Source organism: Diadema setosum, chromosome 5 (assembly GCF_964275005.1).
Source record: "Diadema setosum chromosome 5, eeDiaSeto1, whole genome shotgun sequence".
NCBI lineage: Eukaryota > Metazoa > Echinodermata > Echinoidea > Diadematoida > Diadematidae > Diadema > Diadema setosum.
Genome location: NC_092689.1, coordinates 39487767 through 39549583, shown reverse-complemented (window position 1 = coordinate 39549583; position 61817 = coordinate 39487767). Strand labels below are relative to the sequence as shown.

At 38.4% G+C, this 61817-nt stretch overlaps 2 protein-coding genes across 3 annotated transcripts; both read right to left on the bottom strand.

Annotated features, from left to right (window-relative positions):
* Positions 1 to 1856: 1856 nt before the first annotated feature.
* On the bottom strand, positions 1857 to 28807 carry LOC140228272 (uncharacterized). Of its 2 annotated transcripts, XM_072308497.1 has the most exons (12): positions 28447 to 28807; positions 27078 to 27328; positions 14760 to 14925; positions 13775 to 13972; positions 12950 to 13356; positions 11157 to 11524; positions 8670 to 8790; positions 7273 to 7299; positions 6324 to 6476; positions 5345 to 5461; positions 3094 to 3317; positions 1857 to 2168 (listed from the first exon to the last, which is right to left on the bottom strand). In XM_072308497.1, exons 2-11 carry the CDS (start codon positions 27175 to 27177, stop codon positions 3145 to 3147), a joined length of 1830 nt encoding a protein of 609 aa, XP_072164598.1. In that variant the 5' UTR covers positions 27178 to 27328; positions 28447 to 28807; the 3' UTR covers positions 1857 to 2168; positions 3094 to 3144. The 2 variants fall into 2 exon arrangements, with proteins under 2 accessions (XP_072164598.1, XP_072164599.1); XM_072308498.1 differs by lacking the exon at positions 3094 to 3317.
* Positions 28808 to 50876: 22069 nt separating this feature from the next.
* LOC140228909 (uncharacterized) lies at positions 50877 to 58290 on the bottom strand. Its single transcript, XM_072309178.1, has 9 exons — positions 58273 to 58290; positions 57519 to 57633; positions 56927 to 57094; positions 56183 to 56281; positions 55141 to 55339; positions 54297 to 54508; positions 52853 to 53019; positions 52309 to 52398; positions 50877 to 51047 (listed from the first exon to the last, which is right to left on the bottom strand). The coding sequence occupies exons 1-9, from the start codon at positions 58288 to 58290 to the stop codon at positions 50877 to 50879; spliced, it is 1239 nt and encodes a 412-aa protein (XP_072165279.1).
* Between the last annotated feature and the right edge of the window lie 3527 nt (positions 58291 to 61817).

Genomic DNA, 61817 nt, shown 5'->3' with positions numbered 1-61817 from the left:
TGTTTAGAATAATTTTAGGCTTATCAGCAAATTCAATAAATAACGGAAAAATAGCAAGGCAAGGACAAATATTTACTAAACGCGAGAAATAACACGTAATATCTGCTCAAACATTACTAAAACATCTGTGTACAAGAGTTTTGCTGTAACCAATACAATGTGTAATAGATATCATTATCCCCGACCATCATGAGCAAATACCCAAAATATAAACATTGAATCAATCTCAATTATATACAAGCAGATCTGTCTAGCAGCAAATAACAGATATCTATGTATTCTACAGTACATCTCAGCCGAAGGGAAAACCCCCACGGAATGTGCATATACTCTGAAAGAAACCAGTACTGGAATGTGGATATAAAGGGATGGGGAAGGAAAAAAGCCATATAGAATGTTCCAGAAGGCACCATAGAGTTCAACCACTCAGCGCTGCACGACATATGCATGCTACCGACTCCCAGAAGTACACCACGTATAAAAGAAAGCAATAACGACATTCAATAATTATTTACAGTACAATGCAAAACATACGTTTTTATACTCTTTGTTTTCCATACCGGCGAGCCAGCATGCCTTGTTACAGTTGTGAAAGACAAGCTGTCATAGAAAAGCACCGTAATTCTTTACATATTACACCCAATATCATAAACGTGCTGCTATATGACAGCAATAGAAATATAAACACAAAACAAGCACAACAGGAACGGGCACTTGCCTTTAAGCCTCTCTGTATTCTATCATTTTAAACTTATGAATCAAACTTCCCCAATTAGAGCACAGCCTTCAACAGGAAATAATCGATCCCATACATGCTGTACATCCTATACTTCTAACTACATATCTATACCATAAAAACATGCTCTGGAAGAAAACTCTAATCAAATATCTCAGTTTCGGGGTATAAGCTGCGGAAGAACTGTTGAGATTTACGTTCCCCTATCATAAACGGCGTGACTTTGATAGCTTGAAAGACAAGGACGTTTACCTTTCGGCGATTGCTTCAGATCTCCCTCACAACACGAAAGTGGCTGAAAGCGCGGGTAGTTTCCTGGAGTTTGTTGGCAATTTTACCAATTAATTTCACCAATCATGCCAAAGAAGTATACTCTCCCTGATTATAAGTACCATAGAGAGTCATGAAGCATGTGACAGTGGTCTCGTTTGCAATTATTATTTAGTACTTAGAGAGTCCCCATAGCATGGATGAGATATCCATTGGTCAAACAAAAACAAAAACGTCGAGGATAAAAAAAAGATAGAAACAAACCCACAAATCCCGTCTGTGGTTTAAATAATCTTTCTGTACTTTGTGCGTTGGAGAATGACAACAAATAAGGAGCATATATAACTATTGATAACAGAGGTACATGTATAAGTAAAACGGGTATCCAGTCTCTAATAAAGACCCTGAGATTCTTGATGAAAATTGTTTTGTGTCATGCAGAGACCACCACACGTTTAATTCTAGCTCATCGAAACAAACAAGAAAAGAAGAAAAAAGAAGCAGGCAAAAAGAATCCCTCATTCGAACCGTAGGAGACAAAAGCACATACGCTATGCACTTTTCTCACCTAAAATTTAAAAGACAACTATTGACGAATACCTGCATGCGCTATGATGGCAAATACAAATACCATAAGAAACACAACTTTTGAAGGAAAAATCCATAAAAATACACGAAGAATTAACTGAGAAAATCATATCAGCATTTCATACTGAAAATCATACTTTAATCAGACAAAGAAAGCCTACACTGTAATACAAACTTAAAAGCGTAATTAATTACTACTGAATCAAACCAATAATCATTTCTCTTTCATTTCCTAAATAATTTGAATCAATGAGGTACAATAGCTGGCGTGACGTGTTCTTTGACAAACGCCCACCTTGCCAACAGCGATCATAAATACAAATATATTGAAGTAGATATGACTTATATCATATTGGATGAACAACACAAGGCCATCAGCGTTTACGTTATGTATCTGTAGAACTGCATAACATGCGGCGATTTCCATTTCTTGAAAATGACGGGTTTTATTCCTCTTTAGTAGTTTTCAGCGCACGTCCACTCCCCATCTGCGGCGTAGGGATGACCGCGTCGACTCCAGCAAAAGAAGAAATTTCTTGGTCACTTGGATGCAGCTGTTGGCATCATGTCGGCACTGCGGGTGCGTGGAGGAAATAGCGAGGAAAGAGATAAATATACATATCTATGAATGATTTACTGTTCTGCTTTTCATGCTCTTTCAGATAATGAGTCGCATGGAATTGTACGTTCATAAAGACAAACACATAAACCCCTCAAAACAAAAACAAAAACAAAAACAACTAAACGACTCAAGCTTACTTAACCAGAATACATTTGAATGTATATCAGCATTAAAATCAAAACAACTTTTATAAATTTAAACAAAGCACTACGTCTACCATTTCATGGTGATTGAAATGTAGAGGAAATAATTTAAGGCATTCACTTTCACTAAAGAAGAGAAAAGGGGCACATGCTTTCTTGTTAATATGCTTGGGTTTTTTCTCTCTCTTTGAGGAAGTGAGATGCTGTTATGGGAAGGGAATCAGAAGGAAGACAGACTGAGTTAGCGTTTACATTAATATACAGAGCACACAAACAGAAGAAGGGGTACTTTAGTTTATGTTTTACTTTACTATAGATGTCGAAATAATGTTCAGACGTTTTAGAAGACATAAGCTTTGTGAGAACACGAACCACACGTCAAGCAGAACAGCAAAGACAGAAAACAGTGAACATGCAGGAATGCAAACCTTAAAGAAATTACTAAAAAGAAAAAAAAAATGATGTCCCAGTATATTCCTGTACACAATCTCTTGGAATAAACTTGCTCCAAAACATCAGTAACGAATTCAAGGCGTTTTAAAAGAAGCCATTCTTATCAGCGCGACATGAAAACTAAATCAACATGTGGAAGATTAATCGATCATACAGCTATAAAGTTTGATGTTAATTCTCGTTAATTATATCATATCAGAAACATGCCTGATAAACTCAAAGCTTGTTAAGACAAACGTTCTTAGAAATAAACATGGGAAAGTATAATGCGAGAAATTCACCTCAACTCAAAGTAAGTAAGACAGAACATGGAAAACATGCAGGGGTGCATCCTAACTCCCTACAACATTGGAACGTGGCCAGTGGTTAATTTGGGCCCCTTGCTGTTGCAGTTGTTGTTGCTCTAGGAGTTGTTGTTGTTGTTGTTGCAGTTGTTGTTGTTGTTGTTGTTGAATCAGAACTAGGTTAGCTTGCTGGAGTTGGTGGATTTGGGTCGCGTGGTCTACTGCGGGGAAGAGAGAGTAAGAATTCAGGGGGAAAACACGACGTTGCAGGAGAAGTTAAGAAGCACGGCAAAGGAGGAGAGCATGCACTTCACGAAGTGAACGTGTTATCGTGATAACACAACCGAAGCAGATGTGAAGCGGGCACTACACAGAAATTCACACAGATTATCATCGTGACAATGAAAGACAAAAAAAAAATAAGAACAGAGAGAAAATCTCCAAAGAAACTAGGAATTCATATCTAAAGCAACATCAACATAAGAAATCAGACAGTCTTTCTACAGTAGGTATCCAGAAAACAATAAGGATATTAAAAACATGGTAAGATACAGGAGACATAAGAAGAAACAAAAAAAAAAAAATATGTTAAAACAGGAGGTGAGTGCGTGGGTCTAGAAGTTTGAGAACTACGAAAAAAAAGCAAGATTTCGAATAAACAATCTATTTGTGACGATTAAAATAGCTTGTGAAAGCGAGGGTTACTGGAAAGGCTGATTAAAGCGATTGCTCTAAAGAGGCACTATAACCATATACAGTGCACTCTCGTTATAACGTACTCGGTATAACGAAATTATCGTTGGAACAAAGTGAAAATTAATGTCCCAAAATTACCATCTATCTTTATATAGGCCTATCCGTACTGCTCGGCTATGACGAAATCTCGATAAAATGAAAGAAAACCGCCGATCCCGAGGACTTGGTTATAACGGGGATGCACTGTACATGTATCGACGGCTTCTATATACCCTCTCCTCCTCGACCTGATTGTTGACTTCAACCAATTCAAATCAAATTTGTAAGAGCTACAACATCTTGCTCAATCTATACAAAGAATTCATTTGTGGTTAGAACATTTCCCCATCAATTGCAGGAGGGATAAACTGATCCTTTCGAACACTAATAAACGTTCATAGATCATTATCAGAAGCGCACTCTTATTGATATTTTTTTTTTTCTTTGCTCATATTTGGCAAAGGCCTTCAGGGCAGTAGATGTTGAAATGATGGCACAGACGGATTCTGATGTCATTTTAAAGGGATACAACAGGACAGAGGCTTCACGATTATGAAAGAGAAAGAGAGGGAAAAATGTAGGGAGCAAAATAAAACAGCGTAAAACATGCTAAGACATGCAAAACAGGATGATGAAATGCATCAACTCACAGCAAACACATGCAGCGTTATCATCGTCATACCAGACATCAAGAGAAAGGTAATGGGGACTTTTAAGCACTTCGTTTGAAAACCACGCTGAACATGTCCAGATTTCCACCCCCTCCCTCCCCCCCCCCCCAACACACACACACACAACTACTGCTGAAATCGTAGACGTGGTCATGATGGTTGAACAAATGAATTGATAAAATAGCATAGGTGTTTAGAAACTTACCAGTTTACTATTTTAAAAATAGACTCCTTTATAGATATCCGATTAATCTGAGTAATCACGAGGATTTTTATCATTATAATCATTATCATTATTAGAGGAATCACCATGCCAAATCTGATTTTTGTCAGTTTAATTTGATCACTGGTGGAAGAGGTAGAAGGAGTAGTTAGTAATAATAGTAGAGTCATTATAATCATAATCATCATCGTCATTTCTGTATCATGTGTTACTATTTACTATTATTACATTTACTACATTTACTCCCCCCCCCCCCTTGTATAACTAATCTTATGATCATTATCAATCATCATCAGCACTATTTCTGTGTACAGAAATTCATGAAAACCAAATATTAATCTACATCTTTTCCTCCTTCGACTCGTTACCCGGTGCTTCCTTCAGAAACTATATTTCAAGTCAAGTTTTGATTTATTTGATTTATGTACTTATCGTTCAATCTCGTTCAATCTATATCAAACAAAGGTAAGCATTTCAAATACAGTGTACTAGTAGTCTAGTTGTTGTTTACATTGCTAGGGAGGTTTTGGTGGTGGCGGTTTTTTTTTTTTTTTTTTTTTTTTTTTTTTTTTGGGGGGGGGGGGCGTGGTTGGGTGGCGTTTTTAGCTGGTTGTGATACCTGGTCTGGAGGAAGCGGCGGTAGTGTTGGGCAAGAGGGACGGTAGGGTCGCGGTGTTGATCGCTGTCGAATAGGCCGTCTGGGGACCTGCAGCTGTGAAGGAAGAGTTCGTCACGTCTGGTGGTTACACGACGAATTTGAGAAATAAAAAGAAGATTCAGCATCAAATCAATCAGTTGGATCAAGTCATGAAAAGGAAAGAGAAGAAACGCGATGTAGAACATAATGATGGTAGCAAGTTAAAAATCCGGCTGAAATGCCGACGATGCATTTTGTTATTATTATCATCATTATAATTATTATCATTATTATAATTATTATTATTATTATTATCATTATTATTATCATTATTATTATCATCATCATCATCATCATTAATATCATTACTTCTATCATCATCATCATCATCAGTGATACGATACAGCACACATGACGCCTTTACTGGAAGAGATTCAGCTTCAGCAACAAACATTTTTATTCTAGAATTTGTGTCTTTTTTGCGGCGATATTTTTCATGAGTTTCACATTTGCATGTATTGGACTAGAGGTGGCGTTAGGCAACTCGCAACGCGGAAAATGGCACAGAAACACAAGGCGGACAGCCGAATTTTGTAGGCAGCGTCGGCAAACAGACAGCAACAGCTAGTCCTGCGTTCCCCATTAGCACTTAGCATCTTTCTCACATAATAGTATACGTGTAGAAGTGACAACTGCTCTCTGTAATGATTAATAATTTCACTATATCGGTGAGTAAACTGAATTATCATATCATAGATTTGAAATGATTTTGTTTAGGTGCTTGATTCCGTTTTTAAACTGTCACTGGTCGGGTAACGACTGTCATTTGAGTGGGTCTACTCTGTTTTCTTTCATGGCCAATTCACTATCATGTATCATGTTTGTTTCAACGTTGGTACGTAAATACCCCTTGGGTAAGGCTAAATCCTCTTTTGTATATTTTTCCCCCTCTGACACTTACTTTGTTGGACGGGCGCTGCCGACACAAGTTGCTGCTGGGTGTCGATGGGTTGCGGGTAGCCTAAAACAGTGGCTGGCTTCAGCTCGGTGAACGTGGCGTTGTCCACTCCCGGACTTCCCGTGGCTGGGGCGGCGGCCGCTGCGGTTCGCCGCACTGTGGGGCGGGCGAAAAGGAACACAAAGTCGTGCCAATTTACAACTCTTGCTTCACAGTCGCTGAATGATCATATAGAGCAAGTGGGCGAAAAGCTAGGTTGGTGTATATGCTGAAATATCGGGGGGGGGGGGGGGGGCTCCTGTAGAAGTCTTGTAGTAGGCCTGGGCCCTGTTTTATGAAGAGTTAAAATTAATTATAAAGTTGATTTCAACTGTAAGTCTATGGCAGACTGTCCAGTAAGGAAATTTAAAATCGATTTTATCTTTTGATAAAACGGGGCCCAGGGACCTGTTTTATGGAGAGTTAAAATTGATTATATAGTTGACTTCAACTGTAAGTCTATGGCAGTCTGTGTGATAAGGAAATTTAAAATCGATTTTATCTTTTGATAAAACGGGGCCCAGGTGTTATTACGTGTTGCCAGTCTTTGTCGTCCTCCCGAGGGTGTGGAATTGAAAATCAACTGGGGGGGGGGGGGGGGGGTAGGCCTACATACCTGACATTTTATGATACCATATTATTTGATATTGTTATGGTTTAAGTCTTTTTTTATATACCTTTGATAGGTTCTATTATTCTGCGCATCTTTCTTTGTGCATTCATGTAATTACACTTGGTTGAAGTTCAAATATGGGAGAAGTATAGCATCGGTCTACGACAACTAACCTGACTGCAGCAAACCCCAAAACAATAACCGCAAACCGATACGTCTATCATAAATTGTGGTTCGTTTCAATTTCTTTCTTGTTACCTCTGCTTTCTTTCCTCATTATTAGCAAGTATGAATTCTTACCTTGTATCATGACTGTCTGTTCTTGTTCTGTGTGAAAGGGACACGATATCATAATTATGAATAATAAGTATCTTCAAACAGTAGAACAAAGAACAGATACTAGTCAACCTCGCCTAAGTCGACCTCCCATGAGTTGAATTTAACTATGTCGAGAAAAATTTCGACTCTGGATGGACACAAGTACGTGCGATGTTTGTGTAAGTCGAAATTCACGTTCGTCGAATTCGGTCCCCTTAGATTCGGTACTAAACTATCGCACGCTGAGAAACAGAAGTACACACTTACACACTCGTCTTTTGTACGTGCATTTAAGCGCTTTGCTTAATATGAATGAACAAACGCACACACCAAAACGCACAACACTTCACTGATATACATATTTTTTTTTAATTAAAAACAAAGAGCTGACATAGCAAGACAGACCACACGAACACGCATGAATTGTCTCAACCTCAAAAATCTCCAGGTGATAGCAAAAAAAAAAAATGAATAATTTGTAATTCTCTCTCTTCTTCCATACACAAATGAACACGCTTATCACATTTCTTAAAGCTTGGACAAAAATGAGGAAATATGGAGCTATCCCACCCCGCCCTACATACAGTTCTCCGATACTTTATCATCAGCCACTTTTTATCACTCCATGCTCTACATCATTCTGTGATTCTTTCTCGCCAGCAACTTTCTTGGAGCACATCGCAAATCCATATTTTCCCCCATCTGGTTTGGCGCTCAGTGTACGTGAGAAATGCAGCGTGTTTTGTGAAATCAATCATGTTTCAAGGGTTTCGCACATAGATCAGTGACATTGTGTCTATCTTTATTCAGTTATTTTACACACAGAGAAAAATATAAATAGTGCAAAACATTACAATGTGCCATCTGTGATGAGAAAAATAGCTCGTAAAATCAATCATGTACAATTATGAACAGAGTGAGGATTTAATTCGTCACTCTGACAGAGCAAGAAGAGAATATCAAATGTGAGTTATAGTCGCAAGTTTCTCTATTGATAATTTGACAATTGTTATTACAAGAAATTTAATTTGGACATTACGTACGACGGCAATTGTCATACAAACATTTTGACAAGACTATGTCACAAATATTTTTCTCTAATTCGGCTTAACTGTGTTTTACACTCACAAGCAATGCTCCAAAACGTGAGCGACAGAGAGAAAAAAAAAATACTCGTTGAAGATGAGAGTGACAAGGTTTCATAGAGAGTACGCTCGAAATTGAATATACATAAGTCAATACTCTTAAATATCCGTCAATGCTGACGAATACACAAGATATGTATGAGTATATCGACAAACTTAAATCCCATTCTGAGCTTTCGTACAATCCGACATACTGGTAAAGCAATATCGATGAAAATAATATGCGATAGTCACCTTTTGCCATTCTCATTTCTTCGGGTTTTTGGCTTTCAAGCCGGGTATAACCGCCCCCTACGTTTGCGTCACTGGAAGCGGGTGCCAATGGTTGTAACCCCGCCGACTCGGAAATCGGGATCTGAGATCATGATAAAATGGAAGCACAAATTTGGACAGTTGGGTAAGCACCGCAGTCTTGATAATATTATATACGGCATGGACAGGCAGCCTTTGAATTTTCGTTAGGATTTGAGTAAAAGTAGGAAAACGTGAAGAAAATGAATGTGTGCCCGAAGAGGGAGTTAATTTCCACAGATTTAGTCGCACTTTTTCACAAGCCCGACTCTGAAATGTGCGTAGTAGAACGAAACTTTCTACCAATATAGGAAGAGTGGTGAGACTAATGTGGTACTACCACTTTGTACCCATTACCCAAATGTTACAGAAAATAAATGTTATGGGATTGAGATATGTGTGACGTGAGGTAGAGAATCAGAAGTGCGTCTGGCTATTTGGGGTTAGGACATCCGAGAAAGAGAGAGAGACAACCATTGACAACCAATGACTCTGACCTACATTAGTAGACACTACAATGAACCATACGAGACAGCTAGATATTCAGAGGTGGTGTTAGTAAAACCATACTACCGGAGAAAAATAATATATTTGTGCTTTGAAAAGAGAACACGTAACACAGCCGGTGAGAAAATCAGCACCCCGCTGATATCACACGAGAAAACACATGAGAGTCACCAAAATAGACTAATTTCATGTAAAAACGAACGCGATGATGATGATTGAGTCGCATTTTTGTAACTACTTCAAACGTTGAAACATCACACACAGAGACACGACCAAAGTATGGTGGATGTAGAAATTTCGGCACATTCGCAGTCTTACTCCACAGCAACAACAATAATTTTGAAATTACGTCAAACGCGATTTCTACTAGTACAAAACAAAGATTCTCGAGGATCTCTTATCTCGGAGTTGATGACAAATTTAAACAATGAAAGCGTGCCACTTCAGGCATTATACTTGAATATCAAGCTCATCGGTATGTCACTGTACTTTTGAGACACAAGTATGTTATTTTATTTTACTCTTTAAAAAAAGAAGAAAAAACCTACCAGACCAATTGAAGAAAAGTTATATTTATCATCGACGTGTAGAACAGAGAATTAAGAACTGCCGAGTAAATTATCAATGATACTGCTTTCCCTGAATTGAATTAAAAGAAAAAAATCGCAATGGACACACGCGAATATCCACTCTAGAACTTTTCAGAAAAGGAATGTTAATGACGTAAGAACACAGTTACACATGACGGAGAAGATAGCATGTAAGTAAAACCCACCAAGGGATGTGTTAGGAGAAAATAACCCTCACGGTGACTGAGGAACAGTCTGAAACAGTTCAGGCAAAACTGCCTAGATTACAGACTGGTCCCGAATTACAAAATATGGACAACGCCTATACTATGCACTGCTCATTTCATTAAAAAATATTACTTATAATAACTGGACCCATAGAATTTCTGAAAAACAGTTGGGACATTTTGCCTAGTATCACGTGGAACTGCTGTCGCACGTTTCTTTTTCTATTGGGTTCGTTTGCAGTCAACATTTTTAAGAAGTTACCGAATGACCGGTCATCAGTTTAACAATCCCGAAAAAAAAAATACTGACTCAGTGACTGATTGGCAACTTACTTTGTTGAATCAAAATCAAATTCTGGTCCGTGCTGATTATAAGGCAATCATTAGAAAGGATCCACTTTACCGCTTAGTAAGAAATGATGACACTGGAGTGTTAGTTACCACAACCAAATTAAAGCGAGAATATATCATACATAAGTGCAATGCAGTAGGTTCTGCCACAAGTGTATTCAAAGAAGCTTTAAGCTCGTCGTAAACATTTAACTGGTTAAGCATTCAGAACAAATTCATAATTCTATTGCACAGGCTCCTCGGGATGAATTTCAATTTGCTTGATATTGGAAATAGAACTCGACAGAGTGCGGACATCTCATTTAGTCGCTGGAAATTGCGATGATCATATCAAAGTAATAAATCAAATGGCAAGACTACTATAATTCATAAGCAAAGATGCATAACAGCACATTCTAATGAACTGAGGTTACAGAATTCTCTTTCTTGATTTCAGAAATTGCGTTGGTTTGAGAATTTTTATCTTTTGATTTCATGGAATAATCTCTTGGTTTCTCGTAATCGTCTATCTCCTCTGGAGAAACTGCTTTCGTTTTCGCAGTAGCTTGGCTTGCTCTGACTTTGTGCTTCATTTTGGGTGGATTTGTTTTGGCTTCAGCCGCGTTCCTCGCTACAGTTCTAACAGCGTTTGCTACGGTTGAGAGGTCAATGACCTGCGAGGAGCTTTCTTGCGTAGTGCGAAGGCTCAAGTCTGTAGGTTTAGGAGCACAGTCTATCGTTTTGGGTTTCAGGACCCGTTTCGGTTTCAAAGGCAAATTTGAGGTTATCTTTAGTACCACAAGTCGCTGCTGTGGCGGGATGGCGCCGGCGCTCATGGCAAGCTCTCTCGCGAAGCTCTCGTAGTAGCCCTTGAGGCTGGTGGCTTTCTCTGGCGGTGTGTCTTCTTGCTCCGTCTTGATGGCCACGCCAGTAAAGGCGGCCATCTGGGCGGGTGTGATGGTGGTGGGCGAGGCCTGTGTGGTCAGCAGCGTCGGCATCCCCGGAGAGGCTTTGGACGGCACGGCTAAGTGCACGGTCCGCACCTCGGTCACCGCCTCCGCCATGTTGGCCGCTTCCACGCCTTTCGCCGGTGATAGCTGGGGCACGGCAGGTTTGGTGTGAGGACTAATACCATTCTGGGCTATGACTTGCCCGCCGTTGATATCTAAGGAAATCACAGAAGGGATGGAAAAATAGTCTCAGTTCCACTGTTAACAGGAAAGCCCATAACATTTTTCATTTTTACTTCCCGAAACGAACAAGTCAAAGGAGCTGGGTTTTGTTTTGTTTCGTTTTTTCTACTCCAACAAATGAACACGTCAATGGAGATGTTTAGTGTCTGGTTTTGTAAATTACAGAAACACAATACATTTACTATTACCTGGTAAATAAGCTAACCATCGTATCAACTTCAATGCAAACATGAGCACATACCTGTTTTTGTTCACATTTTGAGACAAAGAAAAAACAAACAATCAAACAAATCGACTCCTTAATCAGATGAACATTTAAAGAAGACATGGACAGCAAACGTAACTCTGAAATATACAGGAAAAAAAAAAACTTTGGAATGAAGTTTTTCATTCGTAAATCGTAAATGTTAAACACAACTGCAAAACACACTTCAGTATGTCACACAACTACACTGCATTACATTACACCACACAGTGAAACAAAGAGATCATGCAAACGACTGATACAACTACAAATCAGCAAAGTGAAAATATGTCAAACGAAGAAGGAATAAATCAAACTCAGAGTACCCAAGAAAGAATGTGTCTTAGTCATTATTGAGTACCTAACATTTGTGTGTTCGGAGTTAGAAAGTTAAAAAGAAAAGCCCAACGAAATGTGTTCACAGATGAACAGTGCAAATACATTTCAAACTGAAATAATATTATGTCATTTTAAATGACACTACTAGCTAATACATGTATTGACAACAAAACATGCTGAAACAAAATGAAAAGTCACATGCGTTCGTATACACCTGTGATGCATAAAACTAGCTAAGACTTGAAAGACAATCAAATGTTGAAACAAAAACTACACAAGAACACTACCTACATGCATTTCACTACAGCTCAATCAGGTGGCGAGAAAAGCGAACTGCTGATAACGATGTCAGATTATTTCAGTAAAGAATGGAAGTTTTAGAGGGCGCATGCAATATTAAACCTGCAAAAACTAATGACACTTTGAAGCCAGTAACTAGGATGTGATTTGATGTCACAGAATTTGATGGAATGATCTTCACACGGTCAATGCTTCTGAGTTAAGTGTTCACTGCTTTATTTCATTGCTTGTATTCAAGGCAGCTACATCTTTCAGGACGAACTCCAATCTACAGAACTCAAAAATATCCTGGTTAGAACTTCGGCAGCATGCAGTAAAGGTTACCGAGGGTGTTAGTGACAGCGAAACAGGCCGATAGGTTCTCATGCTTTTGAGCCTCAATTGGCTGACTATTGATCACACTTTGGAGTGAAGAGTAAAAGAAAGCACACAAGTCCACAGCAGACATATTTTGGGTGCAGTTTATTGAAAGTGTTTGCATGCTTTTGAGATTGCTGTTCGGAAGTCTAGATACCTTCTTTTTCTACCATCTCCTCCTTAATGCGAAGAGGTTCCGCGTGAGCTTGTACCACCACCACCTGCTTACCCAACAGCTCCTTGATGGAGTAGGTCGGCGGCAGGCGCACCGTTGCCCCACCTGGAGCGGCGGCTATCTGCGGACTCGACGCAGGCACATGAATGGAGTACCCGGCGGCGGAGGCGTTTTGCTGGTGAATTCCGTAGTACTGTGCGAACTGGGCCGGCGTGAGAGCGGCCTGGTTGTTCGTCACCAACTGCTGCGGCGTGGGTCTCTGGATGGACACCTGAACTTGCATGGCCTCATCGCTCATGTCAATATCTGCGTGCTGGACTGGTTTCTTTTTGTTCGTCAAGGAAGCATCTTCCCGCACGTAGCCGTTGACAATCTTATTCCTTAATATCCTGCAGGACGCAATTCATGCACATGGTTCTCATGAGCACACCTAAAAATCACTTAAATATAAACATACAACTTTTAAACTGTTCATCATTAAGTCCAGAATCATAACCACCTCCTGGGATAATATTTTAGTCTGCTCTTTGCACGGATTTAAATTGAGTATCCTTGGAATTTCTATTGGCTATTACTATCAATCGCTAGTATCATCAGGTTGAACTCTTGGTCCAATACAGGTTTTCGAATAAAACTGATACATCACTTCAAACCAAAATACTTGCCTTACGTAATATATTTCCAGCACACTCCAAGTACTTTACTATATTGGGGTGCTTGTTCCCGTTTTGCTTTTCCTATTGCCATACTCAATGTTTTAATTCAGAGCTAATTTCATACACGTAATTCCAGCTACTCGGGACTCACCTGTTTATGGAACTGACGCTGGGGGCGGTCTCCTTTACACAGATGCTTTCTGACAGTAACCTATCCCGTATCTCCCAGGCGAAAATTGTAGGATTTTCCCGCTTGTACTCGGCGATCTTGTCCACCACTTTGGAGGTGGCCACTTTCGGTTTGCTACCACCAATGACGCCTGGTTTGATTGAACCCGTCTCGTAAAACCTTCAATCAGAAGGAAAGGATAGAAGAGGGGTCAATTTCTTGTGCACAACGTGAAAGCAGTATAATTGGTATTATGCGGAGGTACATTCGCTATGTTAGCTCCTTGACTAAAGCACATTGGAGTGACGAAAGTAGAAGTGACACAGCATGATGGAGATCATACAATCATATTTCAATCAAAGCTGGATATACATAAGCAGACGTGTATACTGGTAGCTTTCATGATCGACATCCGAGGCATACGTCGACAATGTATGATATTAACAATCCATTAAGCATTTGTCTCTAATGCTCTTGAACAGTTATGAGAGTGTTCAGTGGTACACGTTATTTGTTTTATTCACATTTCCACAGGCTTTTGATATCAAAAGAGACAAAATCTCTCATCAATTGCATAATATGTCAACTTTTGCATACTACATTCCTGAGGGAACTCTATCAAAGAGGAGAAGAAACAAGAAAAAATGTCTTTGAAATGTTCATTTTTCCAACTATAAACCCTCTGTCTTCTTGTGGTCCCTACATATCAAAACGCTGTTATAATCTCCTAATCACTGAGTGAATTTGCTTACATTTTTCTGGAATCATTAAGTAGAATGAAGGAAAAAAATCAAGTGTATGTGAACCTTGATGGTTTTATGAGGGTTTGATTTGCTTCACACATGTTAACTATAAGTGTGCTGTTCGATATTATAAGACTGTTTGACACAATGCCATGTCCTCTTTCTTTGTAAAGAACTGTCGAGGGTTAGGCGTGATCTTCGTCGAGTGAGTGGACTATCATTACCTGACAAGAATCTTGCTGACACATCCGTGCGAGACTTTGAGCTGGCGAGAGATGTCGCAGGGACGAACTCCTTCCCGCGCTAGCTCCACAATCTGCTGGCGTATGTGGACGGGCAGGGGTCGACCGTTGGCAAAGGAACCTCCGAGTTGGTTCACCCCTTCGGCGTCTGAGCAAAAGTAAGATGACACATTCATGATTGTTTGTGAGGGTTTCTTTCACGCGACTGAAGGGGATGCACTTCGAATATCCCTGCACATTATCGTATGTATGCTCGCTGGCTGAGATACAAGTTTGTAAAATGTGATTGTTTTTCCGTTTTGTTGTTGTTGTTGTTTGTTTGTTGTTTTTTTTTTTACAATGAGCAATCCATTTGATACGTCAGAAATTGAAAATACCCCGTCACTGCCACATCAGTTCTGTGAAACCGGTCTAATCTCCCTTATGCACAATGAGCTAAGCCCCTCTTATATAGAACGCGGGCTTTAAATCACTGTTGAACCACGATCAAAGGAAAGTTTTCGAGAGATAAACAAGAGAACGAGGGAATACTGGCCGCTATAATATGATACCGAACGGCGCATCAACAAAATAATAGCCATTGAATGCTTTATATCTTTTTATCGGAGAGCTAAAATCCATGGCCAGTATATTAGTGAGGAGATTGTAAAAGGGGGTGAACGAGGAGCCCTTTAATGACTCCATCAGAGAAGAGCGTCAGAGGGCAAGCAAAGGAACGTAGAGTAAGGGAGAAGAAAACAACAACAGAAAAACCCTGGACATTATGAAGGAGGCTTTCTTTATTAAGTGTAGGCTTCGTGGGCAATCTGCTTCAAGGTGGCGCCGTGCCGTGCGAGCATTAGGAGCAGTTCAAAGAAAAGCCTGCATTGAATTAGGCTCCGCTCTCGCAGCCACCAGCCAGTGGCTACTCCGAGCTGATACACTTGATATGCCTTATGGGCGGCACTAGCATCGCACAATCGAAACGCTTTGGTCTGGTAGATTCACGTGGACTTTCAAGTCGGTATGAGTTGTGCGTATTATACCCAGTCTCAATTTCAATCTATACTTCAGTCACGCATAGCATGTTTAATTTACGTCGGGTCAGGGCCACGAAATGCTGTAACGTAACAACGGTTCACCAGAAATTGTTTTTTTTTTTTTGTCTTATTGATTAAAAAAAGAAGAAAATTGTGCAAAGATGCGCCGAAACAATGTTGCTTTCCATGACAATAAGCACCTCAGTGAAGGGGGGGGGGGCAATGTAATCCAAGCCATGCGTGACATCTGGTTAAAGGTGGTATAGCACGATCTGCTTGTAAGAATGTTTAAAACAAACAGAAAGAATGAAATCAAAATGTGGACCCTCCTTTTTGAAATATGGCAGAAGTCCTAATTCAAGATCTGAACACCTTTGCACTAATTCTTCGTACGAAGAATTTCCTCTTGCTGTCCGATGACAGTCCTATACACTGTTATATCCGTCATACTGTTCAACCAGGGAGGCGATACTTTTCATTACCCCTTGCTCAATGAGACAGCAGTCCATGTTCTGGTTATATGGGCGACAAAATGACGGCTGAATTTTTCCTGAACAAATCAAAGAATGGAACACAAGTCTTGCAGCACAGAATGACGAATAATGGAATATGATATGTTTTTGAGGTAATGACATTCGCTAAAGCAAGATTGTGGGTATAGACAGAGATACAAACATCCTATTCGTGACCCCGTATTATCATGTACCATCATACAAATTTTCCCCTCTTTCCCTCTCTCCTCGTAGGCTGGTCGCTAGCAAAAATCCACGGATCGCTTCACTTACTAAAAGGCTTCCACAACACCACACAAATTTTAAAAAACACTTTTGTTCTCGACCTATAGCTTACGCGGATTTCATCATTGTGTGCTTTATAGCGGTGACAACGCGATATGAATCAACATCTTTGCGGCCCCTATTGACCGTGCGAATTATCTATGCTATAAAAACGCAAGCCAGCATCTTATAGAAAAGTACATGACTTTAATTTTCCGATGAATTGGAGTGCAGTATGGTTGAATTATTCTTACGTGAATGGAGCGTTCTATCAAATATCGACTATTATTCACGGTTCCATGACATTTGCTCCCGCGACAATTGCTTCCATGAAATATCTGCACGCTATAAACCAAACATAAATATTCTACCCACAAACATAACCCTAACCCTAATCCAAATCCTCGCATCAAACTAAACCTAAAACCCTGTATTATCACAAACCTAACCCTAACCATAATATAAGTCCTTGGAGAAAATAAGTCTGACGCAATTGTCGCTGGTGCAGTGTGTCACCATGATATACTGACCCTTGCAGCATACACATTAAATTAAGGTAGGATATTTTGTGGGATTACATTTGAAATTATAACATCATGTAATAAAGACAACCGCTCTTCATGACCATCTAACTCTTGTGCGGTGACAGTTCACGTTCTTGGATGCAAGGCTGCTACAATGGTCAGCACGGCTGTGATAGAAATTCTGATATTATTTTCTTTCTTTTTCTCGGGATATCACTACCAATCAAAGAAATGAAGAAAAAAAAAAGCTGTAAAATAATCAAAATATTCAACAACAAAAAAACATTTCCATTGACACGCACACTGCAATGATTTTCACGGAAATATATATTTCTATTCTCCCCTTTTATCAACTAGCTTTGGCATACAACTTTGGGATAGGTCCTAAACAGTATTCACTCGCCTATCTTGGTTTCACTTTATACTTTGGATATAATGAATATATGACACCTTGAGTGATAGTTTATTAAAATACATATTATGCACTATGGTGTATATAGGATAAGCCTGGTATAAACTACGTTATTACAATAAATTAAAGTTTCCTCGCAATGTAGATTAATCATCTTCACAACTCCCGCTTAAAATAGTATAGCCGAAAAAATGCATTGACCTTGATCTGATTTTATATTAAACAAAAACTGGATCAATTCGACTGCTGCGCTCAGTAGTTGACTGGGAAGCCTTTGCTTCTCACGCAACCCCTTATAAGTACACGATCCCTCACTTACATTTTTACACACCAACGTATTGATTTTGACCGAAAAAGGATTAACCCCTGTATAGTCCTATCTACACAAAGGCAATATTCTTCAATTTACTTCTATTCATCTCACAGCATAACATCATTACTGGATTAACATAAACTTTATCCCGACTATGAACATTCACCCATGCCATTTTAAGAAAGTGTTGTTCATTAATCATATCTTTCTAGCCAGATAGCACTATAGCAATGAATATTCATTCTCCAGTTACGGCTGAAATAATGATATGAAATTCTTATATCTGAATTCAATGACCTTTTTACATTTCACATGAACTATATTCATGTTCATGCAAAATGAATCATTGCTAAACATTACGAGCAACAATAATGACTGCCATGGGAGTGGCATCTTTGTATATAATAGACGGTAATTGTATCGGTTTTTGCAAAAGTACAGTGACCTTTGTCCGAGATTATCTACCATTATCATTTTAGTTCCTAAATGTTTCCATCATTACATTAGATTGTAATGCCACAATAAAGACGAAGTTACGTCGGGGGATGGGGTGTAAATTATAGCGGAAAAACTCCAACTGACCTAAGCAGATTTTGGCCAAAATCTATTCAGCACAGCCATGAACGAATCATGTAGCACAATATACCTGTGGCACAAATGATGTATACCACGAAAAATCCATGGCCTAGTTCATACCAAGAAATGTCTATTTTGCGGATTGCTTACATAGTGATATCGAGGTGGGGAACGTATTGACAGACGGACGGACATCCCGAAAGAAAATGCCTCCGACACCCTTCATACAGGGCGGAGGCATACGAAAAATAAATAAATAAATAAATAAATAAATAAATAAAATAAGGAAGCACTCTTCGACATTAAAAAACAAACAAACAAGGAACAAAGATAACTAGGAAAAAGAGAGAAAATAACATCGAAACTTCGTTATTTACGTACGAATCAGGTTTTTAAGTATATATTGAAAAATTTTCTATTTTCTATTTCTTCATTGTTACTCATTTTCACATTTATTTTGTCAATTTACGTTTTTGCAATTATTACAAATATGTTCTTCTTATACGTTGTATATGATTTCCCTGTTTACTTTATGAAAATGAAAATGCATTTGAATCTTGAATCTTGAAATCAGTACGGAAATAGACGATCTGAATGATCTTTGAAGATGAATGCACAGGCACAATACGCAATACCTTTCATCATATCGGAGTCTCGTGTCTCGAACTGAATACTAGTATTGATGATTGAGACAAGGGAAATTGATTTAGTGTGTACAATAGGGAAGCTTGAAGCTCACTTCCAACTTATATATATATATATATATATATATATATAAATCGGCAGTATTGTGAGCGTCGCGTTCTATGCTTTTTTGTATCTGAACAGCTTATCAATAATAAACTCGACTTCTCGAGCCAAAAGGAGAAATACAGTGAGAGCAATATTGAAGGCAGCATCATAATACTCAGTATTTTCTATAAATGGACGTGCTCACTCTCCCTATCTAAAGTACTTTATAAACGCCTATAAACTGACAACATAACGCACGTGTGATGACACGCTTTGAAGTTTAGTGGCAGGCCTGGATACGCATAACGATATGTAGGACCCTACATGTAATGCAGACTTAAACTAGAAATGTCGCTATGGCGACTGATGCCTCCGCCATAATGCATGATTCTCCCAAAAGGCGTATAGTACAATGTCTTCACAATGTGTGATCCATGACAGTTTCACATAACTGGCAAAATATTGAAATGACAGGTTTGTCAGAAATGTCTTGAACTGGGTTTGCTTTAATTTTTTAAGAGTGCAGGTACACATATACGGGGAATTGAGAATTTGTACTTGAATTCTGACAGACCTTTTTATAAGTTTATGCAAGGAGTTATTTCCAAGGTATGAAAAAAGAGTGTAATGACGGTACAAAATGGATCTTTTTTTTTTTTTTTGGGGGGGGGGGCATTGAAACCTGGCCTTTGACCCTTAACCTTTGACCTTTGACCTTCTGGCTGGAAATTTCCCGGAGAATCTCCATTAGGTAATGCATGTATTAAGTTTTGAAACTAATAATGCAAGCATTGCATATACTAGTATATGAGGGAAATAGTAAAATTTTGCGGAGATGACCTTGACCTTTGACCCCCTGACTATTGACCCATGACCCCTAAATTCCCTAGATAATCCCTGCCAGTCAGTACATGCGTATGTACCAAGTTCCACGAAGATACATTGAACCATTTGCGAGAAAAGTGATATTGCAACATTTTCACCTAACCTTTATCCTTTTGACCTTTGACCTTATGACATGAAACTCTCTCTGGAGAATCTCTACGCAGTAGTACATGTCCACACCAAGTTTCAAGAAAATACCTTTGGGCATTGCATAGATATGGGGGAAATTGCAACATTTGTAGCATTTGACCTTGACCGTTTGACCTTTGACCTCTTGCCAATGTCACTAAAATCTACTCAACTAATTGTCCTATCATACATCATCCTTGGACCAAGTTTGGTGTAAGCTGCTTCATCCAGTTTTGAGTTATCACGTAAAAAGATAAATTGTAGGATTTGACCTTGATCTTTGACCTTTGACCTCTGTCTGATTTCACTGAAAAACTAATCAAGTAATTGTCCCATTATACATCATCCTCCAACAAAGTTTGGTGAAATTTGCTCTATCCAGTCTTGAGTTATCGCGTAAACGGATATAATTTCATGATTTGACCTTGACCTTTGACCTTTGACCTTTAGCCGATTTTACCCAAAATCTAATGAAATAATTGCCCCATCATACTTCATACTTGGACCAAGTTTGGTAAAATTCCAGTAAATATTACTCAAGTTATCGCGTAAACGAAAGCGGACGGACGGACGGACGTACGGACGTACATACGGACGTACAGACGGACGGACGTACGGACGTACATACGGACGTACAGACGGACGGACAACCCGAAAACATAATGCCTCCGGCACCACTTCGTGGCGGAGGCATAAAAAAAAAAGACCGATAAAAGCATCTTAATTCCTCATACGTGTTGTTCCAATTATCTATTATTATCATTTGCTTGAAGCTGCGCATACAGAGGTTAAGTCGAGGGCAAATTGTTGCGATTTCACATCATTTTACAGGATAGGGTTGCTAATTTTTGTGAGGGCTTGTTTATTCAAAATAGTTTACCTGACCTTCCACAAATTCAAGAATTACAAAGATTGTACAACATTCCAGGTTACAAAATACTATTGGCCAATCTGCGCAATCCTGTCACTGCAATCCTGCCCCATAACAATTATTAAAGTGGACTTTGAATAAATAACATCAAATAGGACAAGCAGCATAAATTTCATTACGGACATTAAATATGAAAGCTATTGAATGCTCGAGACTATTGTAACGTGTTGACTGAAAAGATATATAGTGTATATTTTTCGCAGACATGGAAGCAAAGTTCCTCAGTATAAGCTGCTACTTTCACGTAAACAGATATTTTTGCGAATGAGGTCACTCAGACATTTTCGCGAGATGTTATTTTCGCGAATAGACGCCAACGCTAATGTAAATGTGGTACATGTATTACCCTATCGCATGGATACATTTTCGTGCGTTGCTAAATTCGCGATCCAACTGTGATTCGCGAAATTCGCGAAAATTAAACCCTCGCGAAAATAATATAAGTAGGGCCTACAGATGTCGTGATGTCATTTCACAAGTCTCCCCCGGGGTCGAACACAGGTACATGTACCATACAATAATTGTGTATGTGTGTATGTGTGTGTGTGTGTACCTTTTTTACTGTAGGTTGCTGCAACATTGCACAAATTCGATGCGAATGCGTCAGTTTCTTTGCTTTCATGGTATTCCACCAAAATAAAACAAACTTGAACCTGATGTGGATTTGCACTTACAAAGGGTTTGCTTGCACAGCGATATGGGGGAACCGTTTTATGGAATAAACAATAACGGGATTAATGGATTGCACAGTGTTCTTCATTCAGGATTTACCTCGCCAGCTTATTACAAGGGATGGTTGCGGGTATATGAGCACATTTTTTTTTTTTTTTATAACAACTTAAGCATTATCACAGGTTTATCTCATCTAACTGGTACGAAAAAAAAAATGTAACGTTATGAGCAGAGAAGATCATCGTGTTGGCCGGTTAGGCGGGTATAGGACCCACTCATTTTGGCTCCAAACAACAACATTTAAAAATAAACATCTCACTTCACGGCACTTCTGTTTGAATTGTGGATTTCTCCACATGTGGAGGGAATAGAAGGAAGAGAATAGAAAACAGGCGATACGGTCTAGCGGATGATAAATCATGTGTCTCGCTGTGATCTAGCTGCCTGAAAAGCGGAGTGAAACGGATTGAAAGGAATGAAAGCAAAGGTTGTTGATGTGAAATACCTTGGTGGCAGCTCAGGGATACATAGTCTCACTATGCCAGCCGCTTCCATCGAAATATTGACTGGTCTCTTCGGAAATCCCCAAATTTAACACCTTATACATCCACGACATATTGAATGTGGTAAGGAGTTTCGGCCTTCTTCATAGCCCATCTTCTCCTCAGAACACTGCACACAATCCTTGGTTTTTTAATGCAAAATGTTTACTAACCAGTACTGAGATCTCCTCGGTTCAGAAGGACCAAGTAAAAAATATAATTATGTATAATATACACATTTCCTTTATTTCTGCACGAAGACTGCACACATTGCAATTTACCGTGTTGCTCTTTAGACCTGCAATAGAGTAGAACCCCCGACAAGGTTTGACGTCGGATGAATAAACTCGGTAGAGTTGTATATGAAATAATCATTATAAATGCATTTGCAAATATTCTGCTGAAGTACCTGTTCGCGAGCACATTGTCATTATCACTGCCTTGTCTTACAAATCCTATATACAGACATGTCGTGCCGTGACAATTAACACGAGTCTACTGAAATACAACACATATAAATCTCCTGTGATTAGATGCTGGAATATCACGGAGATACAGAAATAAACATAAAACCTGATGAATTTTAATACAACACCCTATTATGAATGTATGCCTACATCTTATAACACAGGAGATTGCAAAATTGAATGATATTGTATACTGATTGCCATGATTACACATCACTCGTGTTGCACAAGGTTTGAAATTAAAGTTTAGCATTTATAGCTAACAAATTCTACAACAGAACAATTTGATAATTTAGTCACGTTTTAAATTGCTCCCCTATTCCTAACTACCACCCTCCCCCTCAAAGAGAGAGAGAGATAGAGAGAAAACAAAACAATATGCATTGTGTTTCAAACGCCAAAATCCTATACTTATAATATAATATACTCATGGTATTATTGTTTGGGAATTAGTGGTATATTTCCTTATCTCTCTCTCTCTCTCTCTCTCCGAGCTCCACGCTGGCAAAGTTGAGAAAATTGTTCCGAGAGGCTGAAGGCAAGGTTACATGCCGCAAAAGACGAAGAATAGAGGACGGGTGATTATCACGGTTTACTAGCTTCCAGCCAAGCAATGAAATGGATTTTGGGTTGTTAAAAGAGGGCCGCTGAGGTTCAATATCTACAAATTCACTACGCCCGTCCATGAATGGATTTGTTTGCTCAGTTCCAATGGCCTTTTTCTCCTCCTCTTCTTTAACAGTCCGTCTCTTCCATTCCAGCCTAACCTGTACATCGAAGTGATGGGTAATCATGGAAAACGGGGGTTTCTGCATATTCTTTTATACGAACAGCTTCTGCAGGAATTACTGATATACACAGGCACACCATTTTGCTATTCCCGCAAACAATAATCGGTACTAGTAACTCAGTCCTGACGCCACCATGGAGAACCCGTGCCCTCGTCACTGCCGCTGATGGAGAGTGGCCAAGTTTGTGGCCCACCAAACCAACCCCACATCTGCATAAAGCGTCTAAAAGAAAAGTGCAGTCTAGTGAATTACTGACATCATACAACATCCCATTTTATCACTGCCATGTCCTGTCCTCAAAAAAAAAAAAAAAAAAAGCATTGAAAACGAAAATAGCAAAATTCCCAACACGAACACATTAATAGTCCTCATTCTTTCACATTGTATGGCAGAGAAATGTGACACTCTTTTTAGTCTCATCGGAGTCGTTTCTCGCTTTATGTTTCCCTCCACTCATTGATACAGGAGTTGCGTGATGATGTGATGATTCGACTCATACCATTCATCGAGAACAAAAATCTTTGCTTTGCGTCCATGTTAGCAGTCACGTATGACTAGGCATCCTTTGTTGTAATAGTATTCGTCGCACAAGGTAAAATACCTATCAGTTTTGCCAAATTGGGTTTATGCCAAGATACCAAATTCAAAGAAAACCAAGTCCGAATCCCCAAATCATCCTGTTATGTGTTCAAGCAATCTAATACTTGAAGGAATGGACTCACAAAAACATTTACCCTCCACTGCGAAGCGGTATGACAGTGTTAAACTGAATATGACACATGTCCACAAAAAAAGCCTCAAACTATCATTATTTGCAACGCTTTACTGTGACAAAGAATATTAAGACTTGCACAGTTTATTTCAGTGACACGATAGGGAGATAAACGTAATACTTTTACATGTATAAAAGATGGTACAACAGTTACTGGAATACTTGTGTCTGCTGTTCATTAATATTATTGGGTTTCCATGTGACGAAAGTATATTGGCATGCATTGCCCGATTTCGAGCTTGTTATACTCCATTCGCACCCTTCTTCCGATTCGGCTTTCTTCACTACTAATACTATGAAGTTCCAGCTTTCTGTGTCAGGATCTGTCAATATTTTGTACGTGTAATAAATAACCTTCAAAGCACACAAAACTATACACGTAAATAATTTTGATATAATAGCATAGTTACGTAAATACATGTATCCAAGTACCTCAGCATTTTTTTTTTTTTCATTGAGGTCTTGTTACTTTTGGAAACAGGGTCATGGGTTTGTGACAAAATTTCCAACTCGCAGACCGTGTGTGCATCGGACGATTACCCGTGTGGGTTCTGTGGAACAATCAATACATCGAGTAGCACGCTATATCATCGTCGTGACAGCTTCTTGCTTCATTTCAGCCATCTGCAACGATGAAATCAGGTCACCTAAATCCTACCTGTTATACAGACTTCTCTTTCCATTGCTCATGCAGCCACAATGTGAACGGAAGGTCATAATCGTTGCGTGTATAGTGTGCGTGTTTGAGTGTGACGAAAGTAGGCTTGCTCTCTAACATTATAGTGCAACAAGACTGAAGTTATAAAGAAATGTGCCATTTACAAATATATTAAATAAAATTGATAAAGTGTTTTTATTCGTGGTCACAGAACAAAGATCACGGGGTAATTGTATCTCAAGTTAATAGCTGTCATGTAATGGGGAGGGGCACTTGTTCCCATGACTACGAGCTTCGCGTCTGAAAGAAGAACTCTCGGTGGCCTTAATCTGTCGTAAGCTCCTGAAATGTGAAGTTGGCGAGGCTCACGAGTACGCCATCATCGAAACGGCATCGTATCTCCTGGTCTTTCCGGTGCATAACATAGTGAGGTATACATGCACACGTTCCTTCGACCTTGAAATCTGCCATCAAATAGGCTTTACTATTCGTGTCATTGCACTCCCGATTTCAATACTGTGGGATTGGTCAAGTCCGGAAAATACACACATACTCGGCGGGAAATAGGAGCAGATGGCAAAAGGGACCACATGGTCATGACATAGTCAATAAAAATATTCCTCGACATCAACACTGAAAAAAGTATCGCTATAACAAGCGGGATAATGTCGTGTCTGCATCTTTGCGTTTATAGATTCTCTTTTTTTTTTTTTTTGGTAGAAACTCAGCAATTCTTCACTTCCTTTTGTACCTGACATTACGGAGGACAGCCCCCCCCCCCCCCATTTGCAAAACTGACTTTCTACTCAGCTCAATTGACTAGGATTAAACCGTTGAAACTTTTACGAGCGTTGGGTTTGTTTTTTCTATCGCATTATAAGTTGCTATCAATCCTAGTCCAAACTGTACTCTGTAGTCTGTGGACGTGCACGGACTCCTCAGTTAGGGGTTCCTTTGTTTCTTTAATCCGCAAAAGTGTTAAAGGGATTAGGCAGAACTCCAGGTATCCTGGACCCAACGAGCAAAGAACATCCTTGATAGACAAAGGAAACGCTAATTGGGAAGCCCAGTATCGACGCAACGACCAACCCCTATACACTGTACCCAGGACGTCTATGGAAGTAACAGCTGGTTTGAAAGGAAAATGAATCTAAACTCACTTCCTATACGAGAACTTGAACTGGATCTTAAGTTCTGTGGAAAAGTTTGTTGAATGAAGACTTTTTGTGACGATCACAAGCATCCATCGCACCGTGTCTTCATAGTTTGTACACATGATCTTCTAGAGAAATGAATAGGCCTACATTGTCCAAAGTCAGTGATGCCTATATACTTTATATGTGAGTGTCACAATATTATGAAGAGACCTGACAATATCCTTAATTTCTTCCTTCATTATGTTTTAAAAGGAAATATATTTGTATACAAAGGGGAATCAATTCTCGTTGAATTCTTGAGATCTACAAATTAGATAATTGATTTATTAAGCAATAAACTATCTAAACAAAGGTGTAATGTAAAAAATGTACATTTTGGTGTGGATTTCTGATACCCTTTAGCATTGGATGAGGCAAAAAGAAACCAAGTTTGACTTGAAAAGCAAACACAACAAATAATCAACAATTTCAGGAACAGATATTGACCAAATCAAATGAATTGCTTATAATGACATGTCAGAGTATTCAGCATAGAGTCTGCAATAATAAAGAGCTGCTCTCGGTGTTTTGTTTTGTTTTGTTTTTCTTGCAGGTTTTTGATATTCTATCAGAACACTGTAGTGGCAACACTTTGACACACTTTCTGAAGCCAAGTGACTAGGATCTGGCAGCTACATACGAGCAAGTCTTGTTCAGAGCTTATACGAACATACAAACAGCACAGTCACACTGCTATCAAAACAAGACACGGGACATGTCCTACATCAGCACCTATTTTCTCTAGAGCACATGTTTCACATACGGCAGTGCTCTGTGGCATCATGAATATGAATAATAGCCAGACATATTAAAAGAGTAAGACATGCAAGACATTAAGAACATGATGATCTATGCTGAAAATTACAACAAAACACATACATGTACCCAAGCAAGATTAAACTTACCTGACGATCTTCTCCTTTTCGCCTTTGGCATGTCATCACTGTCTCCTGGTGATACATGTAACGTTGTGTCTTGGTGTACTATTTGTGCCTCTTCAATCATGGTTGTTTCTCACACTGCCCTGCCAGTTTTGACTCACAAAAAAGGCGTAGATTCTTGAGTGTCTGTTATGTCTTCTGGCTGTTTTGACAATGACCCAGTGAATTCACGGTATTTTTCAGCTCTCTTGCTCGGACTTGATCTTTACAATAACCTGGAATCAATTCAGAGAATATTTGGGGGGAAAGTGGCATACAGCGGTTATACCGGTACTCTCACGCTGGTAAAACACCCGAGGTTTTTAAGAGGATCTACTTTACATAATTAAATAAACCATGTTGCAAAACATATTGCAAAACATGTGGCACTTATTTGTATAGAAATGGATTTTGGCTTATTAGAAATGCATGCTCTCATTCTGTGTCAAATATTAATGCGTTCACCTGAAGTAACGGGTTAACAGACACAGTAAGTTTTGCCTACATGCAAAGGGCAAAATCTATCTTCATACATCGGTATCACGCAATCTTGCCATATAACGCGCCTATTCCTGAAGACGCGTTCTTCTTCCCTTGCATCAATTGTGACGTGTGTAAGGGGAAGCACCCCTGCCCTTTGCCATAGCCAATGTACATTTTATCGGGTTCAGAAATTACATAGGCTTCATCCTGCCACCCAAAAATTCCTTGAAGTTACTCATCTCCGTAAGAGGCCGCCGGTTCAAGTTTATAGAAGCCACACTGCCTTCACTTACAACGTACACATGTTGCCACAGGTGAACGATTTACGTGCGAGTCTACGGCTATGTTGACGACGAATTTACTGAGGCGTAGATTAGCGGGCAAAGTTCTTGTGTAGCAAGCTTGAACCAGCGCTTTACTCTAGCCTGCTCGTTGGAGACATTCGCACAGCCATACTGACTGCTCAGTTTTCACCCAATTGTGATCGCGGAAGGAACAAACTGCAAAGGGGGCAACACCTAGCATCAACGGAACACGGATTCATTTATGGAACTGATTACGTTGGCTTCAATTTCTCATAATAAAGGAACGTAGAGGTGTTACAGAAGATTACCAAGCGATAATTTTTGACACATGTGAATGTGAGTGTTCGTCATCACAAGCGTCGAAGAGTTAAAGCAGCACACACCCTTCAATCACATCGTCATGTTTCACAATTACACGGAAGTTAAAAAATCGGGTTATAGCAGCATTGAAATGACACAGATATGTCTTATCAGGTCTAAGATCTGCTATGATCTGGACAGACGTAGATAAAAACCGAAATTACATCGAAGGTCATATGCCACACTCACACATACTCGAGGCTTACCATTAGTATGGCGGCCGCAGAGCCGAACCTTCCTGCGAAACACGTCGTTCAGCTTCAGTGCAACTGCTGCAATATCAATACAGAGCAAGCGCCGGAGTCCACTCGCGTAGTTCACTTGTACAGTACAGCTCCCACGAAGCCAACAGCTACTCCGATTTAGCTTTTTCATACGCTCTTGCTCTGCGGGAGAGACAATCCCTACCCCCGAATTGTCACTAAAAAGCTAGGGTGTGCTTGCGTGGTTATGGTGTTCGCTTGTGACAATAGGTGCTCACGCATGCTTTCACACAGGACCCTGTTGAATATTCAGACATTCTATTGGTGGTCGCCACACAATAGACGCTCGTTTAGCTGGCCTCCCTCGGCCTCCAATGGACATGTAATTATGCGGGCGGCGAGATAGCGAGAGAGTCACGAATTCGCTTCGCGACAATGCTATGTACGGTACAATATTGCGCATTCACAATAGGTCGTATAATAGCGTCGCCCGCAAGTCGACTACGGAGTCCAGTGTACAGTACGTATACTACGCAGCACCCTTAGCTGGAGTGTGTTTATGATTCTACAGTCGCCTCTTTCCAAAGTCACTGTTCCCTTCTTAATCGTTTACATGTTCATTTATGTTCATGTTCAGTCATAATATGTCAAATCAAAACAGATACTAGTAGCCCTGACATCCCTTCTAATGATATCGATCAAATCACTCACACAAAAGTTGCCAAGTCACATTATGCACGTCGAAGAATATTGTTTTTCACATCTTCTGCTTTAGGCCCTAGTAGTGTTTTTTTTTTTCTTCTTCTTCTTCTTCTTTTTTTAACATTTTTCTTTTTCGGCAGCGACGTTGCCATTAATGTATCAAGATTTTAAGTATGTTTTTCCAAGTCCAGTTAAGGCCAACGATTTTTCATTCTCTCGTCAAGTCTCAAGCCACCGCGAGCTAATTTATTTAGACAGAAAGGGATGTTGACGCAATGTAACAGGTAAATCAGGGGAAATGCAATGGACAAGATAACATTTCAATCTCTCCACAAAACACTGACAAATAGGGGCCTAACCTTACGTCGGGGAGACGGAAAAATTGGCGGGAAAATGCATGGAATCCTGATTGGAATTCCTTCATACATACAAAATGTAGTTCATGAAGTGTTTGTAAGTCCACCATTTAGGCACCCCCCCCCCCCACACACACACGTACACTTTTTCATTAAAATTGTTTTATTTTGATTTCATTCGTTGGCATACATTCTACTTGACTGTTTAAATTTACGAAATGACGAAACATAGCATCTCCGAATGTCAAGGATTATACTTGAAAAGTTTACTTGAATGTTCACGTAAACAAAATAATGCAGAAATGTAAAAATACACACACACACACACATATAAATATGAAATAGACATAGGTCCTACCAAGCATAGATATCTCCTATCAATAAGTACACTAAAAAAAAAAATGTGATTGAAATCTTTCATGTAAAATCATATCCTCCATGACAAAAACAAATGTTTCAACTATAATGAAAGTCAAATTATACTCTTAATTATAGGCCTTTAAAGTGCACATTGAGAATTGTGGCATTATGATTGGAATCCTCTAAATCCACTATACAAAGCTTATGATCTATATAAAACTGAGAAATAGTACATTAATTCTGCCTAGGAGGTTATGGCTATCTACACTATGGCGTTATGTGATCTCATGTTAACATTTCTGTGATGTTGAAAACAATATGGCGTTTTATCGATCTATATTTTTTAATTGATAGCGTGTGACAGGGTGCTATCGGTATATTGACCTTATAGACCACTGTGGAAGTCGCCTCCAAAGCGGCATACCCTGAATATGATTATGATATATGATAAGACTTTTTTTCGGTAAGCGCATGAGAACAATTAATTTCGTTGGCAAAATATAAATTTCGAGATATATGCCAGTGAATTTAAAGATTCATCGGTAACCGAAATACCTCCAATTCCTGCAAGAAATCCACTAATGTTCAACTATTTATACAAGAGTCTAGTTCAGTGCGTGGTATTATGGTTGTTTCACATTACTTTGACGAACTTGTAAAGAAAAGAATACAATAACAATGATTCCCTTGCCATAAAAAAAAAAAAAAATGTCCTTTTAAGCACAATCCTGCGATGGTCATATGAAATAGTGGAAGGCGTTGGACACGATTTACATACTCAGTGGCATATCATTTTGTTACCTCATTTGGATGTTCTGTTTTCGGTTCCGTATGTTTGTCGGTCTGCTTGTTTGTCTGTTTAATGTACAAGATAACCGTGAGAACAGGGAAACGAATTTTCACAAAATTTGCAGGGTGTCTGTTAAAAGGAGGTAAGAAAGAAACCATTTAATTCCGAGGACATGAAGTCACAGGTCATAGGGGTTATTAAAATAAGTTTGATATCCCATTAACTCAAGAACGGATGGTCAGATTTTCACCAAACTTGTAGGCTGCATTTATAATAACATAAGAAAGTAACAAGTGAATTTGGGGTCATGAAGTCAAAGGTCAAGGGTAAAAGGGGTCATCATAGAAAAATGACATAAGTAGAGCTGCACCTGAACTCAAGAACGGATGATCGGATTTTCACCAAACATGCAAGGTGTGTTCATAATGAAGTCAGAAGGAAACAATTTACTCTATATAGAGGTCATGATGTGCAAGCTCAAAAGTCATGGTGGTCATAAAGAACATGAAATAAGCTTTATCGCCCAGTTAAACTCAACAATGGATTAGGAGATTTTCACCAATATAATATATTATTGTGTAGATGTCCATGTAGGCCTACTATATTTGTGCTGACGGTAATATACCTTAAAAGAACGGCGATTCTTTAATCAGATGGCTGCTTGGTAAAGGTCTGCTCTCTCGGATTCATGCTCCTTTAATAGTTCAGAATATGGACTACAGTCTAACCTCTCCTTCCGACTGAAAATTGTGGGGTTTTTTTCAATTTCTGACTTTAAACTAGACATAAAGTGAAATGAAATGTTCTACACTATATACACAGAATGTTTCACAGTGCAGCACTTGCACTCTGAGATGTGTACACTCTGATGAAGCTCGTAATAACGATTAATAACTTCATCGAACATATGAAATAATCGCGCGCATATACAAGATAACGGACTACAACGGTGAAATCCTGTAAATAGCGTACCTATATGTGCAGAGAGTTTTCTTTTCTGACTTCGTAGTGCTTAAATCATCCTAAATATACAATGATGTATGTTCATTCTTTCATATATTTTGCTTCACCTCCCTTTCCATAAAAGATATGTTTTAGAGTCTATTACTTAGGCCAAAAAAAAAAAATGGTTTGTTTGCCCTTCGCGACCGACCGAAAATCACGGAAATTTCGGGTCGCGTTTTTTTTTTTTTTTTTTTTTTTTTGCTCTTTCAAGTTTATTTTTTTCCACAAATTTCATCTTCTACAAATTTGTGAATGGTTTTAAACCCAAAATTATCAATTTTAAGCTAGAGAAAGAATAAAAAATAGTCTAAAAATGTTTGTTTTCTTTTCATCTCATCGACCCGTCGTAATTGTGTTCGGGCCGCGCACGAAATCCAATCAATGCATGTATAATGCACTTAGTACGGGGCTGCACACTGGCGACCAGTTATTCGCGCAAGCTTGCGCATTGGCGCTGCTCACGCACTGCCATGCCATGCAATACATGCAAAGCATGTACAGTGTAACTGCTTTTCGTTTGCTTGCGATCGGCGGTCATGCCAGACAAGAAGCATTGATAGAATTAGAAGCGCACGCATTTCTGGGTCATTTTACTCACGATCCGATCCCGGCTTCGCAGCAGCGTGGCAGTTGACATGTTAGAACTAATTTACTTGTGTCGATTTTTAGAAAAGTAAAAACATATTCGATATTCAGCGATACAGTAAATGAATCTGATTGCGTTCAGTTTCATTTTACACAGTCATTTCACAAATGAATATTTTCATTCGTTCAGAATGATCTCACAATGAAGAAAGGATCACGAAATCGGCCCTTCCGTGTACTTTTTAAGAACGCATGCACAAAATGTGAAGATATAATACTATGGAGAAAAATAAATCATGAAATCATCGCAGTCCCGCTTACATATTTGAGGTAGAAATCGTCCCAAAAAGGATCATGAATTCGGCCGGCCGCGTCGTACACCTTTCAAAAGCTCATGTACGAAATGCGAAGAGATTATAGAGGAGAAAAAAAATAATAAAGGACACATTAATTTTGGTACGTGCATCATAAAAGATTACAGCCGAATAAAAATTCATGAAATCAACGCAATCCCGTTGAAATTTGACGAAATAATAGGCGCAAAAAGGATCTTGAATTCAGTCCTGCATGCCGTGTTGGTTATCAAAAACGCATGCACAAATGCGACGAGATTATGGGGAGAAAAATACAAAACACATTTTTACCCTTCTGGTGCGTGCATTACAAAAGATTACATCCGAAGTAATTAATGAAATCGCCACAAACCCGCTGATATTTGAGGTAGAAATAGGCGCAAAAAGGAACGTGAATTCGGCCGTGTCTATACCTTTTAAGGACGCATGTACGAAATGGGAAGAGATTAGCGGGAGAAAAATAAAGGACACATTTTCATCCCCTTTTGGCGCTTGCGTGATATAGATTACAGCCGAGTAGTAATTCATGAAAATTTCGCAATCCCGTTGAAATTTGAGTAAACAATAATAGGCGCAAAAAGAATCTCGAATTCGGCCCTGCATGCAGTGTATATAGTTTTGAAAACGCATGCATGAATGCGAAGAGATTATCGGGAGAAAAATAAAGAACGCATTTTCAACCCTTCTGGTGCATGTATCACAATAGATTACAGCCGAAATAATTAACGAAATATCGCAATCCCGCTGATATTTGATGTAGAAATAGGCACTAAAAGGATCGCAAATTCGGCCGTGTCGTACAAGTATACGCATGTACGAAATGCGAAGAGATTATAGGGAGAAAAATACAGGACACATTTTCCACCCCTTTTGGCCCGTGCATCATAAAGATTACAGCCGAATAATAATTCATAAAATCATCGCAATCCCGTTGAAGTTTGAGGAAACAATAGGCGCAAAAAGAATCATGATTTTTGGCCGTGTCGTATATCTTTTAAGAACGCATTTTGTTTATACGGAATGCGAAGAGATTATGGGGAGAAAAATAAAGAACGCATTTTCAACCATTCTAGCTGGTGCGTGCATCACAAAAGATTACATCCGAAGTAATTTATGAAATCGTCACAATCCCGCTGACATTTGAAGTAGAAATAGGCGCAAAAAAGTATCATGAATTCGGCCGTGTGGTACATCTTTTAAGAACGAACTTACGAAATTCGAAGAGTTTATCGGGAAAAAATAAAGGACGCTTTTTCAACCCCTTTTGGCGTGTGCATCGTAAAATATTACAGCCGAAGTAATTTATGAAATCGTCACAATCCCGCTAATATTTGAGGTGGAAATGGGCGCAAAAAGGATTGCGAATTCGGCCCTGCATGTCGTGTACTTTCAAGAACGCATGCACAAATGCGAAGAGATTATCGGGAGAAAAATAAAGAACCCCTTGTATCGCGTGCATCAGAAAATGTCACAGCTAAAATAATTCATTAAATCATCGCAATCCAACTGACCACCAAGAGCAGGTTACGCAGCAAGTTCGTGCGCTGATGTTTAGAAAAAGTCACAAACGCATTTGATACAATCTGATTTTGTTCATTATCATTTTACACTAATTTACATCCAAACAAACATTCTAATTTTTTCCTGTCTTTATTTCTAAATTTCTTGTGCAATAGATAATGCAAATTTTAAATAAATATTAATCTGTAAAATGTACATGGGGGGGGGGGTACATCCATAAAAAACAAGAAAATAAGTTTGCAAGTCATTTAATGTTTTTTATGTTGTCGTTGTTGACCGGTAAATTTTCTGTTCGGACCTGTAAAAAATGGTAAAACGGGGCATTTACCGGTCCGACAAAGACAGGTCGAACCGGCAGAAAAAATGGGTTAGTGTGCAGCCCTTCACAAAATGGCTACTTTTGCAGCATCCGTTACCAGCTGTCATGGCACCAAAACTGTTTGTAGTTCAGTTGCCAGCATCTCACTGGAAGGTACTTTTTTGGAGCTGTTTGCAAAATTTAACAAAGATGAACGTTATAAGTGTTTGTCAGTGAGTGTTTCTGCCTCGCTTACCGGGCCCTGGCAAGACGTAAATTTGAATGAATCTCTTGGAGTTTTGAGTGCATTGACGTGGAAAAAAGGGTACCCTGTATTAATAAAAAAAAAAAAAAAAAAAAAAACAACCCGACCTACCGACCCTCTTGGGTTTTGACAAATAAGGGCAAACAAACAATTTTTTTTTTTTGGCCTTATCTTTAAAAAGGGAGGTTAGACCATGTTAACAATGTATTTTGTGAACACCACGTTCTCAGCTCTTACAGGTTGTTTCTCTGGTTTAACAGCTCGTTATTCCGAAGGTTCGTAAATCTGAAAGTTTATCATTCAGAAGATTTGTCAATACTAGTACCCACAATCTTTAAAGTTTCGGATTAAGGAACTTTTGGAATAACGAACCTCATTTCATTTTTAGAATTACTAACCTTTAACGAATTAACCTTCGGAATAATACGCACCAACAAAAATACAGATATTCAGATTAACAAACCCTTTTTCATTCTCGGATTATCGAACCTGCATGGAATTTGTGTGTTTTGGAATAACGTACCCTCGGAATAACAAACATCATCCGTTTTACATGAACTGATGTTATTGTATCGTTGCAAAAGTATATACACCTAACAACCGGCTATTTTATTATGTAAAACTTATACACCCAAAGTGACAAAATGGAAGTATGCAACATGCAGTTCATGGTAATATTGTTGACCAACCATCAGCGATATTTTGTTCGACTAACTTCAGCCATTTCTATTTGCATTTCCTTACACCATTTTATCTATGTATATCTCCAAACATCTCACGCAATCCCATATTGTTCCTACTATACTACGCGTTTACCACAGATTACAAAAAGAGTATAAGATGTTTACCTACAGCTATCCAAACAACCACAAAAATTGTATAAACTTTGTTATTCCGATTTTTTCCCTCTCTATCAATAGACAACATTTGCTAGATAGATGTACGTGTATTATATCTTTTCACAAACGACGACTAACAGCTACGGATAAGTCGTCATAACAGGCAACAGTATACGACCACGGTCATCCACGGTATGAATGGAATACACACAATTTTTTCCAGGACAAATATAGTGTCCGTGCATTTGAAATGTTATCGTGTCATCAAGGTATAGGAACGAACTATTGTTCACATCACGTTTTCATTCTCGGCGAGTGACCTGGTAATAACAACTCTGGCTCTAGAATCGGTTTAACTAGTCACCGCATAGCGTGAATATCCTATAACAGCTAACTTACACAACAAGGTAGCATTCTATATTCTATTCCTGTTTGGGTTTTTTTTACAACCATTTGGTATAAGAACAGAATGGATGCTCTCGAATATGTTTGGGTATCACGCTCGACACAGTAGCTCAAAATGGTTGTGCTTATTTTGCTCACTACGAGTAACGTTTTATTAGAGATAATATAGTGAATACTTTCTTGTGACGAAACAACGTGTCTGCGGCGCTTTGTTCTAGCGCTCTTCCCCAATCAATGAAATGATTATAAGATTGTTCTATCTATAGATAGGGACGTGTGACAAAACCACAAAACACAAAACACGAAAATGCGATTTTTGCAATACAGCTGTTCCATGAACTGTCAATGCTGACATAGATCCCATCATTTCAGACCGGATTTCTATAAATTGCACAATGACATATTCCGTATATGGTCTGTGCAAGTGTTATTTTAATTGTTTCTAAATCATGCTGGATGGTCTGGTTTTTTTTTTTTTTTTTTTTTAAGTTTAAGTTTTTCTATTTCTTTAAATGTGCATTTGCCACGCTCTGTCTCAGTCATCCCTATACTGCATTCATTTATCCACTCATTCATGACACCTTAAAATTTTAGTGCATTTATCATTCACATCGAGTAGTAAGACGGAAAATGAAGTCTGAGTGGTGTGTCATTCGACTAAAAGATGATAATAGTTTTCAAAATCAGATTTTGATCATATGACCTCTTAATCTCCTGAAATATACAAACAAGTCATTTCTACGCTCAGTAAATACAATCTTACTTATACTTTTGCTGTTGAAGCGTGTTATTTGTAAGATAGCACACAATAATTACACAAAACTGTTTGATGATCGACTGATCTACAACTGTATGAGGTGCACGCTGTATATACAAACATCAGATTTATCCACTAAAAATGTTTACACATCTCACAGTCAAAAGATTGCATCGCTGACACTAGATAAACCATGATATTGTACGGTCAAGAGAGAAATTTGATTCTGTGTTATATGTTTTGGTGTGAGACATTGGTTCATTATCCACCTTTGCAATATCGAATTATAATTTTATAATTTTTCAGAAAATGGACTACAAATCATATATGTATTCATGATAATGTATTCTGTCGTGCAGAGATTCACTATCCGAGTTTATGGAGACAATACGCTCCTAGATTTGTTGGGTTCGTAAATATGTATCTTCAAACCGCAATATTGATTCGTAAGGGCTCATCAGTGTGTATGGCAAGCTGGATTTATTATTTTTTTTTCATAACTACAATCCGTCAAAGAGAAATTCCTAAGTAGTGTTTCACTTTATTTTCTTGAAGGTGACGTATGGGAAGCGAAAATAAAGGAAGACAGGATGTTGTGGGTTTAACCATGGAGCTACTATAGTAGCTCCATGGTTTAACCAGGGAGATGGCCACCTCCCTAGTTTAACTGGGGACGGGGTTCACTCTGCCCTCATTGACCGTGTTCCCTCCATGGACCAATCCACCCGAATTAGTCTAAAGATAGGAGAGGGTTAAAGCTGGTGATAACAACAAAATCTGCGCAGCAGTTACAGTAAGTCGGAGAGTGTGGAAGCCATTAAGCGCTTTACCATTAAAATATAATTGTCTGTAATGGCCAAGTGAATAGAAAAGGAGGAAAAATGAGGAGAGGTTGTGGACATTTTTTTAACATAATTATTGAAGACATTATTATAAAAACAGACTACCCGGTAAAACAGTGCAGAACTTTGATCTCTTGTGCATATTTTGTGAAAAGAGTGGCGGGATATAATAGATACAGCAGATCATTTCTTTTATTATTATTATTTTTTTGCACTCCTTACTGGCCGTCAGTTCCCGCTGCTGATTGGTCAACAGTCATCTTCAACTGCATGGATAATTCACTGGCCTGATATCTATGGATAAAACCTGTCTGAAGATAAACTATTGATCACTCATGGATAACTCACGGCGTATACTAAGTAATCACCTTACCGAATTCAGCTAAGGCATCATCCTTGTTTTTCACTGGTATTTCATAAGTGGTCATATTCGATTGTGATAGCATTTTCGTGTTTTTGTTTGTTTTTGTTTGTTTTTGTTTTTTTGTTGATATTACTGTCATTGTCGTCATCATTATCATCAACTTAAAGGGAAGGTAAACCCAAAGAGCAATGTGGATTGAGTGAAAGCAGCAACATTAGTAGAACACATCAGTGAAAGTTTGAGAAAAATTGGACAATCGATGCAAAAGTTATGAATTTTTAAAGTTTTGGTGTTGGAACCGCTGGATGAGGAGACTACTAGAGGATATGACGTATGAGTGGACAACAATACAAAGAAAATATAAAGGATATTCAACAAAAATTCACTTTTCTAGAATTATGAAAGAGCAGTGGACCAACCGCTTTCAGAAAGCAGGGGGAATAATTGCTACCCTTAACATATGTCAATATCAAGTTTATGCAATTTGTAATTTTCACGAAAAATGGATTTTTGTAGTATTTTCTTTATATTTTCTTGATATTGTAGTCCACTCATACGTCATAACCTCTAGTAGTTTCCTCATCCAGCGGTTCCAACACCAAAACTTTAAAAAGTCATAACTTTTGCATCGATTGTCCGATTTTCTTCAAACTTTCACTGATGTGTTCTACTAATGTTGCTGCTTTCAGTCAATCCACATTGTTCTTGGGGTTTATCTTCCCTTTAATCGTCATCAGAGCTTAAGTATTCCGTTGAATGTCGTGTTACATTTTTTTGTTTGTTTTTTAATACGGTCAGCATAGACAAATATCGTATGACAGAGTTTTTTTTTAATCCTTTCAGCATGATATGATACAGAAAATCGCGTGATTTCATGTACAGCATACATCTTATGCGCTTCTCCGTTAGTATCATACAATGTATTATGTGGGTGAGTGGGTGTTTGTATCCTGCGAAACCAATGGGAGTTTATATGAAAAGAGTGCTCTTTAAGACCTTGGGCGGGGTCCACCCTGTAGGCGCCACGCATGAATAGGCATTCATGGGTCAGACAACAGGACCTTTTGAGAACTTGATTTTACCTCGGATCGCCAGCGCGGAGGATAATCCCTCACAGAGACGGGGAATTTTGTGCGCTGGGGAACCATGAAAAGGAAATCTTTGATTGATCGGAGAGTCGCTCCCATAGAATTACAATGGGACTTATGCTGTAAAGGGAAAACGTGAGGGTTATAGGGGGAGATGATACAAAAGGGAGATTATATATCCATACACGGCAGTGCACTTGACCCCATGGGCTCCATTGTGATTGCATTCACGTGAGAATCACAGTCTATTCACGGGGTGATCAAGACAGATTCTATACGTTCCTATGATAGAACTATCCTACGGGGGGGGGGGGGGGCAGTTACCATGATCACACCAGATCATTACACATCAAAATACAAAAAAAAAGCTACCTGGTCTCTCAGGTCAACATTTATCTCGGGCCTACAAGTCCCCCATCCTCCATTCGGACACGATGAAAAATGATCATTAAATATAATGTGGCGATACAGTCCACTTGGTGTCGTGATTTCGCATGAATACATTCGAGCGTATCTCCCAGCAACATTCCAGATACCATTTCATGCCATCCAATAAATTTCAATCTTGTCAGTATTCTGAACTAAGAATGTAACTCACTTAAAGTTTGGTAGAATTACTGTAAAAAAAGGGGGGGAGGAATTGCTTGTATAATCTTCATGAGGATAGTTTGCCATCTGTCCCGAAAAAAAAAAGGGTGATACAGATTCGTCGTTATAATACAGGCAGATTGGGTGTAACATGTTGAACAATGAGTCAATGTGCAGGCTTATGGTATATTTATATCTTTTCCAGAGTGACATTTCTGCTTCTCCAATTTTCAATTCAAATGGAATTTTATTTCCAATAACACATATTTGTTGTTGCACAAATCCAATGAAAACAAAACGTATGAAGTATTACAACAAAAAATTGCATATATATGAAACTAATTGTTCAGAATTAGTTTCAAAATTCTCCTTCCACTTATCAATCATTTCACATCAATCACAGAGTTTGTGAAAGATAAAAATTATTCTCGATGTAATCATCGATGGATAGAAAATACAAAAATAAGCACAAGACACAAGTAGTAATTCTAAACGTACAAAACACAAAAGTTTCAATGTAGCCTAGACCCTCTGCTCATGGCAACTTTCCTAGATTGCTTCGTACACTCACGAAAGTTCACCCACGGAGAGAGGCAGGGAGAGGGAGATTAAGGATTTAGACTACCATTGTATTTTAAACTACAAATTGTTGGGATCCGATCACCACTACTCGCGAGTGTGTTGCTAGCTAGAATTCCAAATCGGACTGATTATTTCTGGCCCCTCGCTCCACCTCTAACACCCTCTTCCGATTTTCAACAGGTGTCTGTACGGTACGTCTTCCGGCGACACGCTCCGGAAGCCAAGAAGTCATCTGATTAGAGGAGAAAAAGTGGTCACCACCTTTGGTACAAGAGAAAAGGAATCGAATCCTTACAACACTGAGACTATTTATTCATTCCCATATACCTGAACCAGAGACATTTTGCGGAAATCTGTCACGTGCGCGGATACCCATACCTCATATTGTCTTATTCCCCACCACATAATCATGATCACAGTAGCTACATTTTGTTAGAGCCTTTCTTTGCCCTCGTCTATTCTCTCTTCCGAAAAACAAGAAAAAAGATGATAAATCACCATTAAAAAAATATACAAACCAGAAGTGATACAAAAGTAAAACAAAATTCAAAACAAACAAATTACTTAATTTCACGTCAACATCTTTGGATTGACAATGATAATGGTCCTCCAAATATATATATATATATATGTTAAGGTCATTCTGCAAATAAGTTTGGTTGGAATATGTATATATATATATATATATATATATATATATATACATATATATGTATATACATTTTTTTTCTCTCTCTCTTTATCTAAATAGTAATTTTGCCAATATTAATGTGTTAATAAACAACAAAAATATCTATAATTATATTTTGGATCAAAAAATTATCCTCTTGTGGTTGGTAGAAAAAGCTTCAGATGATTATAGATATTTTCAGAATGTAGGCATGTTTGACACTCCATGAAGTACTATACATGTATTTGCAAAATTACGTCATTTCCATGACAACTGCTCATAGTATACCATTTGCAAAATGATGTCACAAAGCACTCCTGAAATTGTGCGCAGCTTTGTACCATTACCCTGAAATGTAAAATTTTAACAAAACAATTGTGACATCATAAAGCAATTCCGAAATCGCGCACTACGTCGCACCGTCACTGTATGAATGTAACAATTTCTAACAAAACAATTGTGACGTCACAAAGCAATTCTGACATTGCGCATTGCTTCGTACCGTCACTCTGTGAAATGCAACAATTTCTAACAAAACAATTGCGACGTCACAAATCAATTCTGCATTGCGCATTACGTCTAGTAGAGCAGATAAGCCGAAGAATTGTGCAAAATTTGACTAAAGCATGAAACTTTCACCATTGTTAGTACATGCTATAAGATTAATTTTAAGATCGGGAGGTAAGTCTGAATTGACCTCTGATGACCTCTAGAGGTCAATGACCTCAAAATCTAAGAAAATTGATATTTTGCGTCATTGGTTAATGATAAACACAGTAATGATGTACTAAAACTTAATATTTGTCACAGTGAAATTGTCTTTATGTTCCACAGAGCCCTGACAGGTTTCTACCTTTGACCTCTGATGACCTCCAGAGGTCAATGACCTCAAAATGTCAGAAAATTGATATTTTGCATCATTGGTTAATGATAAAACACAGTAATGATGTACTAAAACTTAATTTTTGTCACTGTGAAATTGTATTTATATTCCACAGAGCCCTGACAGGTTTCTATCTTTGACCTCTGATGACCTTCAGAGGTCAATGACCTCAAAATGTCAGAAAATTGATATTTTAATGCGTCACTCATAACTGAAACACGATAATTATGTACTAAAAACTAATTTTTGTAAGAGGAATTGCCTCAATGTTCCACTGAGCCTTTCGAGTCAGATTTCTACCTTTGACCTCTGATGACCTCAGATGACCTATGATGAGGCCAATGACTTCAAAATGTCAGAACATTGATATTTGGTGCAATTGGTTGATGACAAACATGATTTAGATGTTATATTCATTTGTATTACAATTGAACTGTTTTCCTATTCCACAGAGCAAGAGAAATTACTCACGTGTCTCTACCTTTGACCTCTGAGGAAGGTGACAGGTCAATGACCTCAAAATATCAGAATATTGATATTCTATGTATAGTCAATGGTCAACTTTGTAATACCCGATGTACAATCATTTATGCTATAATAGAAGAATCTTGTCATTCCATGGAACATTGGTCATTAGCCTGTGCATTATATCCAACTTTGACCTCTCAGGACAATGAGAGGTCACTGAGGTCACATGTGTAGGCTTACCTGTATTGATGTTTGGCTTCATTGGTGTAATCGTAAATGCTTAATCATGTACAAATCACGCATTGATGTTTTGATCAAAGTATGTATGCATATTTCACAGAGCATTGGTTTATAGTAACAGGTCTCTGAAATGTGAGAGGTCAATTACTTCAGAAATAAAGCTGAAGTTTCTTGAGTGATGGCAGTGACCTCAAATACAACTGTTATGTTTGGGTTAGTTATGTAGACTAGCAAATATGGCCATTATCTCGACACTCGAGGAATACAAGGCCCACGAGACTGATAAACAGAATGTTTAATCTATTCAGTGTAAGTCTCATAGATCTTTTCCCCCATTTGTCGGACTCATTATGGGACTGGTTTGCCTAAGTGTCAAGCTCATGGGCAATATTTGCGTAGTTTCCAGCTGGTGGGCCTGTATTGGCCAGTGTAAAGCTGGTGGGTTGTTACAGTGTGACTGCGATGAATGACTCATGGTCCTGGAGTATACAGTCCACAGCTGCGACATCATGGACCATCTTGAAAACTTCGACATACTGTGAGGCCCAACATGCATTCCACATGAAGCAATCCTGTGTATTGCAACTAGCTATTGCCATCCGAGACCTACCCAGGGAATAGATAAGCATTCATGGCAAACCATGGAGAAAGCGGATTGTGCAAAATATTTTGGAGTTCCAATAGGAGGCTCAGCTGGAATCAAATCGCCACAGCAGCTTAAAAAGGTTATACTTCAACCAAAGACTCTCTCCAGACGAAGATACGAGTATCATAAAGTTCAGGTGTTTTGCTACTCCATGCCGCTCAGGACTGTCCTGGAATATGCATGCATCATCTGGGATCCATTCACCCAGGTGAAACATCATGAAGTTTGGAATGATCCAGAGAAGATATGCACTCTTTACTTGCAATGACCATCATATGCAAAACAAGCAGTGTTACAGCCACACTTGAAAAACAAAACAAAGCAAAACAAAACAAAACTACAATGGCAATCCCTGTAAGAAAGTATAGCTCAGGCAAATTCAGCGATGATGTTCTGCATCAAGAACCCCACAATATCCACTCCGCAGAAAGTTGTGGCTCTATTGCTGCATTCTTCAAAAAGGGCAAATGACCAAAAATGTCAGGCATCATTTGCAAGAACACAAAGTAGGCCTACTCCCAAAAAAAGTGGCGGCTACTCTCGGCCACTGTCTCTTGTATCTCTTTGAAACACTTCAGGAGAGAGATACTCAATATTCAGCTCTGTTATTAAAGATATATATGTCTCTCTTTTTGTTTTTGCATTTGTTTGTTGTTTTTTGCTTCATATAGCTCTTTGGATACCTTCTTTAACCAATTAAGAAAAGGCTCCATGGCAGAATATTACAAGATTACACAGTATAATGAAGAAGAAGAAGAAGAAGAAGAAGAAGAAGAAGAAGAAGGAGAATAGGAAACGAGATCTGCTGTCAATGATGCAGAGCCAATACCAATCAGTTCCATGGCAGATCTTAGTCGGCACTGCAAAGGTTTGGATGTCTCTCTCTCTGTTGACAAAGGATATTCTAAAGCTCCAAGTAAGTCCATGGGGTGGTTTACATTGTCTGGGCATAGAGGGTTGGGTTGGGTATATGAGGATATGATGCTTTGTTATAACAATTAGGTCTGAGATATCTATTTTTTTTAATGTTTGTTTTGACTATCCCGCATGGATCTCCAACGAAAAGGAATGATAATGTGTTAGACCCAGCCGCCACCGTGTTTTTTCAATAGATTTTGATATTACAGTGTAGTTGAGAAAAAAGTAACCGCTCATTGTCCTAGATGGCAGTCAAAATTGAACTGTGTGTGGAATACTCTGCATACAATTTTGGACACACACACACAAAATGCATTTTTTTAATATAATTATTATTTCATAAGCAGCAGGCCATTACAAACCAATGAGAACAGACATCAATATTCTTACATTTTGATGCATATCTTTCAATATCCTCCAGAGGTCAGAGGATCATCGCTAATGTTCATGTGAAATGAGTACACGCCTTATGAATTGCTCACTTTTATTGCTATAGAAATACACAATATGTGCATCATGTCAATCATTAAATATTGTATCAGTATCATTTTCAGTCTTTGATTTTTTTTTCTATGTACAAATAAAATCGTGGCAAAGTAAACAACTTTCACATCAAAATATAAACGAGAATACTAAAAAAGAAATAGATGTAATAACGTGCAAGGCAAATACCAGGCCTACATCATCTTAAGGTATACAGGTGAAGGAAATCACCTTATTGATAAACAATTTACTTGACTGGGATAGCGACCACTGAACAATATTGTTTCTTAAAACTCTCTCTTCTTTTCAACAAGTGGAATAAAACACATGCACATACCGGGGCATTAGTTTGGAGGAGGGGTGGGGTGGTGGCAGGGATAGTTGACCCCCACCCCATTAAATTCTGAGATGTGGACTATGTTTTGTTGTTGTTAGTTTTTGTTGTTGTTTGTTTTTTGCTTTTTAGACAGAAAACTGCCCAAGTTTTTTCACTTTAAGTGTGCATCGGATTGTTAAAATTTAATTCTGAAATGCAAAATCTCCCTTCTGTGAGAGGGGATATCTCCTTTCGATAGACTCCTTCCCCCTGCTTGGTTCCTTCCACAGATATAACATACTTTGGGGAATGATAATTTCCCTTATTCTATGAAAAATGTTTTTAAGAGATATTTTTATTTGAATTCCAAAGATGAAAAGGCTTTCCTATATATGCATGATTGTTCATTTTGGAGGGCAAGAGGCATTTGCCCCGCCTCCCGAGAAAATATGGGAGGGGGAATGGTGGGGACATAAAACTTTGCCTCCAAGTATTTCCTGAGATTGAGATTTTTTTTCTTCACTTTTTTGACAGAAAATGAATTGTCACTGAACATTTTAGCTATAGTATGCACCAAATTAAAAGGCAGAATCTCCTTTGCATACCCCCTCCCCCACACTATCTTTCGTTATGTCCCCTTCCATATACGCTCAGTGCTTTTGTCCCATTTTTGTTCTATATCATCACAAAGTATGTACTAGATCTTTAATTTCAGTTCCGACATATTAAAGAAAATCCCTCTTGTTGGAGGGGGTAGTGTATCTTTCAATTAACAATCCCTCCTCGGTTTCTACCCTTAGATTTGGTACACTCCTTTTACTGATAATTTCCCAAATATTCCATCATAAATGTGTATACTAGATTTTTTTTTGTTTTTTACATTTCTATTCTTACTGCAAAGGCTCCCTCGCATGGGAAGGATTGGGGGACAGCCCCTTTCATACCCTCCTCTCGCTGTATCAACCTCTCCTCCATGCATTGATTATGGCTACACATTTGGGTATGGACTTTTTTTTTTTCAAAATGGTAGTTCAGCCAAGAGTGGCACGAGATCATTGAATTGCAAACAAAAGAATGCAAAAGCTCCATAATGTGGGAGGGGGATACCTCCACCCACATCCTTCTGTCGATTGGTCTTCCTCCATAGATGGCTGACTTACTACACCTTTTTGATACAAATTTCGAGGTATTCCTTCAAAAGTGCCTGTGTGCCACGTCGTTGAATCTCATTTCTCAAAATACAAGAGCTCTGTCGAATGGGAGTGGAATACCCTACCCTCGCCAACGATGCGCTTCCTGGGTTCCCATCCATATAGACTTGGTACACCTTGGTGATCCATAATTTTCCAAATATTCCCCAAAACGTATGCATCAGATTCTTAAAAAAAAAAACAAAAAAAAACTTCGTCTTTGGGAGGAGGGTAGGTGAGATGCGCCCACACCCCATCAACTTCCGTATAAGTGATGACGCACACATTAAACAAGAGCTACACTGAATCACTGATTTCAGGTCTAAACCTGCAAAAATCCAATCCCCCACCCACATCCTCCCCCTCCCCCTCCGCTTCATTCCTTTGCACCATGAACTTATGCTTTTACATATTTTCCAAGTCCCCCCCCCCCCACGTGAAAACAGATCGACACCCCTTGCTCTGTGCACATACCCGACTTAAATAATTACCTGAAAAGTTCTGCGGAATGAGTAGCCACTTTTTTGGTAACAGAAATGCATGGTTTGTAAGCCCTACATTATAAACAATTATTAACTATGAACTATCGCAATATCAATATTAACATCCTCACATTTCATTCGAGGTATTTGACCTTGTGTGATTTTCATAGGTGAACGGTAATGGCTCGTTAATAAACAGGGCCTACGAGTGCTCTCTAAAACATCATCATGTTTACCATTGATGATGCCAAACTATTCTGATACTTTGAGGTCATTGACCTCTCGAGATCATCAGAGGTCAAAGGCAGAAACTCGTCTGTGTGCCTTGGTATATGAAGACGATGTCATTGTACACAGATATGCTTGTTTTGTACATCAATACCATGTTTGACCTTTCACCGATGATGTCATACTTCAATATTCTGATATTCGGAGGTCATTGACCTCTCAAGGTCATCAGAGGTCAAAGGTAGAAACCTGTCTGCTCTTTAGAATAATGAAGACAATTTCATTGTAAGACAGATATGCTTGTTTTGTACATCTTAACAATGGTTACCATTAACCAATGACATCACAGATCAATATAATATTTTGAGGTCATTGACCTCCAAAGGTCATCAGAGGTCAAAGGTTAAAACCTGTCAATGCTTTGTGGAATCAGAAAATGGTTTCCCTGAAGTATAGATGCATGTTTAGTGAATCATAACCACATATATCATTCACAAATGTCTAAAAACATCGATATTTTGATAAAGTTCATTGACCTCTGGAGGTCATCAGAGGTCAAAGGTAAAAACCTGTCAGTGCTCTGTTGAATCTGGAAATGATTTCTCTGTGGTATAAATGCATGTTTAGTGCAACATAACCACATATATCATTTGCAAATGTCTAAAAACATCGATTTTCTGATATCTAAAGTACATTGACCTCTGGAGGTCATCAGAGGTCAAATCAGACTTACCTCCCGATCTTAAAATAAATCTTATGGTATGTACTAACACTGGTGAAAGTTTCATGCTTTAGTCAAATTTTGCACAATTCACGTGATTTTGAGGGCTTATCTGCTCTACTAGTCATACCGTCTCGCTGTGAAATGTAACAATGTCTAACAAAACAATTGTGACGCCACAAAGCAATTTTGACATTGCGCACTGCTTCGTACCGTCACTATGTAAATGTAACAATTTCTAACAAAACAATTGTGAAGCCACAAAGCAATTCTGACACTGCGCACTGCTTCGTACCGTCAGTCTGTGGAATGTATCAATTTCTAACAAAACAATTGTGACGTCACAAATCAATTCTGACACTGCGCACTGCTTCGTACCGTACCGTCACGCTGTGAAATGTAACAATTTCTAATAAAATAATTGTGACGCCACAAAGCAATTTTGACATTGCGCACTGCTTCGTACCGTCACTTAAATGTAACAATTTCTAACAAAACAATTGTGAAGTCACAAAGCAATTATGACATTGCGCACTGCTTCGTACCGTCACTCTGTGAAATGTAAGCATTTCTAACAAAACAATTGTGACGTCACAAAGCAATTTTACATTGCGCACTGCTTCGTACCGTCACGCTGTGAAAATGTAACAATTTTCTAACAAACGTGTGTGACGTCATAAAGCAATTCTGACATTGCGCATTGCTTCGTGCCGTCACTCTGGGAAATGTAATATTTTCGAACCAAACAATAAATGTATCATCACAAAGCCATTCTGACATCGTGCGCTGCTTCAGGGTCAGTGTAGGGTCCCTTCACAAAATCGCATCAACCACACGACCTCTCGCCTCTCATTTCCCATTTCCCCTTCTTTTGCTTAAATTTTTGATCCAAAATATAAAATAAATAAACTTTGGCTAATTTCGAGTTTCTGGTTAAAATCATACACCTCGGTGCCTCCAAAAGGACTATTCACCTCGGAGCAACACCCCTCAGTGAATCGTTCTTTTGGAGTCACCACTGCCCATAGTTTTATCCAGAAACTCTCAAGGCAAAGTATATTTGTATTACTGACTCAAAATTCTTTAAGAATACACTTTGGGGGGAAAAGAAAATGTATTCAAAATGCAAATTTATTTCCCTTTAATGCATGAAGTAATGAGCTAGTCTGTTCAAATTTGAACCTTTTACAACAAGGTAAAATATACCTCTAAAACGTCATTCTTCATATTTCCACTCATGTTACGTTCATAATTTTAACAACTCAACTTAGTAACATTAAATTGTTGTGTACACACAGAAGAGGGCAGTAAAACTGACTGTTAAGCAGACATACAATCATCCGTATAAGGATCAAAATCGTGAGAGAAATGCAATTTTTTTTTTTTTTTTTTTTTGGGGGGGGGGGGAAGAGGTACTAACATGTTGATCCGTATTCTTTGCACGGCTTGCATACCATTGTTCATTCATTCACAAGTTTATTGCTTTCCACAACTGATATCTTTGCAAGTTCTTCCACTCAAAAAAAAAAATGTATGCAGGCAGACAATTGTCATTCAAACTAAAAGGCATTGTGATATTTGTGAGTCTGAATTACCTGTGATGCACTATGCTGAAAAGAAAGAAAACCATGCATACTGCCACACTCACATACAGCCACACATGCATACAGCCAAAGCTCTCTTTTCAACATATAGAATATCATTATTGAAGTACACAGTCTTGTACCTCTGCCTGTACTTTGCTGAGACAATGTCCATCTCACAAAAATTGCACAGTTGTACCTTCCACTTGATGTAATTATCCTTAATTGTTGTGTGTTGATCTGCACAATATAATATAAAGAAGCTCTGGCCATCCCCTTTTCATCAGATGGAAAAACGAAATAATGTTGTACGTGTCAACTATATTTCTATAATACATCAACTTTGGTCTACTTAGTAACCTATAATCACATGCACTAAACTGGCCATGCTTTCCCTTCTGAATATCAAAGAGTTTTCAAAACAGTTCTTTGCATACATGGCAAGAATATCTAGATCTGCTGTAATACTGAAAGATAACTGCACGTGTGAACAAATACAATGCATCTGTATCAGCTGCCCAAACTCTTGAATAAAAAACTATCGCAAATTAAAAAAAAAAAAAGCTGGCACTAACCAACAAACCCTGAATGTCAGTATGGCTATAATTAGCTGACAGATGGCAGCACATTAGAGCATTTAACTCACATACATCAAAAAGATAATTATGCTTGAGGAATATGTTAGGAACAGTGCAGGTGATAGCACGTCCACAAATCGCATGTATCGCATTCGTGTACTTGTTGTAGGGAACAGCAGCCACACTGTATTGGAGCCATATCAAACATATTGGCATAGCGCCCCCTTTTGGTTACATTTATCAACAGAATGTCTGTAATCTGTCTTCATTCATCTTTTCGCAGACTTGAACGAAAGTGAAATTTCTCATAAACATGTCTCCCACTTGTAAGAGTTACCACTGGTCTGCCTGCCTGTCACATTTTGCTTCATATTCATTCAGGGTGATTTGGATGGAAAATGTGACATATTCCACTTCAATTCATATATGATAAATTGGTAAAAAAAAACCTGCAAAGAAAAGGTTTTGACTGCTGAGTTAACTTTCTCATTAACATTGGTTCGTAAGAAGCAGAAATGAGCTCATTGACAAATCCATTTTTCCTCTATCAACTCCATATTATGCAAGATCATATATAACTAATGCAAATTGGCTGTCTATTAATTTAGTGAATGCTGCTTTTGTCTTGTAAGCCTGAATGTGAAAGGGACTAATTTTGTTTGACAAACAATAACTTTATCTAACTACTACTCAGTATCAATCTGCCAATCTGTACCACCATGACAGATACTGGTATACTTGTTTTACTAGATTGCACATCATTATTGCATTTGGTTGTATCAAAGCTACTTATATTTCTTGATGCACATAATTCTTATGACATGCAAAGTGACCACAGAGGGGAAAATGGAATGAATTATTTAATGCAGCAATGCAATTCATTTTTCATAACCACTGCTTTCGAACTTTCAATACAATAGTAATATTCATTTTTGTTTTCAGGTGTTAAGAAAGAGCAATGTTCAGTCAGTTCAGTGCAAAGCTATTCTTATAGTTCATCACTTTCTGATATGATCTTTTTGCCTGAGCGGTAAACACTTCATCAAGAAGACAAGCTACTGAAATTGATAACGAATTATATGTAGTCCTCAGTGTGCTAGTTTTGTGGGATCTGTTTGTCTTGGCTTCAACATAACAAACAAACGAACAAACAAACACTTAGCATTGTCAGTAATGTACCACAAAGCCTTCAGTCACTTGGACACACTGAAAAAGAGGTGTTTTTTTTAAAAAAACTTATCTACCCTTTTAGGGTTAATGATAATCAAATTACATCGATCTGTGGATCTTTAATACATAAAACACTCGTACACTGACATAGTCTGGTCTACTTGGTCTTCAATTTGTACATTTTGGACGGATCAATGTTCTTTCCAGACCGACTCAGCATCTGATAGAAGACCAGCAATCCAAAGAGAGCGTGAGCTGTCACCAACATGCAGTACTCAAAGTGGTTTGGGTAGTCATTGCCACAGATGGTGTACCATCGTGAATAGTCCTGCAAGAGATCATGTGATTATGTTGTCATATACATTGTATATCAATGACTGATTGAAGGAAGGTTGCTAGATATCTATTTCACTACTGCACACTCTACTACTACTGCTACTACTACCACTACTACTACCAATATTACTGTTATTATTATTTTTATTATCATTATTATTATTATTATTATTATTATTATTATTATTATTATTATTATTATTATTATTATTATTATTATTACGTCCGCCAAGGGAGGAGCTAGGTTATGTTTTCGTTACCGTTGGTTTGTGTGTTTGTGTGTTTGTGTGTTTGTCCTTGTGCAAAATAACTCAAAAAGTAGTCAACAGATTTGGATGAAACTTGCAGGAAAGGTTTAGAATGATACAAGTAACAAATGATTAAATTTTGGTAGTGATCCAAGAATTTTGGGGGAATTTATGAAGGATTTTTGATATTTTGGCAGGTAGGGTCAATGAACTCGGGAGTTCAGGCTGCGCGTATTTGAGGTTTTCGTGTGCGCACTAAAGTGCGTGCTCTAGTTTCTACTCGGGCAAGGCGCGCCGTGCAGCTGAGGGTTTATGACGTAACAAAGGCTTCTATAGTGGGAAATCGGGCGACTTTCAGCACATAAAATGCTCCTTACAAGTACGTATGGGTAAGTCACTGAAATCTCTATGGAATGAGCTGCATGCTTGGCGGAGGTCTGTGCTCTCAGAATGCTTCTCTAGTTATTGTTATTATTATTATCATCATCATCATCATTATCATTATCATTACTACCACTACTACTACTACTACTACTACTACTATCTGATGCTAGCATCTTAGATCATAGTACACAATGCCTTGCCAAATATCTCTGTCATTATCAATGTTTACATGTCGGCTATTACATGCCCGATATCTCATGCAATACAATCTATGTAATTCACACCTCTTCTGAAGGTGGAAGACTACACACTCAGTTGGGATGTTCCTGTCATCTACCTTGTCTTCTTGACATTGAAAATGATATAATGACAAATATTGTGTGATTCAAATATTGTGGTAGAGGTATATCTGATATTATATCACATGTTTTAAGGACAGTTCAATGACCTGTCACCCTTGTTCATGATGAAACAACAGATTGGCCTTCACCATGAGCTCACAAGATGCAACTCTGAATTCCCATTTCATTGACTACTAATATCAGTACATGATTATTCCTTCATGATTTGACTTCCTCTCACTGTCTCTGATCTACCACAGCAGCTGAATTTCATCCTTACCTGGGGAGGACGTTGCCCCGGGAGGCAGTGCCAATCAAAGTAGGCCTCATCATAGTTTGAAGTGCACAAGTACTTCTTCTTGTGGACAATCTGAAATCAAAATATGAAATGCCAATCTAGAAATACTACTAAATGCATACATGCACACTCATTCTACTCACTAAGCAGGGACAATATACTGAATGTATGGTTCATTTTGCAATGTCAACTGGTATTTGTAAAATCAACAAATCAGGAAAGTAATTATTTCCTACAATGAATAAGCAGTATATCCTCTCCTCAGTGAGGAAATCTCCAACCTTTCTCCTTGAAAAGCAATCATACTTGAATTTCCTGTTCTGTCACTTTCTGTGGCAATCGTAAATGCAGCCATCCATACAACTGTCTTGCAAGTTTGAAAAAGCAAAATATCATTTCCAGGAAATATAATGGCACAAAGACAGCTGGATGTAATATCTCAGATAAAAGATCTAGTGTAAGCAAAGCACATTTATGTGCCATTACTGTGCTGTAAAGATAAACTGATGCTAGCTAGCTCTCCTACCTTCCCTAAGGCAGTGTACATGGAGGTGGTATCCTGGCAGTTCCCCGTTTCTTCGTGGAGTCCAATCGATTGGTAGGATGCAGGAGTGGTAAAGAATACCAGAATGATGTACAGCAGGTAGTGGACAGTCACGGCAATGCCAATATTATCGAAGAGTGGAGCACCACCTGGAAAGAACAAAGCAACTAAATGTCCACTATTCTTGTTTCACAGCACACAACAGAGTTCAGACTATGGTAGTCACTAGTGTACAGTATTTTGTCATCAAGATATACATACAGCAGGGCTCCACACCAACTTTTTTGTTCGGTGGCCTGATGGGGCCACCCAAATCCTCAATGTAAAATTTTTGGTGGCCCGAGAGAAAAATAATTTGGTGGCCCGAAAAAAAACCCAATAAAAAACGTTAAAAGTCCTGTTTTTTAATGTGTCAAATATTTAAGTTTTATCACAGCAAGAATTGGAGGTTGGACATATCTACTCATAAATAAACCTCAACAAACTCGCAACACTCACTCTCGGGCACTCATTCAGTCCTTTTCATCCATCCTTTAACCCGTTGAGGACGAGTCCCGAGTATACTCGGGCAGGTGTCTATGGGAAATGCGTGCTGTAGCAAAATCAAACCGTCCTCAACGGGTTAAACAAACTTAACTGCTAATTTCCGGCGCAAAAATTTATGAATTTATTGACATACTTTTCAAAAAAATTTGGTGGCCTGAGGTGGGCCACCAAATTTGCCCTTTTTTGAAATTTGATGGCCCAACTTTCATTTTTGGTGGCCCCGGGCCACCGGGCCACCATTAGTGTCGATACCCAAATGTTTGATAAACACAGGTCATCACTTGCATATCAATAATGTATGAAAAACTCTTGATGTTTTAAACAGATGATTTGTAGTGCTAATTTACACATACTTTCTCGGCAGAGCAGTGAAGTATGATATAGTCACATCACAAGACATACACAGCTTACACTCTTTAGAATTACTACAGTGGACTCGCATTATAACAAAGTCCTCAGGACCGACAGTTTTCTTTCGTTATATCAAAATTTCGTAATAACCTAAAAAATAAACAATAGAAATACATAGAGTGGGTAACATAGCGGCCTGAATTTTTATTTGGTTGTAACCAGATTCGCTTTAACCGTGTTTGTTATAACGGGAGTGCACTGTATCTGACTCCTGGATAAACACAAGACCAAGTTGATTGTGCCTGGACATATCACATGACAATTGTGGGCTTAACACAGAACAAGGACTTGTTTGAATCTGGACTCAGCGTCAAGCCAAAATTTTCTCTAGGACCTAGCCAGAATCCATAGTTTGGCTGTGACTATATTCAACAATTACCATTGTGTATGTTAGACTGTGAATCTACAAAGAAACAAACAAGCAAACAAACAAAGATGTAAATAATGGAATGGAAGAAATACCCCTTACCGTGCTTTCCAAATGGTCTCGCACCTTCCCCTGGGTTCCTGTCCCCAATCCAGACCATCAAGATATAGATGGCAAAGAGCACTCCCAGGCAGATCCCGGTTGGCACACCGTACAGGTCATGGGGGATATGATAGATGATGATAAACTGGATGGTTCCCAGGGGAAATGCAAAAATTCCTGCCACTGCTGCACTGACCAGCTCCACGAACATGCTGTCATTTGGCAACAGAGAAATTCAAGATGAATTCAGAGGGATTTATCTCCACTCAACTATGATTTAGACCTACATACAACATAAGTGGTTTCTCATTATCTCACAAAAAATCAAAGTCTGAAGCACCTCTTGACAAAAACAAAACTATCCTTGTAAAGCATCATGAAGCTAAAATGGATACTTCATACCATTGTATATCTTTCCAAGTGCAGGTGTAACACATGCCATGCATAAAAAAGGGATTATCCAAGGCTCTTATTCGGGGAAATCAGTTGACAATTGTAACATAACAGTTACGCCGAAGACTATTACCCCCAGACAAATACCGGTAGGTGATAAATTATAGGGTTAGAATAAATATAACAGCAAGGGTTAGGGTAAGAATTTGGGATAGGGTCAGAATTAGGTTCAGGATTGGGATTAGTGTAAAGGTCAAGAGAAGGGTCTGGGGTAACTGTCCTAGAACCATTTACAATAGTGTAAGTGATGTACATGAACCAAACCATTTCAAGAAAATCAAATATTTACATTCACTTCAACAACTCTACACATAGCACTGACTACTGCATGCTTTGGTACATAACTTCTATCCACCATGGAATAAGTACCTCCCTAAATCTCTTCACTCACGAGTTACTTTCATATTTGCCAGCCTTGCTCCCAAACCAGCGCGGGACAGCAAAGAAGAGGAAGTTGTGGCTGCACATGAAGGTGGCCCAGAAGAAGAAACTGGTGATGGGAACCCAGTAGTAGCGGTCATAGATGTTGGGGTCAGTGTCATGCCACGTCCACCACATATTCTTGATCCCCATAATGTCATAGGGAATGTCTGCAAGGGAGTAGGGACAGATACAATCAGCACAGATTTAAACACACAGACACACAAGTTCAACAGATGATATACTTTAAATCTATTTACTGTGCCATCCCTACTCGGGGGCTGTAATGAGACATCAAGGGGGTGTTTCATGAAACTTTTTGTCGGTGATTTACACCGACAAGTGTTAAAAGCTACTAAAATCCTTGCGTCTGATTGGCTGATAGCAAATTTGTCGGTGAGAACCTCCGACGAACTCGTTGATGAAACGCCCCCCAGATGTCTACTGCATTCTAAAGCAGAGGACCTACAAGGAATAATTCACAATGCATTGATTCTCATTTCAAATCATTATAACGACTGCAATATGAATGATCTAGATTTTGATAGGAGGACATGTACCAAACTTTCAAAAAGCATATATTTAGTGGCTCAATTTGGCAAATAAGATTTGAAATTGATCACTGTGTTTCCTTTTGTTTAGTTCCACTACAGTTCTTTTTCAGGCCAACAACATTCCAAATCTAAAAATTGTAGAGTCCTAAATGAGTCACCACAGGAGAAAGCTGATGTCAAGCCCTCAATATGTCATACTTAGAATTTTAAAAGTCAAAAGAGGCCTGATCGAGCTTTCAATCCAATCAGTTCATCAGAGGCAAAATCACAAACACAGAAAGCAAACTTACACCTACATGGACCACAGACTTACACCTACATGGACCACAGACTTACACCTACATGGACCACAGACTTACACCTACATGGACCACAGACTTACACCTACATGGACCACAGACTTACACCTACATGGACCACAGACTTTTGATATTCGGTGCAGTTTTACTCAAGACTTACCAAGCAGAACAGTTACTAAAGCATGGGCAAATGGTTCCGACCAAGTAGGGAGCCGAAGACGAGAAACTGCCACAAACGATGGATACATAAACATGTAATCTAGGAAGTAACAAAAAAGAAACATGAATGTGAGGGAGTTATGTCTAAATTTTCAGTGTATATATTCCTATTCTATTATGTGACCTACTGCAGCATTTGTAAGGACTAACTCAGATTGAATCTTGTTTTCTTTTGAATGAATCTGTAAACAATAAATTTGTAAACATGATATCACATGAAGTAGAAACCTAAAATCTGTAAATGATATACAACAAAGTACACTGGAATCAAAAGCAATACTCAAAAGATAATGCTCATCAGCCCATCAGTGACTATATACAGTATGTTGTGTGACTCATACAGGCTTTATGTAACAAATTATTGTAATGTCAAATTATTAACATGATCACAATTCCTTGAAAAGTTTTCAGGTTTAGTGTTCTGCTGTTGTTGTTTTTTTTTTTTGGGGGGGGGGGGTTGGGGGGTGTGTTTTTTGGCAAAAATTAGATGCAAAATAAGAAAATACTACGGATATCTAGTATTCATCCATGACCAACTTCACAATATCAGTATATACCCTAAATCTTACCAGTCTGAAGACTGTATCATAAAATACATTGAATATATGACACTATGAAACATATGTTGCAATGGGAAGAAAGGGAAAAAAATGACTAAACAAAACAACAAACTGCTGCTACTCACAAACGCAGATGATGTAGGTTGGCAGTCTCTTTGCAAGAAGCATAACTGTGCCCTGGGCATGCCAGAAGTTGTCGATGTCCGGCAGGATGTAACTTATGGATTCCACCACCAGCCCATGTATGAAAATGGCCAGCAAATACCAAGCAAAACGACCGCCATGTCTGAAGGCTGAGGAGAGAGAAACAACAAAGAGTCAATGGTCTACATGAATAATACGCAGTTTAAAGACTGCAGCAGCAAACATGCTGTCACAAGTGTTCTATAGAGTTTCACTGCATCACATTGGATAACTGTTGACAAAATTTTTGCAAACAAGATGAATTAAGATATAGCTGTGTGAATTTCAAGACTGTGAGAAATAGATCACATATTATGTAGGCTTCATGCACTTGATCAATTAACATCAAGAAATGTGACCAAAATCTTTTCATTTAGTTTTACATCTGCTTTATAGTCTCTGTACTGCCTCAAAACTTGTCATCATTGACCAACATGATATAAGAAACATTTTGCAAGAGCAAATATTACCATGAACTGGCAAGTCAGTCGTAACATGATTCAGGTAGAATAGATCAGAAAGCTTTATACAAACCATGGGCGACAAGCAGAACAGCAAGAATGTGGTAGGTTATCTCTGCTATTAGAAAGCTTTGGTGGTTGGCCCATATTTCACGGGGATCACGGAAGGCGATGAACCAATCCAGAAACTGCAAAGCAAGGTAATAAATTGGCTCATCAGCTAAGTGAGTTCGAATTTAGAATTTAGACGAGGCCTTATAGAGGGACATTCATAGATGATGGTTACAATGACTGGTTTGAATGTACCCAGGGTACATGCTTAGAACTGAACTTGCTGGCTTCCCACAGATAGGCCTAACCGGTTACATATAATGTACAAATATGTACACCTTTGTAGAAAGGAAAATTTACTTCTGAAGCACAGCTGTGCGTCAACTATGTAAGTTCCTGCAGTGTCCAGGTGCCTAATAGTCAACATACTATGTTTCAATAATATGATGCTGATATACCCCCTCCCCCGCAAATGATTGCCACTGCCCTGGATGGAGAATGGCCGGAGTTAGGAGTTTAATAGTAGTGAGAAAGTGAGCATCCGCGGGTGTTATCTTACTCACATTTTAACCACAGCTGCAAAATATACAACCAAGACAGCTAGACTGTAAATTGATCGCTACACGATACAGCAGTCTTGAAGTCCATTCCTATTCAATATCGTGTAGTGAAATCTCGGTGTTGTATCGCATGGAACACTATAGATCTACATCAAATAATGAAGAATATATTTAAAACAATGAAATAAGCAGCAACGCGATCCGCAATAATCTCACCTCTTTCAATTGCGTCATGTCGTCGTCAGGTGGGTTCTTGCTGAGAGCTCACGAAATCAGACAGCTATGCGTGTCGATAGTTAGGCTAGGATCTGGACAGATGTGACACCTGGGCATAATGATCTTATAGTTTGTTAATGATTAATTAATATGCTAACATGATTAGTTGATCGACCCCAGCATACAAAGCTGTGGGACCGGCTAACCGTCGTACACATACACACAACCCGCCGTGACAGTTGCACCTGTACAATGCCCTGTCAACTCGCGATCCCTCATCGCTAGCGGCCCCGATATTTCTGGGCCGCTTCTCGCTTGCTGACCTGAATGCTGTGCTGTACGTTCCTCGCGAAACCGATCAATTCGGCTTTACACGATTCGATATTTTACAGGACAATTTTTCGACAACCATCCGAAGATATTAATTTTGATTCTAAATACCGTTCAGCGGGTGGCGTCGACCAGGGGAGGGGCAAAGATATCATATCTTTGCCGCCTCCCCCCCCCCCCCCCCCACAATTCCCCAGATGTGGAAAACAAATTTGCTTGTTTGATACAAAGCTGTCCATAAATATTTCACCCAAAGTGTGCACCAGATTGTTCACTGTTGAAAATGAAAAATCTTCCTCGTATTATTAATGTCAATAGCGCTAACTTAATATTGCTCTATCTTTTACAGTTTGACAGAAGATTTTTTTTTTTTAAATCCAGAGTTTAGGGACTCTGAGGCTAATTCAGCTCCCCCAGAAACAAAACAAAACAATTTCTGCTCATATCTATCATGTTCTTGCCATGACCAAACTATTTTTAAAATCACGGTAAATTTCAGGGATAATCATCAAAAATGAAATTAATAATCATTATCACGATCCAGTTATCACACTCAGAAATCACTGGAAATGTATTCATATAACAATCAAAACATAAAGAAAATGCCCTGAAAGTCGCTTGACAATCCCACTTGCACCGAAAAAAACCCCCAACAAACATGTATGGTTTATGAGAAATCAAATATACATTCAATGAGGATATTGATTGCAGTATTGCCATCATATCGATCACATTTTTTTTCTTTGTTGCAGTAGGGTATCATTGTTTGACAACTTAACCACATTCTTATATTGGATAAAAGACATTTGATAAGAGTTTCTCTCTTTTTCTTTTTTTTTTTTCTTCTTCTTCTTTTGCTGCTCTGGTCAAGATTAATATGATAATCATGATAAAAACAAATATGGAAATGTAAAGATTTACAATGAGTAACAATAAACCAAACTACTATAGAGAGTATGCATGTACCTGTGATTTATGTGTAGGCCATACAAGGTTTCCTAATGTTAATGTAATCAATGTTTCAGATAATATTTCTCTCAACTTTACCTTTCCCTTTATCTCCCTCCTTTTGCAATTTCTCTCTCTCCCTCTCTCTCTCTCTCTCAATCTAACTCTATCTATTTATCTCTATCAATCTCTCATCTATCTGTTTGGAATCAACCTATCCATCTATCTATCAATGCATCTGTCAGTTTATCCATCTATCTCTCTTCCATGGAATTAGGCCCCTTGTAGTTTTGCAGCTACAGAGATAAATGAGAACGTTCATTCCCTTATCATCTGTCCATATATCAATATCTGTAGCTATATATATCCGTGTATATATATGTATATATATGTATATATATATATATATATATATATATATATATATATCAAGAGTAAAATCAGTCGTATGAACACCGCAGGAGCCAAAAACTTTTTTGGCTCCTGCGGTGTTCATATGGTGTTCATATGACTGATTTTACTCTTGATATCTATTTACTACACACTGACGCAGAACTTTCACATTTATATATATATATATATATATATATATATATATATATATATATATATATATATTATATTCTGGCAGCAAAACTTGCACTATTGTAGACGTGGCTGATGTTGGGTTGCACCCCTTTAATCAAGCTATCGGGCAAAATGCCCTTCTTCAGGATCTACACAGTCAATGATAACAACAAAGAAAATCAACCTAGATGTTAAGTCCTTTGCTGTCACTATATATATATATATATATATATATATATATGTATATATATATATATATATATATATATATATATATATATATATATATATATATATACACTCAGCAAAAAAAGTAAGTTCCCCCCCCCCCTAACATTTTTGGATGTATCTCAAAAAGTATTTTACGGATTTTCATAATTCAAACGGGAATGGATAGGGAATTTCATTACTCATAACATAAATGGCATATCGTTGCCACCAGATATTATCATTGGTGTAACAAAAAAACGCATTTTATGTCAAAAAGCATGGGAAAAAAAGTTGCACTTCAGGCTATATGAAGCATATTGTATACATTTCCTATGTAAGTTAGCAAATGACCTTTTTAGATTGTGCAATTCTCAGGAATTTCTTCAGGTGCAATGTGCTTCCCTATTAAACAGATGTTATGCATACTTTTTAAACAATAGCCTTTTCAATATGAAAATGTTTGTAGAAGCCATGTGATTTGTAATGCCAATCTGGGTTGATCACACTAATGTGCCTATGGCCATTTTGCATCATGGGCTCAAGTTGTAGATCAGTTTGTTAAGGGAAATGGCATCGAACGTATGGAGTGGCCTGCAAGATAGCCTGACTGTAATCCAGAAGAGAATCTTTGGGATGTCATTTAGCGGAAAGCGAGCAAGAAGGTGAAAGATGACACTTCACTGCAAAAATCTAAGCGCATCTTGCAGAGAGCATGGGCAAACATTGACCAGTGCCAAGTACACTTTAGTTAACAGTACATAGAAGAGATGCCAGCTGGTCATTGAAGCAGATGGTGGACATATCAATTATCAAATACTTCACTGTATGCTCATGACAAGAAAGAGATAGAGAAATATGCAATCAACCATGCTTAAATGTTCAGAATCATGAGTGATTGTTTGATTATTTGTGTAAAAGTCATTGCAAATCACTAAAGTGCAACTTTTTTTTCCATGCATTTTGACATAAAATGCATTTTTTTCACACCAATAATGATATCTGGTGGCAATGATTTGCCACTCATGTTATGAGTAATAAAATTCCTTATCCATTTCCGTTTGAATTATGAAAATCGGTAAAACATTTTTTGAGATATATCCAAAAATGCTAGGGGGGAACTTACTTTTTTTGCAGAGTGTATATATATATATATATATATATATATATATATATATATATATACATATGTATGTGCATGTGCGGACGCGCACGTACTTATGTAATAACATTGTATGATTTGATAAGCTAATCATGGTATGACAATGTCAACTGAAGTAGTCAAGACAAAAAAGGTGCAAAGAGCAAGAGGCAATTCATGCTATAATTCTTTAGCAAAATTAAAAAAAAAACACACAAATACAATTATCGATAGCGGTGTCACGATAGGACAAGCAACATATAGCGGGAAACCTTGTATTGACACTATAAAAGTATCCACCATCTTCAAGGCGAACATACTTTTGCAAACAGTAACATCAGTCACAGACACA

What these genes read in the sequence shown, in the direction of transcription:
- LOC140228272 (XM_072308497.1), bottom strand. Translation starts at nt 27,177, where the DNA reads ATGATTGAAGAGGCACAAATAGTACACCAAGACACAACGTTACATGTA. An exon ending in GGAGATGGTAGAAAAAGAAG is followed by an intron (nt 11,525 to 12,949) that starts GTATCTAGACTT and finishes TGATTTCCTTAG; the next exon opens with ATATCAACGGCGGGCAAGTC. An exon ending in GGCAGCGCCCGTCCAACAAA is followed by an intron (nt 5,462 to 6,323) that starts GTAAGTGTCAGA and finishes TGTAACCACCAG; the next exon opens with ACGTGACGAACTCTTCCTTC.
- LOC140228909 (XM_072309178.1), bottom strand. An exon ending in TTTAGTAACTGTTCTGCTTG is followed by an intron (nt 55,340 to 56,182) that starts GTAAGTCTTGAG and finishes ACTCCCTTGCAG; the next exon opens with ACATTCCCTATGACATTATG. An exon ending in GGCAAATATGAAAGTAACTC is followed by an intron (nt 54,509 to 55,140) that starts GTGAGTGAAGAG and finishes GCCAAATGACAG; the next exon opens with CATGTTCGTGGAGCTGGTCA.